Consider the following 72,089-nt stretch of genomic DNA (forward strand, 5'->3'; position numbering starts at 1 on the left):
TTTCTCACATCCCTCTCTTACAGCATCTGCACGAGACTGAGACCATGATGTACATAATTCAAGACTATCGGGAGCGAGCCCGAAGGCATCAGCGGGGGCACGAGGAGGCCGAGGCGAGGCGTCTGGTGTCCAAGGCCGAGCGACAGGAGCTCCAGACGAGAATGGGGGCGGCCGAGGACGAGATTCGGGCTCTGACCGCCGAGCTCGAAGAGGAGAAGGGCGCACATGCCCTGGCCAGATCCGAAGTGCGCGCCGTAGAGGTGTGTCTGGCCGAGGCCGAATCGACGCTCGCTATCCGCGAGCAGAAGGTGAGAGAGGCTCATCTCAAGGCCCAGGAGCTCGAGGCCCGTTTGCTCGACGCGCAGTCCTTGCTCGTCGCTCGGGAACGGGAAATGAAGAACCTAGAACGGAAGGCCGGATATCATGAAGCTCGAGAAAAGGAGGCTCGGGAGCAGGCCCAGAACGCCGTTAAGCTCTTCCGTGAATCGGAAGAGTTTCGTGACCTGCTGGAGGAGGAGGGCGTAAACGGGCTTATCCAGGGCTTTAAGGACTTCCGCAATCAATTACGGTGACTTCTCCCCGACTTCGACCTTAATCTGCTTCAACCAGGAGCGGGGGTCGAAGAATCAGAGGCGGAAGCACTGGCGGTCGACGAGGCCGCCGAGGAGGGCCCGGCTGGGGCGCCCGAGGCTGCTTCCGAGGTCACTGAAGACGTTCACGCGGAGACTTCAGCCGCGGAGGAACCAGCCGTCCCCGAAGTTGCCGAAGACAATATGTCACGACCCCCGCCCCGTTCCCGGCGGGCCGCCGCGACGGTCCTAGGGTGCGGGTAGGCATAAGGCCACCAGCCACCGCGTAGAACCCTACTACCTATCAATCATCAATAGATCTTGAAAAATTTGGCATGATACATGCACAAAATGATCACTTTTCCTATAGTGACCTGTCAGGATTATCTCAATACATACAACACACTACCTGTCAGAGCAGCAATCACATAATCCGTCACATAATGAACCTGGACAATATATATCAATACATTATCTCAGGCATATAACTCATCTGTATAAAAATCTGGTTCCCATTCCATCCATGGTCAAACCCATATCCACAACAGGATCTATGACTGTAACTATGCACTATATACAATAGAAGGTTTATAATACACCAAAAGGTATAAACCTCTATTTACATTATACTATACTATACTATGGAGCGGCACAGCTAGCAAGCAACCACTAATCCTGCTCTTCTCTATACAATACCTGCCCTGCAATCAAAAACACCAAACTGGGGAGTGAGTATATAAATACTCAGTGAGTGGAGTAGAGAGTACTATGCACATGAGACAGAATATAATCATGGCTCGAGATGAAATCTCAAGATCAATAACAACATGAACATGAACTCAACATAGAGAATATGGAATAAATCATCAATATTACCACAATCAATATCAACTCATCTGAAGCATATATGGAATAATCAAGCAAACATATATGCTACTCATGAATATGCTCAACAGATCATAATGCTGGAACATACAAATCAGGTGTCAATATGCTGAAATCATCACTAGACAGCTGTCGGGAGGTGGGTTTTACGCCCCAGGCGAACCAGCAACAACTCCTTACTGTCACATGCATATGCAGGATAAGACACCATACCGATAACATAAATGCTAGACAGCTGTCGGGAGGTGGGTTTTACGCCCCAGGCGAACCAGCAACAACTCCCTACTGTCACATGCATATGCAGGATAAGACACCATACCGATAACATAAATGCTAGACAGCTATCAGGAGGTGGGTTTTACGCCCCAGGCGAACCAGCAACAACTCCCTACTGTCACATGCATATGCAGGATAAGACACCACACTGATCATATAAATGCTGGCCAGTATCCAGAACAGAAATCCATCTCACATCTACATACTAAACGGCACCTCGCGGGAATTCTACATCCGCGGAAAGCCATACTGCACCTCGCGGGGTCTTACTATGCCCGGCGGCAAGCAGAATATAAGTCGTAGGACCGGCCGATCCTACGCCTAGGGCCGTGTCTCCCCCTAGGAAGGGACTGGGCTCCGCCCACCCAGAAGGCTACTATGTGCACAAAGGCCGATGTTCAACCCCATCGACTATAGGTGTCCTGCAGATACTGCCAAGCCATGCATAAATGCCATAATGCACCCTCCCAATACTCTACTAAAAAGGAGTATAATCAAGATTACCACTCACTCGATCATGACCCAATCATAAACTAACATCAGGGTTGGGAGTGAGGAATCACGGGAGTACAATGCAACTCAATATACCATGAGAAGGGCTCTACAAGTCTTTGAAATAGAGGAAATGAAATCAATTTACAAAAGAAGTCATTTCACAATTCAGATCCAATTTAATTACTCATAAAGGAGTATAATCAAGGCTACCACTCACAAGTCTTTGAAATAGAGGAAATGAAATCAATTTACAAAAGAAGTCATTTCACAATTCGGAATCAATTTGATTACTCATCAACCCCTCGTAATTCCTCTCAATGTTCCCTCACATGCATGTACAGAATAATCAAGCATGGAGAATCAAGATTATAGAGGAATCTACTACAATATCAATCAATATGCTCAAGTGGAATCAATTCACACTTGGCGACATTCATGAAAATGAATTAAGAATGCTCATAGTGCAAAGTACATGACTCCCACTCACCTGCCAATCCGGCACGGCCTCGATACGCCTCTAGAATTCTACAGCAGGCAGTGGGGAACTTCTTCCTCTCGTTCCCTAGCTTCTTGCCCAACTGTGACATGCATTTACCATACATTTAGTCTTGTATCAAGGTCATAATCTACGTGCCAATTATAATATAGGGAACTTTAATTGATTCAACTCCCCCGTTCTCTAAATCTTTTCTTTTCTTTCTCTTTTTCTTTTACTATTAATTAACTCATCATTTATGTGTATTAGGGACTCCCTTGCACGAGTACAAGGTCCCTTTTAGCTTGATCTAGACTTAATACCCTATTATAGCATGAAATCCCCTATTTTCCACCCGGATGAACAGTAACCCGGACCGACAGCCGGTTACTTCATCCCGGGTTTGATCCACTTTCAGGACTCCAAATTTGATGAAATTTTTACCTAACATTCTACGCTCATAGGGAATTCCAAAGAGGTAACATGCATCATCATCGGAGGCCGTTTGACCCCCTAAATAATTCGCCGAAGTTGGGACTTCGACACAGTTTTTCCGTAGTGCCGGAAAAATTTGTTAAAATCCGATTCTTCCTCTTTTAACCACCTCTACAACCCTTATCCGACCCCTCTAGACTATATCCACCCTTTGTATAGCCTAATGTCATCAAAAGACTAGATAGGGACGGATATTTACTTTTTTCTTTTTGGAAATCGAGGTCCTTGCGTAGAGGGGAAGGAGATCTACACTTTTTCCTTCAGCTGGCAGCGCAACCGGGATCTCCTTCTTCTTCCTTTCTTCCTTTCCTTTCCTCTTCCTTTCTTCCTTTCCTTTCCTCTCCTTCTTTTTCTTCCTCTCTGTCCGTCTGAGACTCCCTCTCGGTTTCCATCCAAAAGCCACAGCAAACCCCCTAATTAAATCACATCAAAACACTATTCACCCTTTGTTTAATATTATTAAATTCCCATTTTGCCCCTAACACTTCAACATATCTACCGTTATGCCATTAACTTTTGATTCCTTCCAATTTTACCCTTACCACTTCAATGCATCTACAACTATGCCATTATCTTTTGATTCTTTCCTATTTTACCCCTTATATTAATTGAAAAGGACTATTCTATCCCTTTTTATATAAAAAAAAATATTTTGGGGTTATTACATCCTCCCCCCCTTATATAAAATTCGTCCTCGAATTTAAAAGAGTAAATTACCTGTCATAGCTGCATTCGATGTCTGTGCCTCCTGTGGATTTACCGTGAACACCCTTCCTTGCCCTCTGCCTACTGGAGCTGACAGTTGAGATGGTCCAGCACTCTGCTGTGATGTTTGTGCTTGACCTCTACCTCTGCCTACAGGCTCCCTACTACTAGGCTTGTCCATCTGCACAGAAGGATAGGATGCCAAAGGCACAAACTGCTGGGTGGCACCCTGCGGGCATTCTCTGACAAAATGACCCGGCTGTCCACATCTGTAGCACACTCCCTGACCCATTCTACATCTGCCAGGGTGCTGCTTCCCACATATGCCACATACTGGCCATGATTGGAACCTAGATTCAGTTCTGGCCATAGTGACTGGAGGACGAGGTACTGATGGTAGAAAAGTATCTTGTGATTGACCTCTTTTCCTCCATTTCCTCTTACGTGGGACAGGTGGAGCTAAGCGTACAGACTGCTCCATCGGGCCCTCCGAGAGATCTACTCCCTCAGATCTATCTCTACTGCTTTGCCCTTTCCCCATACTCATTTTCCTCTGTTCTCTTTCAGCTCTTTCCTCTTTGTTTCTGGTCTCCCACTGTTTTGCTTTATCAATCAGCCTAGATAAGGTGGGGACCTCTACTGCCAGTACTGCATTATAAAGCGGGGAAATCAGACCCCGCCTGAATCTTTCTATCCTGGCAGCTTCAGTGGGGATGATGTAAGGAGCATACTTCCCCAATCTAGTGAACTCACGAGCGTACTCAGATACGCTCATTCCGGGCATCTGCTTCAGCCTCTCAAACTGAAGAGCCCGATTCTGCCTCTCAACCGGAGACAAAAACTCATCCATCACTGCTTGCCTGAACTCTTCCCAGGTTGGAGGATTCCTACTGTACAATTTGTCCTCCACTTGTCTCTGGTACCAGCCCCAGGCATCTTCTTTCATTGTGAGCCCTACAAGTTCTATTGCCCTTGCATCAGAACAGGGCAGTCTCCGTATCATCTTTTCAGTCTCCTCCAGGAATCTCTGAGGATCTTCACCTTCTTCCCCCTTAAACTCTGGGGTTCTGAGCCTCAGAAATTTCTGTACAGTAATTCCCTCATCATCTAGAGCTCGCCTGGCCAAACTTCTTGGCACAGGTACAGGAGGTGGAATGGATACTACTGACGGGGCAGGAGATTTTCCCCGAGCAATCTGCTCCCTCAGAGCCTGATTCTCCGCCAGTAACTGTTCCATCAATGTATCTCTACTTCCTACATCTCCTTGATCATCAACCCTCCGTCTATCAGCAGGAGGAGGTTTTTCTCTTTGGGGCTCGACATGTGCAGAACCCGCATCCAATGCTATATCTGGCTCCATCCTCCTTCCAGGACGAGCAGGTCCTCTCCTTGGAGGTATTCTTTATATCTCTCTAAAAAAGTCAAAAAGAGAGGATGGTCGTTACACACTGAGTCATGATATATTTTACTGAGTTGTAAATGACTCATAAAATAACATACAGAAAAATCCTATGCTCCATAGTATAATCCTATACTTAATCCTGACTCATCCTATTGCTCTGACAGGACTCTTGTTTAACCTTTGCTCTGATACCAAGCTTTGTCACGACCCCCGCCCCGTTCCCGGCGGGCCGCCGCGACGGTCCTAGGGTGCGGGTAGGCATAAGGCCACCAGCCACCGCGTAGAACCCTACTACCTATCAATCATCAATAGATCTTGAAAAATTTGGCATGATACATGCACAAAATGATCACTTTTCCTATAGTGACCTGTCAGGATTATCTCAATACATACAACACACTACCTGTCAGAGCAGCAATCACATAATCCGTCACATAATGAACCTGGACAATATATATCAATACATTATCTCAGGCATATAACTCATCTGTATAAAAATCTGGTTCCCATTCCATCCATGGTCAAACCCATATCCACAACAGGATCTATGACTGTAACTATGCACTATATACAATAGAAGGTTTATAATACACCAAAAGGTATAAACCTCTATTTACATTATACTATACTATACTATGGAGCGGCACAGCTAGCAGGCAACCACTAATCCTGCTCTTCTCTATACAATACCTGCCCTGCAATCAAAAACACCAAACTGGGGAGTGAGTATATAAATACTCAGTGAGTGGAGTAGAGAGTACTATGCACATGAGACAGAATATAACCATGGCTCGAGATGAAATCTCAAGATCAATAACAACATGAACATGAACTCAACATAGAGAATATGGAATAAATCATCAATATTACCACAATCAATATCAACTCATCTGAAGCATATATGGAATAATCAAGCAAACATATATGCTACTCATGAATATGCTCAACAGATCATAATGCTGGAACATACAAATCAGGTGTCAATATGCTGAAATCATCACTAGACAGCTGTCGGGAGGTGGGTTTTACGCCCCAGGCGAACCAGCAACAACTCCTTACTGTCACATGCATATGCAGGATAAGACACCATACCGATAACATAAATGCTAGACAGCTGTCGGGAGGTGGGTTTTACGCCCCAGGCGAACCAGCAACAACTCCCTACTGTCACATGCATATGCAGGATAAGACACCATACCGATAACATAAATGCTAGACAGCTATCAGGAGGTGGGTTTTACGCCCCAGGCGAACCAGCAACAACTCCCTACTGTCACATGCATATGCAGGATAAGACACCACACTGATCATATAAATGCTGGCCAGTATCCAGAACAGAAATCCATCTCACATCTACATACTAAACGGCACCTCGCGGGAATTCTACATCCGCGGAAAGCCATATTGCACCTCGCGGGGTCTTACTATGCCCGGCGGCAAGCAGAATATAAGTCGTAGGACCGGCCGATCCTACGCCTAGGGCCGTGTCTCCCCCTAGGAAGGGACTGGGCTCCGCCCACCCAGAAGGCTACTATGTGCACAAAGGCCGATGTTCAACCCCATCGACTATAGGTGTCCTGCAGATACTGCCAAGCCATGCATAAATGCCATAATGCACCCTCCCAATACTCTACTAAAAAGGAGTATAATCAAGATTACCACTCACTCGATCATGACCCAATCATAAACTAACATCAGGGTTGGGAGTGAGGAATCACGGGAGTACAATGCAACTCAATATACCATGAGAAGGGCTCTACAAGTCTTTGAAATAGAGGAAATGAAATCAATTTACAAAAGAAGTTGTTGCTGGTGGTCCAAATCGAGAACGATTGACACGACGGTGTGAACGGGGTTCCGCCTGAGTTGTCTTGGTTGGTGCTGGTTGCGCTCCACCTTCCGCCAAGGAACCTGCAAACAAGCCTTGCACCACCACCAGGGTGGTGATGGCCCTCCGACGGTCAAGTCAGAGGAGATTGGAGGAGGAGAGATGATAATCACAAGTGGGAGAGAGTGCTCTGGGAGGTATTGCTTACCCCCCCCCTTCTCCCCCCAGCCGCATATATACCTGGCTGGGAGGTCTCTCAGGGGGGTTTGTCGTCGTGGGGCACGATAGAATGGCCACTGACATGGCCGTTACGGGGCGTCGTGGAGCAGCGCTGGGTACGGTCATGGCAGGGCGTAGTGGAGCTCCGCTTTGTACGGTTGATACAGGAGATCGTGGGCAGCATCGGGTACAGCCGTTGCAGGGAGTAGTGGAGCAGGAGGCCGCGGCGTGCCTCTGGAGAATAGCCTGTCGTTATCAAAAGATCTCCGACTCGGGGTCGGAATGCTGGATCATAGGGCAGCCGACCCGGGGTCGGGCTGCGAAGCCGAGGAGGTCCGACTCGGGGTCGGAGTGCTGGATCATAGGGCAGCCGACCCGGGGTCGGGCTGCGGAGCCGAGGAGATCCGACTCGGGGTCGGAGTGCTGGATCATAGGGCAGCTGTAGCTTTCCTGGATACGCGTGCCGATCACGTGGGGCATGGCGGCTCAATTCCCCCATAACAGTAGCCCCCCACTTCCGAGCCTGGAACCAGAAGGGGAACAGGTGAAGGGAGTGATGTTTCGAGATTGCCGCCATCCTTCGGAGAGGCGCGCGCGCTTCAAGCTTCCCGCCTTCTTTATGGCGTATGGCGGTTGCTGCTGACCTGGCAACCTGAGGATTTCGGCGGACATCCTTCCTTAATGGTGTCGATTCGCCTTTGGGGTGCGAGCGACCCTTCGGCGGCCAGGCGTCTTCTGGCGTCATCGAGGTGTCACTTGCCCTTTCGCCTATTTAATCGGGGGCCCTCCCCCGTCCGTCTTCTTCTTTACGGACATTTTCGAGTTTCTCCTTTGCGCTACCATTGTTGCCGCCGAAACGTTCGCTTGCTTTTCCTTTGACGCTCTCGGAGCCGTTCTTCCTCCTCTTCAAGTGAGTTTTCCACTCTTCTACTTTGAGCTCTTCATACTTTTTCTTTTTGTACTAGTGCACCCCAGTCGTTCCGGCCTTTCCCTCCTTCTTGACCCCGTCCTGACCGTAGATTGGCCATTAGGGATGGGCGAAGTGGGAGCAGATAGCATCAAGTCAAAACTGGTCGCCGAGGACTTAGACGGATTTGTGGCTCGGTACCACCTTCCCGAGGCCTGCAATGTCACGCTCCCAGGGCCTGAGGAGAGGATGTCTCATCCTCCTCGAGGGAAGATCGCCATCAATGAGGGCATCCTCCAGGCCGGGTTCCGCTTTCCCCCTTCAGACCTAGTCTTACAGGTGCTCCGGGGTTTAGGAATGGCACCGACGCAACTGGTGCCGAACTCGTGGCGTGCTCTGACGGTCTTCCAGGTTCTCTGTCGCTTGCATGCGATTCCCGCCACCTTGAACGTTTTCTGGGAGCTCTACGGCCTGAGCGGCCACCCCCAGGACAAAGGGTGGTGGTGCTTCGCAGCGCGGCGAGGGTGCGGCCTTGTCAAGGAGGGTCCTACCTCCATTCACCACTGGAAGGAGCGCTTCTTTTTCGTTGATGCAGACCCCTCCTGGGAAATCAGGGCAATCTGGGGGACGCCGGTGAAGTCCCCAATTGGCCTGTCGAAGTTGTCGAGGGAGGAATCCGAGGGCGTCGCCGCCTTGAAGGGGTTGGTCGCCGAGGGCCAGCTTCCCCCGGTGGGCCGCCTTATTTCTGAGGATACCTTGGTGAACGTCGGTTTGAGCTCGGTCCCCACCGACCGTGAGTCCGCCATCGTTTCTTTAGCTCTTTTCTTCTCTTTCGTTCCTTCTTCCTTTCGGTTTCTCAGTCCCTGACCATCCCGTCCTTCTTGCAGAGGTCGACGACGTCATGCGGTCGGTGAAGTCGAAGGCTGTTGGTAGGGCGTCCCTGCTGGAAGCAGTCCGGAGGAGGAAACGAGCTCTTCCGAGCGGGGCCCCACCGGCGAAGAAGTCCCGTAAGGAGATACCTCCGATGCCGACCGACGAGTCCGGGCCCACCGGTCAGGGAGATGTCGTGGGCACCGACCGGCAGCTGACGCTGTATCAGCCCTCCGGTGGTAAGGTTGCCGCTACTCCGGAGGTGCCACCTGAGCCTGCTCAAGACGGACGGGTCGGACGTGATCGGTCCCCGACCCGGCCTTCGACTCGGTCGGCTCCTGATGACTCGAGGAGGGACGCGCCGAGGCCCCGGCCGAGCAGGACCCTATCAATTCCTGGGGCGACCCCCGCCCCGAGCGCGATCAGCCGGACTCTTCCCCAGGCGATGGATAAGGGTAAGGCTGCAGAACCACCATCCGGCTCCGGGGAGAAATCGGGGTCTGCCTTCACTACCGATGGCGCCCGAAATCTCATCGAAACAGTGTTGCTGGAGAAGGACCGTCGGCGGGTCCGGGAGTTGGATGTCTCTGACGTTGGGGCCGCCAGCTGCGTCTGTCTCATGTCGGTGAGTGTTCTTCTGGCCGTCTTTCACCATTTATTGGCTCTGTTGTTCTCCGCCTGACTCCCTTATTTTTCCTATTTCTTAGCTCGCCCAGTACATGATCCGTCTGGAGGAGTGCTACAAGGAACAGGCGGGGCTTTTGGCGAAGGCCGAGGACCGGCTGAAAGCAATGGAAGAGGGAGGCCGGGCTGCGGCAGGCAGGACGACCGGGGACCTCGAGGCGAGGCTCCGGGAGGCCGAAGAGCGGGCACTCGGCTTCGCCGCCCTGGAGGAGCAACTGTCAGAGGCTCGGGAGCAACTCAAAGCCGCCTCGGGCCTCGAAAGCAGGGTCAAGAAGGCGGAGGAACGGGCTGAAAAGCAGTCCCGGAAGATCGCGGACTATCGAGAGCGGTGGGAGAAGGCCCAGCGGTCTGCCGACAACGCCTGCGACCGAATCCGCTCTTTTGAAGCCAAACTAGGCGAACTGGAGTCGGCCCTGGAGAAGTCATGCACGGACGTCCAAGAGCTCCGTTCGCGCCTGAAGGAAGCCGAGGCCGCTCGGGTTGCTACCGAGGCGAAGCATAAAGAGGCTCAGGCTGATCTGCTGAGGGTCTCCTCTGAGGCCGAAGGCCGGATTGTGGCGAAGGTCTTGGAGGCCAAGGCTCAGATTATGGAGCGAGCTGAGGCGGAGCTGGCCGAGAAGAGGGCGGAAATCGGGCGTCAGGCGGTAGAGGCTTATCGCCAGTCCGCCGAGTTCGCCCATGATATGTCGGAGGCAGTGCGGACCTATCGCCAGTCTGACGAGTTTGTCCATGACGCGTCGGACGCGGGGGCCGAAGCCTTCACCTTGGGCTTCGAGGAGGGCCTGGCAAGGGTGTCGGCTAAGTATCCCGAAGTTGACCTGAGCGAGATCTCCCTCCTGGACTCCTCTCCGGCGCCATCGCCTGCTGGTTCTCCTGCTGCTTCCCTACCTCCCGCGGACGAGCCCGGCGTTCCCGACCCGGGAGTTCCTCCAAGCTGACCTCTTGTACCTTTCATTGTCTTTTTTATTTTTGTATGTCGGCGTTTTGCCCAATTGTATGGGCCTCGGCCCTGAAAATTAATGCACGTTGAATATTTCTTCATCTCGCCCTCGTCCTCTCTTTTTTTTTTTTTTTTTTTTTTTTAGCTCTTGGTTGCTTCTTGCTGACTTTTGATTCCCGAAGTTCTTCCGGCGCTAGGCCAGGCATCCGAGGGTTAAACCTCAGGAAACTCTTCCGGCGCTAAGCCAGGCATCCGAGGGTTAGGCCTCAGGAAATTCTTCCGGCGCTAAGCCAGGCATCCGAGGGTTAGGCCTCAGGAAATTCTTCCGGCGCTAAGCCAGGCATCCGAGGGTTAGGCCTCAGGAAACTCTTCCGGCGCTGAGCCAGGCATCCGAGGGTTAGGCCTCAGGAAACTCTTCCGGCGCTAGGCCAGGCATCCGAGGGTTAGGCCTCAGGAAACTCTTCCGGCGCTAAGCCAGGCATCCGAGGGTTAGGCCTCAGGAAATTCTTCCGGCGCTAAGCCAGGCATCCGAGGGTTAGGCCTCAGGAAACTCTTCCGGCGCTGAGCCAGGCATCCGAGGGTTAGGCCTCAGGAAACTCTTCCGGCGCTAGGCCAGGCATCCGAGGGTTAGGCCTCAGGAAATTCTTCCGGCGCTAGGCCAGGCATCCGAGGGTTAGGCCTCAGGAAATTCTTCCGGCGCTAAGCCAGGCATCCGAGGGTTAGTCCTCAGGAAATTCTTCCGGCGCTAAGCCAGGCGTCCGAGGGTTAGGCCTCAGGAAATTCTTCCGCTCGCTGGTCGGCCAAGGCTGGCGCAAGCCGAAGCGACCGGTCGGGGCTTCCGGCTAGTCTGCTCCCGGGATGATCATTGGGTTAGCCAGGCATCTGAGGGTTGTCAAGCCTCAGGGAAATTCCGCTCGTTGGTCGGCCAAGGCTGGCGCAAGCCGAAGCGACCGGTCGGGGCTTCCGGCTAGTCTGCTCCCGGGATGATCATTGGGTTAGCCAGGCATCTGAGGGTTGTCAAGCCTCTGGGAAATTCCGCTCGTTGGTCGGCCAAGGCTGGCGCAAGCCGAGGCGACCGGTCGGGGCTTCCGGCTAGTCTGCTCTCGGGATGATCATCGGGTTAGCCAGGCATCCGAGGGCCGAGCCTCGGGAGATTCCACTCGTTGGTCGGCCTAGGCTGGCGCAAGCCGAGGCGACCGGTCGGGGCTTCCGGCTAGTCTGCTCCCGGGATGATCATCGGGTTAGCCAGGCATCTGAGGGTTGTCAAGCCTCAGGGAAATTCCGCTCGTTGGTCGGCCAAGGCTGGCGCAAGCCGAGGCGACCGGTCGGGGCTTCCGGCTAGTCTGCTCCCGGGATGATCATCGGGTTAGCCAGGCATCCGAGGGTTGTCAGGCCTCAGGGAAATTCCGCTCGTTGGTCGGCCAAGGCTGGCGCAAGCCGAGGCGACCGGTCGGGGCTTCCGGCTAGTCTGCTCCCGGGATGATCATCGGGTTAGCCAGGCATCTGAGGGTTGTCAAGCCTCAGGGAAATTCCGCTCGTTGGTCGGCCAAGGCTGGCGCAAGCCGAGGCGACCGGTCGGGGCTTCCGGCTAGTCTGCTCCCGGGATGATCATCGGGTTAGCCAGGCATCCGAGGGCCGAGCCTCGGGAGATTCCACTCGTTGGTCGGCCACTTGTCGCTCGCCGCCCATCGGGGTTTCTCTGTGCCCAGCCGCGACCGTGTTTCTCCTCTCCTCCAAGCGTTGCCTGGGGGGAACACGAGAAGGGTATTAAACGCTAATTAATGCGTTACCTGGGAAATCGGATCGCCAGTTGCTGCTGGTGAGGAGTGTTAGTTGAGCGGCCGCGATACGCGGGTTCTTCGAGGAGGATGCGGCCTGGGCGCGAGCGGAGACACGTGGACCTAGGGGTATACGTCACCCGGATCGTCCTGCACAAAGAATGCGATTTAAGGAGAATGACGCTTAGGAAATCGCGGGGAGATACGCCTCGGGAGCCGGAACGGCTCCGGATTCAGTGCGCCTGCATTTATTGGAGCCACCCGTATCGGAACTACCAGGGGGCCGCAGCTTGGCTATAAATACAGGTGCAGGTACGATGGAATTTGCCAAGCCGGAGCTGCAGGTTGCCATGGATCGCGGACCTCCTCCTTGGCATATGACTGAGAGACTCCTGTCGAAGGAAAGGGGAGGCGCTCCCCTTACAACTTCAGCCAACTAGCCGTTTCATCTGGGATCAACAAGGAGGGTCTCCCCGGCGGAACTCCGCTCTAGGCGTTTCATCCGGGATCACATCTCCCCTCCTTGAAGTTCAGCCTCCCGGTTGAGCTCTGCGCCGGACGCTCAATCCGGGACCGCGCCTCCATATACTCTTCCCCCTTGAATCCCTTCTCTTCCCTACCACTGGGGAAGATGGGAATATCCTTTGGAGGCGGCGTTCCCCTGGGGGCAGCGGGAGCTTCTTCTGCGGCGGCTCCTCCTCTTTTTGGTGAGGTGCTGGATGGCGCCTCCGGTTAGAAGCACCCACTTCTGGTGGGACTGCAGCCGCCCTGGGTTGAGGGTTTGGGTCCCCACCTCTTCTTTACTTTCTTTACTCCCTAATTCCCCTCTGGGAATTCCTTGTAATCACACGAGCACGCCACTGTAACCAGAAATTATTGAAATGAAAAGTATTGCACCTTTTTAAATTGTCTTTCTGGCCTTGTTGTTCTACTGGTAATACATCCGCAGGTTAGCGGAATTCCAGCCCCTTGAAATTTCTCGGCCATCTAGGGCTTCCAACTGGTAGGAGCCAGGTCGGTTTACCCAACGAACTTTATACGGGCCTTCCCAATTTGGCGCTAGCTTCCCACCTTCCGTAGGTTGAGATGCCTTAGCTCGCCTCAGCACCAGATCTCCAATTCTGAAAAGCTTCGGTCGGACTTTGGAGTTGTAATATCGGGCCACCCTCTGCTGATACATTGCCATCCGTACCTGAGCCATTTCCCTTGCCTCTTCCAAGAGATCCAAGTTCCCTCGGAGTTGCTCTGAATTGGCCTCGGGTCGGTGCGCGGCCACCCGAGGCGAGGGGAGTCCGAGCTCCACGGGGGCAACGGCTTCCGTGCCATAGGTTAGGCTGAAAGGCGTCTCTCCAGTAGGAGTCCGTTGTGTGGTCCGATACGCCCAAAGGACATTCTCGAGTTCCTCGACCCAAGCTTGCCCCGTCCGGCCGATCCGCGCTTTGATACCTTGGAGGATTGTCCGATTTGTGACCTCGGCCTCGCCGTTGGTTTGGGGATGCGACACGGATGTGAACCGATGCTCGATCCCGAATTCCTCGCAGAAGTCCCGGAAGTGCTTGTTATCAAACTGTCGACCGTTATCCGAGATGAGGACCCGAGGTACTCCAAATCGGACAATGATGTTCTTCTTCACGAACTTCCGGACTTGTGCCTCCGTGATGGTGGCCAGTGGCTCTGCCTCCACCCACTTGGTGAAGTAGTCGATGGCGACAATCAAAAATTTTCGCTGGGCCGAAGCGACGGGGAATGGTCCGAGGATATCCATTCCCCACTGTGCGAAGGGCCAGGGCGCGGTGATTGGCGCCAAGGGGACAGAGGGGACTCTCTGGACGTTGGCGTGGCGCTGGCAGGCGTCGCATTTCCGCACGTGGTCCTTCGAGTCCTCCAACAAGGTCGGCCAATAGTAGCCTTGCCTCATGATCTTATGCGCCAAGGACCTAGCCCCCAAGTGCGATCCGCAGATGCCTTCGTGGACTTCGCCGAGGGCGTAGGCCGCTTCCGCGGGGCGGAGGCACCTTAAGAGGGGGGCGGTAAACGAGGTCCGATACAGCCTCCCTTCATAAAGTACGTAGTGGGCGGACTTCTTTACAAGCCGCCGGGCCTGATCTTCGTCTTCAGGGAGGATTCCTTCGGCGAGGTAGGCGACGAGCGGGTCCATCCAAGACGGCTCCGGATCAATTGCCATCACCGCTCCAGCCCCGTCAATGCTCGGGGCATCCAGGGTCTCCAGGTAGATTGCCCTCGACAAGCTGTGCGCGTCTGCGTCCACTAGGCGGGACAACCTGTCGGCCCTGGCATTTTTGCTCCTCGGGACCTGCTGAATGTCAACACTGCCGAGGTCGGGAATGAGTGTTTGCACCTTCCGGACGTAGCTCTGCATGGTCGGGCTCCGCGCCTCGAACTCCCCTCGAACCTGCCCGACCACCAGCTGGGAGTCGGTGAAGACTTTCAGACGCCGGATGCCGAGCTCCTTGGCGAGTTTGAGTCCCGCGACTAGGGCCTCGTACTCCGCCTCATTGTTGGTCACTGGAAATCCGAACCTCAAGGCATACTCGGCTATCACTCCATCGGGATTGGTGAGGACCAGCCCAGCCCCTCCACCTTCAGGGTTCGACGACCCGTCAATGTGGAGCGTCCAGATCGGGAGATCGAGGCTGGGTGTCTCCGGCGGCTTAGGTTCCGCCTCCTGCACAGTGCACTCAGCGAGAAAGTCCGCGAGCACCTGGGCCTTGATGGCTGGTCGGGGCTGGTAGCGGATGTCGAACTCACCAAGTTCTACTGCCCACTTCACCAGCCGTCCCGCATTCTCTGGATTGCTGAGAATCTGCCGCAGTGGTTGATCGGTCAAAAGGGTGACAGAATGAGCCTGGAAATAGGGGCGAAGCCTCCTGGTCGCAGTCAGCAGCACGAAGGCGATCTTCTCAGCCTTCGTGTACCGCGTCTCGGCATTCCGGAGGACTCGGCTGATGTAGTATACAGGCTTCTGAAGTCTTGCCTCTTCCCGAACCAGTACTGCGCTGACTGCGGTTGGGGAGACCGCCAGGTAAAGGTAGAGCATCTCCCCCTCTTGCGGCTTGGACAGCAGGGGAGGAGACGCCATGTACTCCTTGAGCTGGTCGAACGCCGCATGACATTCGGCCGTCCAGAGGAAGTCTTTTGGGCGCTTCAACACCTTGAAGAATGGTTGGCAGCGTTCGGCCGACTTTGCCACAAATCGTCCGAGCGCGGCGACCCTTCCAGCGAGCTCCTGAACCTCCTTCACTTTGGTCGGAGGGGACATATCTTGGATGGCTTTGATCTTGTCCGGGTTGGCCTCGATCCCGCGCTGGTTGACAATGAAACCGAGGAACCTCCCGGCCGAAGCACCAAAAGCGCACTTCGCTGGGTTTAGCTTCATGCGAAACTTTCGCAAGGTGGTGAAAGTCTCCTCCAGATCTGCAATGTGCTGGTCTGCATGGCGGCTTTTTACCAGCATATCGTCCACGTACACCTCCATATTCCGGCCGATCTGCTCCTTGAAGATTTTATTGACGAGGCGCTGGTAAGTGGCGCCAGCGTTCTTCAGACCGAAGGGCATTACCTTGTAACAGTACAGCCCCCGGTCTGTTATGAAGGCAGTTTTCTCCTCGTCCTGTGGAGCCATCATTATTTGGTTGTAGCCGAAGAAGGCGTCCATAAAAGACAGTAGCTGATATCCGGAAGTCGCGTCGACCAGTTGGTCTATCCGTGGAAGCGGAAAGCTATCCTTGGGGCACGCCTTGTTCAGGTCGGTGTAGTCGACGCACATCCTCCACTTCCCGCTCGCCTTCCGGACAAGTACGACGTTTGCCAGCCACTCGGGGTAGCTCACCTCTCTTATGAAACCTGCCTCCAAGAGTTTGTCTACCTCCTGGTCGACCACCCGGATCCGATCCGGGGCACAGTGTCTCTTCTTTTGCTTTACTGGTCGGTGGGTCGGGTCGACGTTGAGGGCGTGAGAAACGACCTCCGGGTCGATCCCAGGTACATCGGCCGCCGACCAGGCAAACACATCTGCATTGGCTCGGAGGAATTCCACTAACCGGAGCCGAGCTTCCAAGTCGAGGTTGGCACCGACCCGGACCGTGCGGTCCGGGCGGCCTTCTTCGAGGGGAACTTCGATTACGCCCTCGGCCGGCTCCCCGTGCCGCAAGGCCACTTCGTCTCTGGCGTCAAGTGACTCGACGCTTAGGGCCTCCATGGGCTTCTTCCCTTTGAGAGTTGCTAGGAAACACTGCCGTGCGGTCGGCTGGTCACCTCGGACCTCTCCAATCCCGGCCGCTGTGGGGAACCGCATGAGCAAATGGTAGGTAGAAACCACCGCGCGAAGGGCGTTCAGTCCGGGTCGTCCGAGGATAGCGTTGTAGGCCGAGGGGACACGGACGACCAAGAACCCGAGCCGCACCGTGGCTTCTGCGGGTGCAATGCCCGCAGTCACAGGCAGCTCGATGACACCTTCGGCCGAGATAGCGTCTCCAGTGAATCCTATGAGGGGGGTGGATGTTTTGTGCAACAATTGTCGGAAAAAGCCCATCTTTTGGAAGGCCTCGTAATACAAAATATCAGCTGAGCTTCCACTATCCACAAGAACACGCCTTACATCATAGTCCGCCATAGTGAGAGAGATCACCATGGCGTCATCGTGGGGAGTCTGAACCCCCTTTACATCTTCATCACAAAAAGTGATTACATTTCCGACCCGCTGCCTCTTCGCGACGGCCACTCCTGATACTTCCGCCGAGCCCCCTGCGTTCCTCACGGGCCGAGAGCAGCCCCCAGTGATGGTGTGGATCACTCCCGCAACGGGTCGATTCTGCTCCCGAGGCTCCTGAGGGGCCGGGTCGGCTGGACGCGGGTCTGCGGGGGGACGTCGGTCGTTTACATATCGACCGAGACGCCCTCGGCGAATGAGAGCCTCGATCTCGTCCCGAAGCTGGAAGCAGTCTTCGGTATCGTGGCCGTGGTCTCGGTGGTACTCACAGTACGCCCGAGAAGGCTTCCTCCCAGGGATCTTCTTCATCTGCCTCGGGACCGGGAGGTCCTCCCGCCCCTTGACCTCCATGAGGATCTGGGCCCGGGGGGCCAGGAGTGGGGTGTACCGGTTGAAGCGTCGGTGCGGAGAACGAGGGCGTGTGGCGCCGTGGTTCCTTGCTGGTGACGGGCTTCTGCGCCGGCGTTGAGGCGTCGGGCTCCTCCTCTGGGGTGCCTCTTTTCGCCTTTTCTTCCCGGGCTTTAGAGGGGCCTCGGCGGCCTCCTTGTTCCGGTGGGAGGCTGCCTCCTCGGCGTCTGCATACTGGTTTGCCCGAGACAACAGCTCCGGGAAGCTCCGCGGCAGGCGTTTGTCCAGGGAGAAGGTGAGTCTGCCCTTCCGGAAGCCTCGCTTCAGGGCTGAGAGAGCCACCTCCTGGCTCAAATTCCGGACCTCCAGTGTTGCCTTGTTGAAGCGGGTGAGATAATCCCGCAGGCTCTCTCCCTCGTTCTGCCGGACATCGAAGAGGGAGTCGGAGACCAGTCTTCGCCGGCTACTGACGGCGAAATGGCTGATGAAGAGACGGGTGAACTGGTGGAAGGACTGGATGGAATTAGCCTCCAGGCCGGCGAACCACGCCCTTGCCGGGCCGCGGAGGGTCGCCGGGAAGGCCTTGCAGAGGAGAGGATCCGATGCTCCATGGAGGAGCATAAGAGTCCTGAAACTCTCCACGTGGTCCCGTGGGTCCGCCGCCCCGTCGTAGGGTTCGATCGCCGGCATTTTGAACCCCGGCGGGTTTAGGGTTCGCAGGATCCTTGAGGCAAGCGCCGGCTGGGAGGAGATTTCCAAGTCGGCGAAGGGATCTTTGGAGTGGCCCTTCAGGACCTGGAGCTGTCTGTGGAGATCGTCCACCCGCCGGTCCAGGGAGCGCGACCGGTGGGTGGGAGACAAGGAGCGGCGCGAGGGGGACCGACTGGAGTGCGGGCCCCTCGAGGACTGGGGTGTCTGAGAACGCGCCCGGGTCCGCCTCTCGTACCCCGCGCAGCTCCGATGAGAAGGTCCTGGCAGAATGGACCGCACTCGAGAATCCTCCCCGCGCCGGCGCTCCTCTCCATGGGAGAGGAAGGAGCGCGGGTTGTGAGGAAGAGGCGAGTGCTCGGGGAGCAGCGGCTCCTGAGCCCGCTGCGGCACCCGAGAGATCACACCCTGCAGATTCTGCACTGCCTCCGCGAGGGTGCGAACCTGCTGGGCTAGCTGGTCGAACTGAGCAGGTTCGACCGTCTGAATGGGAGGAGAAGCGGTGGAATGCTGCTGAGAGTGTGTTGGGGACGCAGCAGCCTCCCGGCCAGAGGCGCGAGAGGCTCCGCGACCGGAAGCATTGGAAGCTCCGCGACCACCTCGCCGTGCCATTACGATCGTTCTGAGATTCGGTGCCCTCCTTCTAGCGCCAACTGTTGCTGGTGGTCCAAACCGAGAACGATTGACACGACGGTGTGAACGGGGTTCCGCCTGAGTTGTCTTGGTTGGTGCTGGTTGCGCTCCACCTTCCGCCAAGGAACCTGCAAACAAGCCTTGCACCACCACCAGGGTGGTGATGGCCCTCCGACGGTCAAGTCAGAGGAGATTGGAGGAGGAGAGATGATAATCACAAGTGGGAGAGAGTGCTCTGGGAGGTATTGCTTACCCCCCCTTCTCCCCCCAGCCGCATATATACCTGGCTGGGAGGTCTCTCAGGGGGGTTTGTCGTCGTGGGGCACGATAGAATGGCCACTGACATGGCCGTTACGGGGCGTCGTGGAGCAGCGCTGGGTACGGTCATGGCAGGGCGTAGTGGAGCTCCGCTTTGTACGGTTGATACAGGAGATCGTGGGCAGCATCGGGTACAGCCGTTGCAGGGAGTAGTGGAGCAGGAGGCCGCGGCGTGCCTCTGGAGAATAGCCTGTCGTTATCAAAAGATCTCCGACTCGGGGTCGGAATGCTGGATCATAGGGCAGCCGACCCGGGGTCGGGCTGCGAAGCCGAGGAGGTCCGACTCGGGGTCGGAGTGCTGGATCATAGGGCAGCCGACCCGGGGTCGGGCTGCGGAGCCGAGGAGGTCCGACTCGGGGTCGGAGTGCTGGATCATAGGGCAGCTGTAGCTTTCCTGGATACGCGTGCCGATCACGTGGGGCATGGCGGCTCAATTCCCCCATAACAGAAGTCATTTCACAATTCAGATCCAATTTAATTACTCATAAAGGAGTATAATCAAGGCTACCACTCACAAGTCTTTGAAATAGAGGAAATGAAATCAATTTACAAAAGAAGTCATTTCACAATTCGGAATCAATTTGATTACTCATCAACCCCTCGTAATTCCTCTCAATGTTCCCTCACATGCATGTACAGAATAATCAAGCATGGAGAATCAAGATTATAGAGGAATCTACTACAATATCAATCAATATGCTCAAGTGGAATCAATTCACACTTGGCGACATTCATGAAAATGAATTAAGAATGCTCATAGTGCAAAGTACATGACTCCCACTCACCTGCCAATCCGGCACGGCCTCGATACGCCTCTAGAATTCTACAGCAGGCAGTGGGGAACTTCTTCCTCTCGTTCCCTAGCTTCTTGCCCAACTGTGACATGCATTTACCATACATTTAGTCTTGTATCAAGGTCATAATCTACGTGCCAATTATAATATAGGAAACTTTAATTGATTCAACTCCCCCGTTCTCTAAATCTTTTCTTTTCTTTCTCTTTTTCTTTTACTATTAATTAACTCATCATTTATGTGTATTAGGGACTCCCTTGCACGAGTACAAGGTCCCTTTTAGCTTGATCTAGACTTAATACCCTATTATAGCATGAAATCCCCTATTTTCCACCCGGATGAACAGTAACCCGGACCGATAGCCGGTTACTTCATCCCGGGTTTGATCCACTTTCAGGACTCCAAATTTGATGAAATTTTTACCTAACATTCTACGCTCATAGGGAATTCCAAAGAGGTAACATGCATCATCATCGGAGGCCGTTTGACCCCCTAAATAATTTGCCGAAGTTGGGACTTCGACACAGTTTTTCCGTAGTGCCGGAAAAATTTGTTAAAATCCGATTCTTCCTCTTTTAACCACCTCTACAACCCTTATCCGACCCCTCTAGACTATATCCACCCTTTGTATAGCCTAATGTCATCAAAAGACTAGATAGGGACGGATATTTACTTTTTTCTTTTTGGAAATCGAGGTCCTTGCGTAGAGGGGAAGGAGATCTACACTTTTTCCTTCAGCTGGCAGCGCAACCGGGATCTCCTTCTTTTTCCTTTCTTCCTTTCCTTTCCTCTTCCTTTCTTCCTTTCCTTTCCTCTCCTTCTTTTTCTTCCTCTCTGTCCGTCTGAGACTCCCTCTCGGTTTCCATCCAAAAGCCACAGCAAACCCCCTAATTAAATCACATCAAAACACTATTCACCCTTTGTTTAATATTATTAAATTCCCATTTTGCCCCTAACACTTCAACATATCTACCGTTATGCCATTAACTTTTGATTCCTTCCAATTTTACCCTTACCACTTCAATGCATCTACAACTATGCCATTATCTTTTGATTCTTTCCTATTTTACCCCTTATATTAATTGAAAAGGACTATTCTATCCCTTTTTATATTAAAAAAAATATTTTGGGGTTATTACACAATAGGTCCGAGCCTTAGGATTTTTCATATTCTTTATCATTTTTGTAAATAGGGATGGCCTTCATATTGTTACAAGGCCGAGCCTAAACTTTGTACTTGGCCTTTGGGCCCCCTTAAATGAATATCGTTTTCTAACTTGTAGGATTGGTTTAAGTTTCGATTTTCAGTAACCCTAGATTTCTTCAAGCGAATCCGCTTTAGGTTCTAAGGACTTGGGCTCTGCAGCCCCAACTTCGTTCGCTACGTAGACCCATGTTTAGGTTCGGCATGCTTGCCGAGTTTGAGCTCAGGTCCTAGGTTTCCATTGCTCGGATTTTCGACCAGCGATGTTGCGGTGTTTAGGTCCAAAGAGATGCTTAGGCTCGGCAAGCCTTCTCGAGCTTGGTTCAGAATTCGGCCGAGCTTTAGGACCAAAGGTCACTAACCCAACTCGAATTTTATTCGGACTCCGCGAGCTCGGACCTTGGGTTGCCGAGGCGGATTGTCGGACCTTCCGACTTAAAACAGGTCCAATATCCCGAAGCTTAGGATGGGAATTCGTCGAGCTGCCGGTGTAAACCAGGCTAGAGTTCGCCGTCGAGCAGTGCATGCGGGACGGGCGAGGCCAGGCAACGATTGGCCCGGCCAAGTACCTCGATGCTGGTCGGGGTTTCATTCAGGCGCTTAATCAGGAACGAAGTAAATGAAATAATGTAAACATCGATTAAAAAAGGGTACCTTGTACCATTGGGGTCGAGCGTCTTACGCCGAGGTCGTCAGCTTTGCTTCTCGGCGAACTTTTGAGGACACTGTTTTGCTCGGGGTCCGTTCTCTGGGGACGCCGGCATAATAGAAGAAACCAGTTGCCATCAGGGATGTTCATTGCCAATCACGAACGTTTTGCTGATCACGAACATTTATTTCGGAGAAGACCACGAGGGTGCTCCATCATCCCGAAGTATCGGCGCATCCCGACTGTAGTCGAGGTATTGGATGGAGATCGAGCCGAGCTCGATGGCCGATGGAGATCGAGCCGAGCTCGATGGCCGATGGAGATCGAGCCGAGCTCGATAGAGGACCGCATCTCGAACTGTTGGATGACCACGAACATTTTTGGGGAGACCACGAGGGTGCTCCATCATCCCGAAGTATCGGAGCATCCCGACCGTAGTCGAGGTATTTGATGGAGATCGAGCCGAGCTCGATGGCCGGTGGAGATCGAGCCGAGCTCGATGGCCGATGGAGATCGAGCCGAGCTCGATAGAGGACCGCATCTCGAACTGTTGGATGACCACGAACATTTTCGGGGAGACCACGAGGGTGCTCCATCATCCCGAAGTATCGGGGCATCCCGACTGTAGTCGAGGTATTTGATGGAGATCGAGCCGAGCTCGATGGCCGGTGGAGATCGAGCCGAGCTCGACATCGGCGCTCCGAAGTTTCGTTAAGGCGCCTAGCTTCGCTCAATGCTGATTGACGAGCTGGGCCAAGTCTGGGAGTTATGAGACAATCATTAGGAGAATTTTGGCACATTTGAATAATTGCACATAAGCTGTTGTAGAAAAGTGAGATTTATGATTAAAATGGGGAACCCCTCGGGGTTCTACTGGTAGTACACTCGGAGATTTTCGGAACTCCAACTTCGTGGAATGGGGGTCCCATCGAGAGACTCCAGCTTGTACGCTCCGGGCCGTTGGACATGTGCGACTCGGTAAGATCCCTCCCAGTTCGGAGCCAGCTTCCCTTGCTCGGTCGGCCGGGAGGCCTCAGCTCTTCTAAGGACGAGGTCCCCTGCTTTGAAGGATCTGACTTTGACTCTAGCATTGTAGTACTGCGCTGTTTTTTGCTGGTACCTCGCCATACGAACTCGGACGGCCTCCCTTGTCTCCTCGATTAGGTCCAGGTTATTTCTGAGCTGTGAGGAGTTGGAGTTGGCGTCATAATGCTCTACCCTCGGAGAAGGGAGTCCGATCTCCAACGGAAAGATGGCTTCCGTTCCATGTGTTAGATTGAAAGGAGTTTCGCCGGTGGGAACACGGAACGTGGTCTGATAGGCCCACAGGACATTATATAGGTCTTCGACCCACTGTCTTTTGGACTTGTCGAGCCTGGCTTTGAGCTCCTGCAAGATAGTACGATTTGTTACCTCGGTTTCTCCGTTCGTCTGAGGGTGCGCGACCGAGGTGAAATAGTGGTCGATGCCAAACTCGGAGCAGAATTCTCTAAAGTGAAGGTTGTCGAACTGGCGGCCGTTGTCTGATATGAGGATGCGGGGGAGTCCGAATCTGCAGATTATTGACTTCCAGACAAAATTCCGCATCTTCTGCTCGGTGATCCGGGCGACTGGCTCGGCTTCCACCCACTTAGTAAAATAGTCGATGGAGACGACTAGGAATTTTCTTTGCCCGGTCGCCAGAGGAAATGGTCCTAAGATGTCGATCCCCCACTGGGCAAAAGGCCAAGGAGAGCTGATGGAGGTTAACGAAGCCGAGGGTCGACGTTGGACATTGGCGTTTCTCTAGCATCGGTCGCACCTTCGGACAAAGTCCAAGGCATCCTTCTAGAGTGTCGGCCAGTAGTATCCTTGACGCAAAATCTTATGCGCCAGTGCTCGTCCCCCCAGATGATTTCCACAAATCCTTTCATGGACTTCACGCATTGCATAATCCGCTTCTGTCGGGCGGAGACATATGAGGAGGGGAGAGGTAAAAGATCTTCGATAAAGCTTTTCCTCGTACAATATGTACCAGGCGGCGGAACGCTTCACTCGGCGAGCCTCACGTTCATCACCGGGGAGGACTTCGTCCCGCAGATAGCTGATGAGCTCGTCCATCCAGCTTGGCTCGAACTCAATGCAAAGGGCCTGCTCGAGCTCCTCCGTGCTGGATTTTTGGAGATACTCTAGCGCCGTCGCTTTGGAAAGCTCGCTCATGCGAGAGGACGCCAACTTTGACAGCTGGTCTGCTCTAAGGTTCTCTGACCTGGCAACATGTTGGATGTGGAAAGAATTCAAGGTCGAGGTGAGGTCCCGTACCTTTCGGAGATATTCCTGCATTGTGGGGTCTCTGGCTTCGAAGTCACCCAGGATTTGGTTTACGACGAGCTGGAAATCGCTGAAGGCCCTCAGGTCCCTCACTTCAAGCTCCTTGGCTAGCTTGAGCCCGGCGATGAGTGCTTCGTATTCTGCCACATTGTTGGAAGCGGAAAACTCGAGGTGTAGAGCTTGTTCGGCAACCACGCCTTCCGGGCTGGTAAGGATGAGACCCGCTCTGCTACCCCCCGAGTTTGAAGAACCATCGACGTGCAGAGCCCATGCCGAGCTCGGGGCCTGCTCTATTGGCGCGGGCTCAAGTTCGGGCTCGGCCTCGTCTGGTACAGTGCACTCGACTATAAAGTCAGCGAGTGCCTGCGCCTTGATCGCCGGTCTGGGTCGGTACTCGAGGTCGAACTCTCCGAGCTCGACGGCCCACTTAGTAATCCGGCCCGCACGGTCTGATCTTTGCAGGATCTGCTTTACTGGCTGGTCGGTCAGCACGGCCATCGTGTGGGCTTGAAAATAGGGTCGGAGCCTCCGAGCTGAGATGACCAAGGCATAAACAGTCTTCTCCAGCTTGGAGTATCGGGTCTCAGCATCCCTCAAGATCCGGCTGGTGTAATATACCGGTTTTTGGAGCTTGCTCTCCTCCCGAACCAGGACCGAGCTCACCGCTACGGGGGAAACAGCTAAGTAAAGGTAGAGGAGTTCACCCTGCTGAGGCTTTATGAGCAGAGGAGGAGAAGCAAGAAGGTGCTTGAGCTCTTCGAAAGATTGCTGGCACTCGGCCGACCATAGAAAGTCCTTTGGCTTCTTAAGAGCCGCAAAAAATGGAAGGCAGCGCTCGGCCGATCGGAAGACGAATCTCCCGAGGGCTGCGACTCGGCCCGTAAGCCGTTGTACCTCCTTGACTGTCCTCGGAGGCATCATCTCTTGGAGCGCTCGGATCTTTTCAGGATTGGCCTCAATTCCCCGCTGCGTAATTACAAAGCCAAGGAATTTGCCTGAGGTGACTCCGAATGCACATTTGGCCGGATTGAGCTTCATTTGGTACCTTCGGAGTGTGGAGAATGCTTCACTGAGGTCGGTCACATGATCTTGCGCCACTTTGCTTTTCACCAATATGTCATCAACATAGACCTCCATGTTTCGGCCTATTTGTTCTTTGAAGATCCGGCTGACCAGCCTCTGATAAGTTGCTCCAGCATTCTTTAAGCCGAATGGCATTACTTTGTAACAATAGGTACCCCCGTCGGTGATGAAGGCCGTCTTTTCTTCATCTTCTGGCGCCATCCGAATCTGGTTGTATCCGGAGAAGGCGTCCATAAATGCCAACAGCTCATGTCCCGAGGTGGAGTCCTCGAGCTGGTCGATGCTGGGGAGTGAAAAGCTGTCCTTTGGGCAGGCCTTATTCAAGTCGGTGTAGTCCACGCACATGCGCCATTTTTCGCTAGCCTTTTTGACGAGGACCACATTGGCGAGCCACTCTAGATAGGATATCTTCCGAATGAAGCCGGCCTTGAGAAGTTTATCAACTTCCTCGGCTGCTGCTCGTTGTCGTTTGGGAGCGGCACCTCGCTTCTTTTGTCGCACAGGCTTGCAGATTGGTTTTACTTGAAGTCGGTGGACCATGACCTCCGGATCTATCCCCGGCATATCCGCGGGCGACCAGGCGAAGACGTCCATATTATTCCGTAAGAAGTTGACGAGGCGATCCCTTTCGCGATCATTGAGGCCGGAACCGACCTGCACGGTTAGCTCGGAAAAGTTTTCGTGCAAAGGAACTTGAATTAGTAGCTCACCGGGCTCTATCCGATCCTTCTGAGGGCCGACCCATGCCTCCAGGGTTTCAGCCGAAAGCTGGTCTGTTGTTGGGACCGGCACCTCGGCCGGTCGCTTTGCCTCATGGGTCGTCATGTAGCATCGTCTCGCTACCGCTTGGTCCCCGCGGACTTCGCCGACTCCTTGGCTGGTGGGGAATCGCATAAGCAGGTGGCGAGTTGAGACCACGGCTCGAAGAGCGTTGAGTCCCGGTCTTCCAAGAATGGCATTATAAGCCGAGGGCATGCGTATCACAAGGAAGCCCATCCTCACGGTACTTTCCCGGGGGGCGAGCCCGACCGTGACTAGGAGATCGACCTCGCCCTCTACTGGGACTGAGTCTCCAGTAAATCCGACCAACAGGGCATTCATCCTCCGTAGTTCCTGTCATCCCCATTCTAGAATAGGCGTCAAAATACAAAACATTCGCCGAGCTTCCATTATCAATTAAGATGCGTTTTATATCAAATCTGTTCATAACCATCGAGATGACCACAGCATCATCGTGGGGAGTTTCGACTCCCTCTAAGTCTTCATCTGAGAATGAGATGGTTTCCGAGGCGCGTAGGCGCTTCGAGGAGGTTCCTTCCTCTGGAGCTTCTCCGACCGAGGCCCCGCCTCGGATGGTGTTGATGGTGCCGACGATGGGCCTGTTGGCATTTGGATCTTCAGGCTGTGTGGCTCTCTCTGCTGGCCTTTTCTCTTCACGCCGGCCTCGTACAAACCGATCGAGCACCCCTCGGCGAATGAGTGCTTCGATCTCGTCTCGGAGCTGGAAGCAGTCCTCCGTATCATGGCCATGATCCTGGTGGAAACGGTAGTACTTCCGGGGATCGCACCGGGCTCCGGGATCTCGCCTCGGGGGCGGGGGCCGAAAATAGTCCCGGCCCTCAATCTCCATGAGAATTTCGGCCCGAGGAGCAGTAAGGAGAGTGTAGTTTTCGTACCTCCCGTCGGGTATGTGAGCCCGTAGTGGAAACCTCGGGCGGAGCGGTGACCTCTGCCGAGGTGGTCCCCATAATCGAGGTGGACTCTTCAGACGGGGCGGATTCTTGGCTCAGCGCGGGGACGGGCTTCTAGGATGGCCGCGCTCCTCGCGGCGTCTTTTCTGCTTCTTGGAAGTCTGCTCGGCCCCGCTCCGTCTAATGGCAACAGCTTCCTCGGCTTTCGCGTACTTCCGTGCCCGAACCAACATTTCAGTGAGGTCAGTAGGGAAGTTCTTCTCAATGGAGAAGAGAAATCTGTAAGACCGGACTCCAGTCTTTAGTGCTGACATGGCGATTGACTTGTCAAGCTCCCGGACTTCCCATGTCGCGGCGGTAAATCGGTCCAAATATTCCCTAAGGGACTCTCCCTCCTTTTGTTTTATATCAAGGAGGGAGTCCGAGGTCCGCCGCTGGGGTTGGCTGGCAGCAAAGTTGCTGGCGAACTGTCTGCCGAGCTGCTCGAAGGAGGAAACGGTGCTTGGCTTCAGCCCGGTAAACCAAAGCCGGGCTGGTCCTCGGAGTGTTGCCGGGAAGGCTTTGCACAGCATAGCCTCCGAGGCTCCCTGCAGGGCCATTAGGGCCCGATAGCTTTCCAGGTGGTCAAGGGGGTCGGTCCTGCCGTTGTAAGGCTCCACCTGGGGCATCTTGAATCTTGGCGGGACCGACTCATCTTCAATCTGTTGGGAGAAGGGGGACCTCGTGGTGAACTCGAAGTCACCATCGCGTCCCGGCCTCCTTCCACGGAGTGCCTCAATCTGGCGCTCCAGCTTCTCGACCTTCTTGTCGAGCTCATCATTCTGGGGGATCGCCGCGGCGGTCCGCTCCGGCGTAGGTTGCCCTGGGACTGACTCGGCTTCTGATGGTTGTGGCCAGCCACCAGGACCTCTCGCCGGGTGTTCTCTCCAGAGGGAGGCCTGAACTTGGGAGTCTTGGCCTCGGAGGGGGAATCCGCTTGCAGGAGGCACCGACTGAACTGGGGCTGGAGGGAGCGGTGCCGTTGGGATGCCTCTGGGTTGCAAGCTTTGGACAGCAGTGGCCAAGGCCTGTACCTGTTGTACCAGAGCATCAAACTGCTCCGGCCGGACTTGGGGAGTTGACTCGGCCGGAGGTGGCGAGTTCTGGATAGAATGTCCAGGACTGGGTGGAAGACGTCGAGAGGCATTAGAAGCTCCCTTGCTTCTCAGTTTCATGGCCGCGACTCGGTCCCTTCCTCTAGCGCCAACTGTTGCTGGAAATTGGACTCGGAGGCGACCGTCGGCTGAGAGGGGAGGAGCTCCGCTGCTAGAACGATAGGTGGCGGTGCGTCAGTTGATGGCGTCCTCCTGGAGAACTTGCAAGAAGCCGGTGGCCGGGATCTCCGGCGCCGGCCCTCCGATGCTTAAGTCAGAGGGGGCTAGTATATGAGTGGAGTAAAAAAGGAGAATGTTTGATCTTGTCCCCTTCCTCTTTTTTTCCAGGTTTCCTTTTATAGAAGGATATTATATTACCTGGGAGGTGACAGGGAAAATTGTCTTCTTCGTGATAATTGGGCACGATCATGCTCATTAATGGCGTTGTGGAGGATGAGACCGAATCAGACCGGAGTCAGCGAATTGTCATGGTTGACCGGACCTGGTGGAGTGGTTCAACCGCCGGCCGTGGTGGGCCTGGGGTTCGTAGATAGTAAGTGCATTAATTGCTGAGTGAACCGGTGAACAGGGAGAGCCATACGTTTTGATGGTCCAGTGATTTGGAGATCATCTTGAGCCGTGTTCATTAATGGCTGAGTGCACTGGAGGCCTGCAGAGACCACACGCATTAATGATCGGGTGTGCCGGATGCCTGCGAAGGTCACGTGCCTTAATGGCTTGACGACGGTAGCAGAGTACGATGGAGTTGGATATCTAGTTGTCAGATTCTCTCTAAGGAATCAGGCTGGGGTCGAATATTTGGACAAGGCATTTTAGGGCTCGGCACCTGGTCGGGTGCCGAGCCGAGCTAGTTGCTCAGTGGGGTGCCTCTAATTTGAGCGTCGCGAGGTCGGCGCGTTCTAGTCGGCGTTTCCTGGTCGGGCGCTTTCTGGTCGGGCGCCTTTCTGGTCGGCGCCTTCTGGTCGAGCGCCTCCGGGCTGGCGCGACTTGGGTTTTCCCCCAACAAAAACTATTCACCAAGAGTTAAACTATCAGTGTTATTGCACAATTCTAGGAAAGCCATTAAACAATGGAAGAGAAATATTGGTAACTTCTTGACCAAATTTATGAACTGCAATTGAAAGCAGCACAACCCAGGGGCCTAAGGGAACAACAACATAACCAGCTCTTGGCCTTCCTTCGAGAGTATCGAAAAAAACCTTTTCATATATGCAAAAGGTTTGCTAGAGGCAGAAGTCTCGAGTTGGTTGGCTGAAAGAAGGTGATGCAAATGCAAGATTTTTTCATCGATCCACCATGCTTAGAAGAAGGTGGAACAAAATTCACATACTTCATAATGTTTAGGGGATAAGGGTTGATGACATTATAGGTATTCATACCTTATTGGTGTCTAATTCCAACAGAGATGAGAAGCTCAGGAGTCCATGGAGGACATGGAGTTACTTTAGCTTTTATCTTCTATTACAATAGATCAAAATGAGTAATTGATTAAGGGAAGATGAAATTGAAGAAGTACTAAAAAGCATGTTTCCGGATGAAGCTCTTGGCCCAGATGGTTTTCCAAATTTCTTCTTTCAGTATTTCTAGCATATCATCAAAACGGGGGTAACTGTTGCAATCAAATACTTCGTTAGACATAATTTCTTGCCTAGCTCATGGAAAAGAACATATATTACTCTAACCTAGAAAATCTAATCCTGAATTAATGAATGATTATAGACCTATTAGTCTATGGTCTACAAATAGTGGCGAAACTTCTCGTCAACAAGATAAAACCTATTCTCCCTAAGCTGGCATCGGCTGAACAAGGGTTATTTGTTCAAGGAAGGAACACGGTAGACAATATTTTGCTACCTTAAGAAATTAATGCATACTCTTAGCAAGGTACCTCCTTTCAGAAGCTTGATGAAGCTTAAAATAGATGAGAAAGCGTATGATCGTGTCCATTGGCCCTTCTTGATTCATAATTTGAAGCAATTCGGGTTTCATGCCAAGTTCATAAGGTGGGTGGGGGCATGTGTTTGTACCTCAGTTTGCTTTGCTTGTTAATAGTACGTACGCCAACTCCTTGGTTTTTACCATTTAGAGGTCTAAGGCAAGAATACCCTCCCTCACCATATTTATTCATCCTATGCTCTTAGGTTCTTTCCAGATTTCTGAGCTTATCAACCTAGAGGAGGGCCTGCTGTATCACCTTTTTTTTTTTTTTTTGCTGATGACTGGTTATTAGTGACTAGAGCTACATCATCTATTCTTCACACTTATAGCTCTCTTTCTGGTCAAGCAATAAATTATTTTAAATCCTACATCACTTTTAGCCCATATATGGCACCTGCTGTCAAACAACAGGTTTGCAATCTTCTAAATATTTCATCAAAGAGGGGAGTTTGTAATTTGACCTTCTCATAAATAAGGTGACCATAAAGGTTGAGAGCTGGAAATGGAAGGCTCTATCATTAGCATCTAGCAACCTTGCTCGAATAAGTGTTGTCATCGGTCCCACTTTATCATGGGGCCACCCTAGTGATCAAAAAGCACTTCATATGATCTCTTATGCGTATGTCCAAACAGCAAGTGGGTCTCGGGATCTCTACGTTATTGGTGCGTCGTCAAGCTTGCCGATGTAAGTTAGCTGCCCAAGTTATCTGCATCCTTCGTCCCTTTGGGCTCAGATGATCTGTTCAAAATACCATTTTACTGGTTCGTGAGAAATTGAGCATTGGTAAGAAACGACTGCGGACCAAACCCTAGGATTGCTCTCTTTCTCTTTCAATTTCAAAGCGAGGAAGGACGAGGTGGAAGGGTCGTTGCATCCCTTCGCTCTCTTTATTGAACCTTGGATGGGCTATGTTGGTATGGTGGCTCACCTATCCTAGCCACGTGTCGCCCGAGCGTTCATCCTCAGATGATCCACTGGATAGCCATCGGACTCCAAGTGTCTAATTAGCGTGCTGATATTTCCGTTATAATCAGGACAATTTGGAAATAGCAAGGATAACCATGCCTCTCATAAATGCGATATCTGGGAAATCTCATAAATGTGATATCTGGGGAATCCCAGCATCGAACTGGAAGGACGGCGTGGGAAAGCAATTGCATCATTTTGGCTCGACTTTGTGGGCTACCTCGGTGGTCAGCACTACTGGTGAAACTACTTCCGCCACCCACGCTGATAGGCCTATCTCAGTTATAGAAATGAGGGGCAAGTGATGAGCCTTGGAGCCCATTACAACTCACTTAAAAGATTGGCTAACCAACACACTCCACAAAGCCTCTGAACTGTAACCAGGGTCTGCCACGTGGCAAGCCTGAGAAGTGTGTAGGTGACCTTTTGAATTTCAAAATCTTCTGCAGCTGGTAACCCCTCAGCGATGATCCCTGGTGGTCTCCAAAATTGCACCTATGAGATGTGCACGGCGTGGTGCACGTGCAAAATGTTCATGCATAATCCTCAGAACGTGCAGTGGCATGCCAATCATAGTCAACCCATGTGCCCAAATCCTTCAGTGATGGGTGTTAGAGGGTCTTCCACTGGATACTCTTAGGCAAGAGGACTTTTTTATCTTTGCTATTTTAGGTCAAAGCTTAACCTTAGACCAAAATCTTGGATGCAATCTAGTTCCTCAAGGTTTCTTCGAATGGGTTGTAGCTCTGCACGACTAAGCAGTTCACCGTCTATCCCTCCAGCCCCTTTTGCTCAGTGCCTAGGTAAAATTGGTCAACGGCAACACAAATAAAAGAAAACTCCATGCAATTCGAAACAAAAGTTAACAATGAAATAAGAAAAAGCAAACAAAAACCAACAACATATTGATGGCCAACCCGAAAGAATAAATAAATAAATAAAGAGATAAAGAAATATAGCTCTTCAAACAACAGGGAACAAGCCAAGAACTGAGGATGGGAGGGAATATATGAACACAACTCCAATTTTATTCATGGAGTCAAACTTGGAGGCTTCCATGGATTGAGAGCAGTGAATGATGAGAAATTTTGAGGAGGAGAGGGGTCAACAAAGAAGTTTATGAGGAAGACAGGAGACAAGCAGAGCCAAGAAGAGATATAGATCGGTCCTCAACCTCGATTGGACTTGGTTTATCTCCAAATTTTAATTCCTACCCGAAGAAAAATTTTCCAAGGTGCATGCAAGCTTAGACTGAAGTAAATGCCAGACCAAGCCAGAGTCTGGTATCGGCAGCATTTTAGCAGCCCATGCCCAGTCTGGCACAAAAATTAAAGACCTAGGCCTGACCCGTCCAATCTAGGCAAGTGAATAAGGCGGATGGGTGGCGGGAGGCATAGAGAAGAGAGAGGAGGGATTTCTTATTTTAATGTTCGAATGTTCATAAGTTTTTTTGTGGTGGTTTGTATGAGAACCCAAGCAATCGATGACTAGTTAAAATCATAGGATTTATTTTTTTCTTTTCTGGTTGCATGTATGGGAAAACTATTGCCAAATCATAAAGGCCATTGTATAAACTCGATCGAAGGCTTTTAGATGCTTATGTCTAGCAGAGTGATAGAAAATTGTATAATGATCCATGGCTTCAAAAATTACTCAATGATCCAAATGGTGGTTAATTTTTCTAGAAATGTTCCATCTAATAGGCTATGCACTCAATTGATAGACTGTAGCTTGTGTTATATCAATAATTGATCAAGGAGATGGGGATTAATCAAGTTTGCCTATCTCATCATCCTCGTGGTGATCTGGTTGCCCTCAAAAACTCTCCAAAGTATTTTGCTCGGAACCTCCAAGCCCATTTGACTGCTGGGACGAGTAGACAAGAAGTAGCTGACCTCCGAACCCGAGGTCCCTCAACTCAGCTCAACAACCTTAGTTGAGCAAAACCTCTACCCCAAGCACATGCAAGGTTTCAGAAATTCCATCATATGCTGGGCAGTTACGACATATCCCCAAGTTATTGCACCACATCAGCAGGTTATTACAATATGACCTAGAGTTTGTTGGAATATGCTTTGCCAAAGATGCAGGATCCCAGCTATAAAAAGGCCCATAAGACTATCCACGAAAGTAGGAGAGAAGAACACACCACCACTCTTTAGTATTAGCATTATTATCCATTTTTTTCTTCTTCCTTACATCCTACCAACAACAACCCTCTCTGACTTAAGCATCAGAAGGCCAACTGGAACCAATTCGGTGAGCTCTCTGACCCTTGCTTGTTATCTTGTAGATCCACAAAGGTGGTCTGCATCGATGTCCCGAGATCAGCAGCAACATATTGGTGCTGTCTATTGGAAGGGAGGAAGAAAAGCCATAAGCTCAAGAGGAGCAACCATCGAGCTTCTGTCCAGCCTACTTATAGCGGTTTCCCATGCAGCCCTTTGAGATCTTAGTCTTCCTAGCTAGCCGCAGGAGCTATCGATGCTGATTGACTTGACTTGCTTGCTCAGCAAGTGCAAGCCCTAATAATAGTGGTGTCGGCAGTAGCGGGCCAATAACCCCCTTGCTAGCCGATCGGACAACCGAGATGCCTTGGCACAAGGTTGTAGCCGCCACCATCCCTGTAATAACCCCAAACTTTTTTTTTATATATATAAAGAAGGATAGAATAGTCCTTAAAATTGATATAAGGGGTAAAATTGGAAGGAATCAAAGATAATGGCATAATTGTAGATACGTTGAAGTGGCAAGGACAAAATGGGAATTTTGGTGTTTGATGTGACTTAATTAGGGGGTTTGGTTAGCTGAGGCAGTGGATTTGAAACAGAGAAGGGAGGGGTCTCAAGCGGAGGAAAGGAAAAGAAAGAAAAGAAGAAGAAGAGAAGGAAAAGAGAGAAGAAGAAGAAGAGAAGGAAAAGAGAGAAGAAAAGGGAAGTGTCGGTCTCCTTTTTTTCGGCGCAAGGATCCAATCCTCCGAAGAGAAAGAGGTAAATACCCATCCCTACCTAATCTTCTAATGGATGTGGTTTAAAGAGGTTAGATAGGAGTGTTAGAAGTGGTTAAAAGAGAAAAAATCGGAATTCGACAAGGTTCTTCCGAGACTGCGGAAAACCTGTGTCGAAGTCCTGACTTCAGCGAATTGTTTCGGAGGTCAAACGGCCTCCGATAGCAATGCATGTTACTCTTTGGAATCCGCCATGAGTGTAGAATGTTAGGTAAAAATTTCATAAAATTTGGAGTTCGGTATGAGGTTCAAATCCGGGATGAAGTAACCAGAGGTCAGTCTGGGTTACTGTTCATCCGGATGAAGAAAGATGAAAAAAATGGTGTTGGGTCAACTCAAAGTAAGCCGGAGTCGACTCAGGGCTGAGTGGGGTCGACCCAAGTCTGGTAGGATCGACTCTCTCAAAAAATTCCAGAGAATGGAGATTTTCGGCTCTGTGCTTGGGGTCGACTCAGGGTAAGCTGGGGTCGACCCAAGCGGGGGTCGACTCTCAAAGTTGGGGTCGACCCAAGGTTTAGTAAAATTTTGGATTAGAAGGGAAGAGGACAACATTTTTCATTCGTGGTCTAATCAAACAACATGTTGCTTCTAACATAGGGATTGCTAAAAGTCAAATTCGGAAAAAAGAACCGATTCCCAGGCTTGTCATGACTTTCTGAAGCAGCTCGTTCAGTCTCCGTCTCAGTCAAAGGAGAAGTCTAAGTCACCTTTCTTTGACGTTCTTTCTAGAACCCCAAAAAAAGACCTAGATTAATATTAGCCGCCTATCCCAGAATAGACTGGGATGGAATAGAAAGAACGCGAAGCGCTATAGGGTCGGTTTGTTTTTGGGGGGTGGGGAAGAGGACCTCCTCCAGTAAGGAGAACTTTTTCCACTAAGACTCAAGACCTGTTCCTTTCGCACACCTTGACCCTATAGCATTAGTCCAAGGTGTGTGTGGGATACTCTTGCATCATGATTCATGTAAATTGAGGATTAATTAATAAGAATAAGGAAAAAAGAAAAAAATGTTAATTAAGGGGGGGAGTTGAGTCAACTGAAACTTTTATGCTTACAATTGATACGTAGGTTATTAGGCCTTGATACAAGAATAAATATGTTATTAATGCATGTTTCAGTTGGGCAAAGAACTAAGGATCAAGAGGAAGAAGTCCCCTACTGCGTTCTATAGAGTTTTCGAGGCGTATCAGGGCTGTGCCAGATTGACAAGTGAGTGGAAGTCATGTACTTTGCACCATGAGCATTCTTAATTCATTTTCATGAATGTCGCCCAGTGTAAATTGATTCCACTTGTGCATATTGATTGATATTGTAGTAGATTCCTCTATAATCTTGTTTCTCCATGCTTGATTAATTTGTACATGCATGCATTTGAGAAAACATTGAGAGGAATTACAAGTAGGGCTGGAAGTGGCTCGGGCCGCCTGCGGGCTGGGCTATGGGCCCGGCTCACTGCCTTTCGGGCCGGGCTCGGGCTTAATCATTCAGCCCATTTCTATTTTGGGCTGGGCTCAGGTATTTCATTGGCCCGGCCCGGGCTCGTCCAAGCCCGAGCCCATTTCCAGCCCGACGCGGGCCAGTCTACCGAATCATGAATGCCTTAGCCCGAATCAGGAATGCCTTAACCCGATTGCCGAATCACGAATGCCTTAGCCCGAATCGCGGCCGAGTTGCCATTAAGGATTTTAGATTTGCAGCCCGAGGGATTTGCAGAGAAGGCCAGCAGAGGCGGCGCGGACGAGCGGTGGATCTCCTCCTTCATGAAGCGCAGCAGCGAGCCCTTGGCCCTGGACACCCCCCGCATGTTCCACGCGGTCTCCCCGATGTTGCCGGCCTCCTCCTCCTCCTCCAACCCCCGCCAGCGGCGGGCAGCCCCAAGGGGGGCAAAGCCGGAGCCGGGCATGTCGTTGGCGTACTCGACGGAAAAGGGCTTGTCGGCGCAGGCCTTCCAGAAGAGGGTCTCGATCTCGAGCGGGGAGAGGAAGCTAGCAGTAGTCTTCTTGGCCTTCTTGAGGTAGGCGCGCTCGAATTGCTTGGCCTTGGTCTCGAATTGCTGGAGCGTGTAGTGCTGGTCGTCGGGGGCAGAACCCGATCTGCTGCTGGCGGGTGGCGAAGGTGGGGGGCTTCTTGGGGTTGAGCTCGTGGGCAGCGAAGGAGCGGTTCAGGTTGGCCAGCCCCAACCAAAGAAGCCTGTTTGGATGGTAGGTGAACATGGAGCAGATTGTTGAGAGTCGGTGTCATCTGGCGTCACACTTCTGAAAAGCTTGGAATATTTTCTCATAAGATGCAATAAGTAAGCCACAATGGATTCCTTCCTCTTGTCTTCCTCAGCACAGGCTCTTTCAATCAGCTTCTTGAGAGCTCTTCTCTCAGTAAGAGCTGCTCTAGAGGATGTAATGCCCAGCTTTAAAGCAGCTTGGTGGAAAATTTCAAGTTCAATGCCATCGTTGGAATCACCATTAAATTGTTTTTCCTTCTGAAGTAATGTGATTACTTCCTCACCTACTTGCTTCTCTGATGGATCCAAAGTAAAAACAGTACCCTCCAGCTGAGCAACAATCTCCATGATCTGACAAGAATATGCGAAAATATAATCTTCAGTAAACAAGAAACGTAAACTTTGTCAAAGATAGATACAATTAGATGGATATTCAAAGCCAAACGGGCTGGCCCAAACAGGCCCGGGCCGAGCTCGGGCCACTTTCCTGTAAAATTGTTCGGGCCTCGGCCCGGCCCGAAGCCCGGAAGATAATTTCGGGCCGGGCTTGGGTAGGGGTGTGGCCCGGCCCGGCCCGGCCCACTTCCAGCCCTAATTACAAGAGGTAGAAGAGTAGTCAAATTGGTTCCAAATTGTGAAATGACTTCTTTTGTAAATTGATTTCATTTCCTCTATTTCAAAGATTTGTAGAGCCTTTTCAGTGGTATATTGAGTTGCATTGCACTCCCTTGACCCCTCTCTCCCAATCCTGATGTTAGTTTATGATTGGGTCGTGGTCGAGTGAGTGGTAGTCTTGATTATACTCCTTTTTATTAGAGTATTGGGAGGGTGCATTATGGCATTTATGCATGGCTTGGCAGTATCTACAGGACACCTATAGTCGATGGGGTTAGACATCGGCCTGTGTGCACATAGTAGCCTTTTGGGTGGGCGGAGCCCAGTCCCTTCCTAGGAGGGGACACGGCCCTAGGCGTAGGATCGGCCAGTCCCGCGACTTATATATGGCTTGTCGTCGGGCAAAGTAAGACCCCGCAAGGTGCCGTTTAGCATATAGATGTGAGATGTTTCTATGGATTTCTGTTCTGGATACTGGCCAGCATTTACATTATCAGTATGGTGTCTTATCCTGCATATGCATGTGATAGTAGGGAGTTGTTGTGGTTCGCCTGGGGCGTAAGACCCACCTTCCGACAGCTGTCTAGTGATGACTTCGCATATTGACACCCCGATTTGCATATCTCAGTGTTATAATCTATTGAGCATATTCATGATGTATCATTCATGTTTATTTGATTATTCTATATATGCTCCCGATGAGTTAATTATGATTGTGGTGATACTGTGATGATTTACTCCATATTTCTTATGTTGAGTTGTGTGCATCCTGTTATTGATGATTGCTCATATGCTCTTCAGATTTCACCTTGAGCGATGATTATATCTTGTCTCATGTGCATAGTACTCTCTACTCCACTCACTAAGTATTCATATACTCACTTCCCAGTTTCGTGTTTTTGATTGCAGAGCAGACGTTGTATAGAGAGAAGCAGGGTTAGAGATTGCCTGCTAGCTGTGCCGCTCCATAGTATAATGTAGATAGAGGTTTATACCTTTTGGTGTATTATAAAACTTCTGTTGTATATAGTGTATAGTTACAGTCATAGATTCTGTTGTGGATATGGGTTGACCATGGATGGATTGGAAAGTAGGTATATATATATGTGCTGATCAGTTGTGTGCCTATGATGATATATTGCGACATCTTGTCCAGGTTTATATTGTAGTAGGTTATATGCGCTGTTCTGACAGGTAGAGTTGTTGTATGTATTGATATATCCTGACAGGTAAATATAGAAAAAATGTGATTATTTTGTGCATATATCATGCCAAAATTTCCAGGATTTATTGATGATTGATAGGTAGTAGGGTTCTACGTGGTGGCTGGTGGCCTTATGCCTACCCGCACCCTAGGACCGTCGCGACCGCCCGCTGGAAGCGGGGTGGGGGTCGTGACAATCCCGAACACTCTAAGTAGGGTTGGGGGCATGATTACTTTTTCTCTGGCATAAGTTCCAACCCTGATGAATCTTTCCTGCACCATCCGAGAGAAATCTACAAGTAGGAGGCAGACCTTCTCCATGATATTGAGGAGATATATTAACAAATGAAAGTCCTACAAGAGTAGAGGACCAAAGGTGAAGATGATCCATAGGTGATCAGCGATCTTCCCTTCACTAGGGAGATCCTAGAAGAGACTACTATAGAAATTTAAGATGATGATATTCGACCACTATGATGGCACTATAGATCTAGTGGACCATCTAGGAAAGTTCAAATATTTGATGTTGCTTCAAGGATCCAACAATGCTATAATGTTCTAGGCATTCCCATCACTCTTAAAAAGACTGCTTGGCTCCGAATTTCAACCCTTTGGTTAGGATCGATTAGTTCTTTTGATCAACTCAACCGTTGTTTCATCGGCTACTTTCTTAGTAGCAAAAATAGTAGAGGGTCTCCACTGTCCTGTTCACCATCAAGCTAAGGGAGGATGAGACCCTCTGAAGCTATATTACCCGATTCAATGCTGGAAGCCTCGCAGTGCATGAGCTAGACCGGTTCATCATGGTGGCCTTAGTGATGAATGGTCCGAAGATCTTGTGCTTTTGCTTTTCGCTGGATAAGAGACCTTCAAAGAAATTTTCCAAACTCCTCTCTCGAGTGGATAACACATCCAAGACAAGGAGACTATGACAGCTCAAAGAGCGGTAGAATGAGGAAGGAATGGCATAAAATGACCAAGCCACGAATAAATGGATGAGTCGAGAAAAAACAATGGGCGAGAAGAAGGGGTCACTATGCGACCTCGGAACCTCTGATGTTCAAGAGGTAGACTGCCCTCAATGCTCCAAGGGCTCAGATCATGGTAGGGGTACCTCGGTCAGTCTTGGAAGATAAAGGCCCTTGCTAACAAGAGGGACCCAAATAAATTTTGCTAGTTCCACAAAGACCACAGGTTCGATACTGAAGAATACTTTCAGCTGAGGGATGAGATGGAAGCCCTTGTTTGATGCATCTTTATGTCGACAACCAACGAGAGAGTGTAGAGCGGAATGAACAAATTGTAGAGAGGCAACACAGTAGTTGGCCACTTTTCAGGTTGATCACCTTCATCCATGAAGGGGTTCCAATAAGAAAAAGCTTGTGACTCCAAGACCTGAGTGACGAGACAAAATTTCAGAAAAGTCAAGATCACTAGGCAAGAAGAGCGTCGAACATCATAGCTTTGATATCCTCAAGGCTGACCACAATAAAAATTGTGAAATTAAATTTTGTACCCTTTGTTACTAATACATAATAGAGTTGTGTTTCAGCTTATCTCTAATATTGCTTTCTACCTCGCCATGACTGACCCATGGAGATACCCCAAGATTGGCTGGGATCTCCATTCCATGAGTCTAGGCAGATAGGGAGCTAAATCTAGAGAATTGGGACCTCTATTCTATGAGCCTACATAGATAGAAAGCTAAACTTGGAGAGCCAAGCTTCACGTACTCCTGTGGAGATACCCCAAGATTGACTGAGACCTCCAAGAAGTCCTAGTACAAACTAAGCCCGAATGGGAGGAGGCATGCTTGATTCAATCACTCAAGCATTGCCAACTAGAAGAACCCAACCAATCAGAAATCTTAGTACAAACTATGTTTGGATGGGAGGAGGCATGCTCAGTTCGATCATCCCGAGCATTGTCGACCAAAAGAACCCAATCGATCATAAATCCAAGTACAAATTAGGCTCGGATGGGAGGAGGCATGCTTGGTTCGATCATCCGAGTGTTGTCGATTAGAAGAACCCAACTGGCTATAAGTCCTAGTACAAACTAGGCTTGGATGGAAGGATGCACACCCAAATTGATTGTTTGAGTATCACCAATCAAAAGAATCCAATCGATCAAAAGTCCTAGTATAAACTAGGCTCCGACAGAAGGAGGCACGCTCAGTTCGATATTCTGAGCATTGCTGACTAGAAGAACTCAACTAATCAAAAGTCCTACTATGAATTGGGCTCGGATGCGAAAAACCATGCTCGACCTGAGCACTGACGGTCTAAAAGAATCTAATTGATCAAAGGCTTAAAGGCCCATGAAGGATTACGCTTTACTTCAACAAGATGATCTTCAAATACTTCTTATGCAGGTGATATTTTTGCCGACCTCGAGCACCTCATGAAATTTTGGTCTTATTAATATAGTTAGAGGACATTTTGGATTATCTTCATGGGCGCTATAGCCATTATGGAATTATGCTCGAAGCATTATCGTGATATCTCTAAAGCGCTTGGGGCTATCTCGGCTGGTCTCTACTCGAGCTCAACTCGTCTTACTATGATTTCATCTCATTATGATCTTGTAATCTCATCCTCATCTTGGCAAGGCCTCATCTTGAAGCATTCACTGATCTCAAATCCTTGGATTTGCTTGGTTGCGACCTTACCTTGGTCTTCTGGCTTTATTCAACCAATCGTGAAAAATTATGTCTCTGGCCTATCTAGGTCCACCACGGCACCCTTGAGATAACCTCAAGCGAACATCCAAAAACCATGAGAAAGAAAAGGTATGCTTGGAAATCGTTCTATTTCAATAATAATGTTTGATTACATAGTAGGTCAAAGACCAGACCAAACCACTACATTACAAGGAAAGGAGGTTCGGACTAGCCGAACTCCAGCCTCATGAGGTTGACAAATCCGACAGGGTCATTATGACCAGAAGGCTACCCTCCATCTCATCTCATGCCTTCACCTTGGAGGCTCAAGGAGAAGACCAATGTGGATTTCTACTCTCCCTACTCCGATGAAGGGTGCTTGCTCACCGAATCTCACCTCCTCTTAGCACAGCTCCTATTCGGTACAAGGTGGATTAGGTCAGGTTGAAGCTTCATTGTTCCTTTTTGGTGCTCCTAGAAGCCTTGCAAGAAGGACTCAGTGATCTCCTGCTAGAAGTCGATTGAGCATTTGTACTTCTAAACTATTTGGAAAGCCCTCCTTTCGACCTTTAAAATTGGCCGCCTGGTTGCCTGCAGTTCCCTTTAGATTCTAAAAGCTTGGAGTTCAGCCGCCTTCACCCTATCCTCAATAACCCTCGGCATGGCCTCCACATCAACCACCTTCCTACTAGCATCAGCCTCCATGGTAGCCATCTCGACCCTTACCCTGCTCCAAAGGGATCCCAACTCAGCCTCAACCTTGGCCACGTTCTCCATGGCCCTTTATAGAGCCGACTAGAGCATATTAATGTGGCGTTGAAGACCTTCCTCCTATGTAAAGTCCATGAAAGCTCTATCCTGCAATGAGGAGAAAAGAAGGAATCTCTCAAAATGATAGAAAAGACATTCAGGATCCTTCAAGAAGTAGCAGATTGGCAAGAGGCCATTCTCCTCTTTTTATAGAATTTTGGATGGCCTGGATCAATCCACCTAGTTGAATCAGCGAACATGTGTCGCATCCATACCACTTTGGATGGTCAACAATGCCTCAAGAGGCAGAGCGTCAGGACTCATCCTTCAGGGGGACACACAAGAGTTATTACCCTCTTTAAAGCGACATAGAGTCTGACAAAGTGGTTACTTCCTTTGCCTGAACCAACGAGACGTTTCGATCTCAAAAGTAGGGAGAGCCAATATTATGGTAATAAATGATCAAGAAGATGTGGCATGATTAGGCTCATCCAGCTTATCATCCTTGTGTCGACTCAGGTGCTCTTAGAAACTCCTCATGGCATTTTGGTTAGATCCTTCAAGCCGACCTAAAGCCGGGATAAGTAGACCAGAAGTAGTTGACCTCCGAAGACGAAATCCCTTAGCTCAGCTCGGCAACCTCGATCGAGCAAAATCTCCACCCCAAGTAGATGCAAAGTTCCAGCAATCACATGCTAAGCGGTTACGGCATGTCTCCAGATTGTTGTGCTACGTCAGCTAGTTGTCACGGCATGATATGGAGTTTGTTGGGATATGATTCACTGAAGATGAGGGATCCCATCTATGAAAAGGCTAGAAAGGCCATGCATGAAGGTAAGAGAAGGAGAACATACCGCCACTCTTTAATATCGGAATTGTTATCCATTTTCTCCTTTTTCCTTACTTTCCACCAACAACAACTTTTTCCGATTGAAGCATTGAAGGCCCGGCCAAAGCCAATCTGGTGAACTCTCTGAGTCTTGCCGGTTATCCTACAGATCCACATAGGCGGTCTATGTTGGTATCCCATGATCGACAGCAACAACTTGTTTTCAGCATATTTCATTACTTTTACCAAAATATTTTGGAGATCTCTGATATATATGTTCAAAGTACAAGGAACTCCGAGCTCCATCAGTTCATGGGCCATTTGGTGGGAAAGGAATTCTCTACTGCTCCATGAATTTAAATCCATGAATGTGCTAGCATGTGCATATTTTTTGTGCCAATTATTGGGTAGGGGTGGCTCCAGCAAGGAAGAAAGCCAAGCTGCCCAAGTTCCATATGAGTTGATATATATGATGAGTGGATCAGATGCTGCGAATACAACTTAGGCCTAGAGATTTCCAGTTGCAGTAGATAGGAAACAAAAGCAGGATGAATCTGCCGTAGTTTTGTTTCTCTTAGGTTGGATGATTTTTGACCTCGGTACAAGGACGATGGAACCTTGTGATGTTACCTTGAGAGGCAATGCAAGGGGCACCAGCCAGCAGGTTTTGGATTTATTGTTGGCTGTATTGTTTTTGGGTGGTTTGTTTAATCTTCACATGGCACTAAGGTGTTGGAAACTATTCAAAAAGATTATGCTAAAAATTGCTAAAAACTGCATAAGGTAAAAGTTTAAATACATCAAATGACTATAAAAAAATTTTATGTAATATAAGAAAATTCGAGAGGCATGATTAGAATGAGGTATATAAGACCACTATTCTAAGAATAGAAGCTTCCCAAATATCATTCATTCAAGTAGATATTACACCATCTCATGGAGATGGAGTATATCAATGTGCGAAAGCTCAGTTAGTCAACAATATGTATGTGTGCATTAGAGAAGCTGTGCTTTGTAGCTGGCATTGTTGTCGTTATTATTATCATTTTCATTGTCCTCATCGTCGTTAGTATTAGTCTTATTATTACTATTATTATTATACATTATATAAAATTTGACCTGATACATATTGTACAACATGACTTTAGTAGCAAGGTGAGGTTCTAGATGCACCCAAAGAATTACACACAACCTACTGCCTTGCAATGGCTTCCATCACAAACATATATATATGTATATCCTTTGAGATTCGGGAAGGATGAACTTTGTCAGTATCTCTCGTAAATTATTAAGGGGCACTATTTGATGATCATGCATGGTAAAGCAACAGCTAGATAACATTTAGAAATGGTAGCAAAATAATGTCTTGCTATGCTCATTTGGTTATGAATTTAGGTAAGATATCTAATACTAATAAATAATAATTAGCTGAAAAAAAAAAGCTATGCTGCACCTCTATTCATTGCAAGAAGATTGATGCTACTCATTGGAGCATCGGATCAGTGATGGACAGTGCAAATTGCTCAAAAAATTCCTACAATCAGGATATAAGCTACATGACAATTTCATATAATTTGGACGATATATGGAGGATCCCCTGTTGGGTAGTGAACGTAGTGCTGCCATTTCTATTTTTATATTTGATTGTTATTTTACACTAAAACTCTGACCAACTTTTGTTTAATGTTTAGCCCATGACGGTCGGTTGCCATTTTTCATACACAGCTATATATATTTAACATAATCATATTTTCTTTCTATACAATTATACATGTGTTAGAAATTAAAAATAAAAATAATTATCAAAATCAATGACCAACAGTAATATACTAAGTCAATAAGATCAAGATACTAATTTGAAAAATCTATAGACTACCACTGACCTTTAATTTGCATGATATTATCCTTTGCTATTTACAACCCGTTTAGTTCGCCGGAAAAGTTTTCTTTCACCAGAATATTTTTTCTAGGAAGCAGATGCCTATAAATATGACACTTAAAAAAGTGATTTTCGAATATTTGGTTGTTCATGGAAAAGTGGCATATTCCAGAGTGGTTTATGTTTAGTTGAGCATCTATTTTTTAGAAAAATTATGTAAAATACCTATGACGCCCTTAAAAAATGACAAATATCTTATCTCATTCTATCTAAAAGCTTAAGGACACTTTTGAAAAAAAAAAAAAATTAATTCCTAGCCCACGAGAATGTAATTTTTTCATGTCCTATATAGGTTTTTCTTTCCCATGAAGGACTCTTGTGGTCCGTAGGAAAACTTTTTCATCGCTAGAATGTTTTTCTAACAAAGTTGATGTCTGGGTATTAATACATGGGAAAGTGGTTTTTTGCATGTTTAGTTGACCATGGAAAAGTCACATTTCAGAGCAGCTGATGTTTGGTTGAACATCTACTTTCTTGAGAAATTATGTAAAGTGCCTATTATGCCTTTAATAAAGGGAAAGATCTTATCCCATTTTATCTAAAAGCTTAAGGGTAGTTTTAGACAAAAATTATCCCAATTCCTAATTAGTGGGAAAGTGACTTTACACGAATTTTTCTTTGTATGAAATATAGAAATCTTATTCTAATGAAAAAGCTCCTTTCCATCTCTCTTCTTTGAAAAATTCAACCAAACATGAAGCATTCTATATTTTCTTGTAGACCACACTTTCTTCCTTTCTCTTCCTGCGAACCAAACGAGTCCAAAATGCGAGAATCTTATTTCCACGACAAAGTTACTTTTTTATTATCTTTCTCTTTTGAAAACTCTAACTAAATATGAAGCATTTCTCTATTTTTTTTGTTGACTACACTTTTCCCCCTTTCTTTTCTTGCAAACCAAATGCGTTCTTAACACAAGGAACAAGGGTTGGCTTTTTCTTAAAAAAAATTAGTTTTCTTCCTAATTAAAACTCTATCAAAAGGCTGGAATTTTATGCTAATATTTACATATATTCTGGCAGCGAATGTCATAGAACTAAGGAGCTCCACTTTCCTTGAGTGGCAGCCATGCTTCCTTTGACTGCAGCTTTGGCCGCTACAATGAGTCCAAGAACACCAAGTCACCAACATACTGTTTTGGCCACTGGTCCCGTAGATCACGGTAGCAATCGTCGTGCATCGTTCTTCCTCAGCCTGCCACCATTTTCAACCCAATATGAGCACCAAGATTTGCCCTTCCTACTACGTTGTCCCCACCTGTATTGGCTTGGCTTTGTAGAGGTGCCCTATAACTGAGTTGTTGGAGGTTAGAAGTGACCGACTGCCAGTGGGAAAGAGGTAGACTATCTTTTCTCTCTCCGTGTCTTCGGTCAATAAAAGCTCAGTGGCGGTCTCATTCCCCCCCACAAACCCACCATTTTTCTACTGAAGCCTTCCCATTGATTCCTCTCAACTTCAAATTTCAAACATCTTTGAAGGTTTTCTCACACCTTTTCACCAGGTCAAGACTCAAGATGCACCACATTTCAACAATAGCAAGTCACCTCTCATTTTTCATCTCTTCTCTCTCTCTTCCTCTCTCTCTCTCATTCACGAATATTTTACATTTTATTCTTAAGACGCTCTAATTTAGGGAACGAATTATTAGATGTGTATGAGAGTAGGCATGATGCGATCCACGCCCCTAGCCTCTTGAGCGTAGGACCGGGTTGTATCTTCCCCGTAGAAGAAGGATACCCACTCTATATATCTCATGGCGCTTGAGAGCCCATCGTTCGTCCATCGGCACAGATCTCAAAATAGGCCCCTAATGATCCAATGATTGTATATCGCATGAAGGGGGGTTAATCATTCTTTCGCACGAAAGATGGACCCCTATCCCCTAATAGGCCCCATGAATCATGATAGGGGTTGTATCTTTCACACGAAAGAAAGATTCATCTTTCTTCGTATGAGTTTACTATTAGATCAGCACAGCTCTCAAAGTGATACAAATTTCGTCATTCATTCGTCTGCATGGATATCAAAGTGACTAATAGGTGATCTAATGATAAATTCGTGTGGAATAAAAAAGGTGAGAGATACAATCCCTATGCCATGAATCATCCCATACATAAGTCAAAATTTTATGATTCATAAGGGCCACTGGATTTGCTCTACAAGCAACGTGGCATGGATTCCAAGCACATATAATTACAGGTACCTACAAGTCCACAGGTAAGCCACATCAATTTCTTTGCCCACCCACTTAGCTCCTTTCTAGAGTATCTTCCTCACGCGTGAGGTTTAGATGTGATGTATTTGGCACATATTAATCTTCATGTATTATATTTACGAAGACTCTAGCTATCAACTTTCCTTCTTTTTCAAACACATCATCTCCGCTTTAAAATTTTTATTGAGATCTATGATATTATTTTATTTTATTAGAATGTGATCCTTTTATCCATCTCTATTAACTAGGCAAAGTATTGCAACATGGGACCATCACATGATAACTTTAAATGAATTTTAAGACTAAAATATCATTGTCTTTTAGGGTTAAGGGTGGCTTAGGACTTTTACCCCATCCCATTCCCATCTTTCTCCCTCTCCCCCCACTACTCTAAATAATAAAACTGATCCAATTACCTATCAACATACTCCTTCCTCTGAGAAACAAAAGAATATAACTTCCCATCCGATTCAAGATCCGTAGTCTCCTCTTCTTCCATCGTAATCCATGCCTCCACTTCCTCCTCCATTCTTCTTTTTGTTAGAATAATAGAAATCCCAACAAAAGGCCTACCAATAACAAATCGCCAGATGCAAGTGCCTCAAGATTGCTGCAACTTCAATAAGCTTTTTGTGATCTCAGCAATGCCAAACTCAAGCGGCAGTGTCTCTGCTTTCTCTCCTTTGCTCATGATAGCTTCTCAGGTGACCTCCCGATATGGATCTTCTCGTTCCTGTCCCTTTGGTCACTCGTTCTCTTTGTTAAAGATAATGTCGATATCGCGTTGCCAAGTCATTGCCATGTTCATGGTGGAGTCGAAGTCTAATTTGGACTTAATAATTGAATCCAAGTGCAATGCTAGTCTCTAGATAGTATAGAAAACGAATTTAATGTAGTTGCCTATCGTAGAAGATCGTATTGTTCTATTTGCTGAAATTTTTTTTCCTCTATTAATGTGTCTTTAATAGTAGTATGAGAGTCGAAGTACAATTTTTGTATGTTCTTTTCCAAGCTAGTTTTTTCTTGGTTCTATATAAATCCATGTACCATGACATATCAAGGTAAAGTGAATAATAAAAACTAGTTTCTTCTGCATTGTGTATCCACCATCAACATGAGGCATCTCCTTCTCTCTTTTCTCTCTATTTAATATTATTTTCTCTCATCTTATGGGTGAGTCTTGTACACACTAACTGGTATATGGTGCCATGATAGTATTGATCTTGAGATATAACCATAACACTCTCTAGCAATTGTTTCGCCAGCTTCATCCCGAATGCACCCACGTCTTACCTCTCTTAAATGAATCCTGAAGACCATAGCGAAAAACCAAATAAGAAACTTATCAATAAAATGCTCGATAAAAGTTCTATTTTTATGAATTAAAATACTTCAAAATAAAGTGACTTGAATCACAAGAGATGTAATGGATTTGAGATTCAATGGTCATGATCATACCATGCTAGTGATAATATACATAATGATGGAAGTAGCAACACCTTGATAGTGTATGGGAGCCATGCTATGGTACCTCTCCTACCCCATTGTGTCTCAGATCTCAAAATTCACCATGGTGTCGGTCAGTGTTAGCATCTGTGAGAAGAACGCCAGTTCCTCCATGGAGTACCTTCTTCAGATTGACCCTCCGCAACATTGATCTCCCTTCGGCCATTCCTTACCAAGAATGCAAGCACAACTTAGGCCCAAAGGGCAACCTCGAATTTGTCTCAACATGGGGAGAGGTGAAGGCTAGGGTCAATAACCTAGCGAAGGATAGGATGGAGGTGATGTCACCTAAGACATCAGGTTGCCAATGATGCTAAGGGTAGGTAGGCACATAAGAGGCTAGGTGTTGCCAGCCATGTGGAGCCGATAGTGGCCAAATAACCAAGGGGTTGTTGGAAGTAGTGGTGGAAGAAAGAGTTGTTGGCGAAGTTGACATAAGTGGCAACATAGAGGTTGTTGCTCCAAGTAGGAAGGAGGCTGAGGAGGAGAGAGGTGTTTACACCTCATCTCAACAACCTAGGTGATAGTTAAGAGCAAGCATTATGTTGATCGGGTTTGATGAAGCTAGAGCATGTGAAAATCACATGACCCTTGCTAGATTGGGAGGGTTCAACTATGATAAATTTTACCAAGTATCGAGATATACATCGAAGGAGGAGAGTTTTATCAAAAGTAGGCCGAAAGCCTAGAACCTAGCTATGATCAATCACAGTATATGACAATAGATCGAGGTAACTAAAGCGGTCTCGGGTATAGTCTCAAATGAAGTTATACCGTAGACTAAAAAGATATGATTATCAACCTAATAGTTTCAGAGCAACTATGTGATGAATATGTATAATGGAGAATAAATGACATCATCTACCAGAACCGCCATGAGTGGAGACCAGATGTGAGAGCAACCGCCCAAGTGTACAGTTATTATATGTTAGTATAAATAAGTAGAAATTGTACTTTGTAAAAGGATCCTTTGACAATCAATCAATGCATCTTGATCTTATCTTAACTTTATCTTTTATCATAGGAGTAGGTATAACTTACCTTTCTACAGTAGCCCAATACTACATCCTTATACTGTAGCCTAGCGTTACACCCTTTTATAGTAGTCTAATGCTATACGTCTTATACATTGAACGGTGGTCTGATGGTGGCGAAAGTCTTTGAAAATTAAGGCACCTAAATCGATACTACTCTCTATTCTCTATTTGATCGCTTTTCGGCTGATTTGACACCACTGACAAGCCCACACGCACCAACCCTCAGTATCTAGCTTGTCTTCAGTCTTCTCTTCTACATCCAGATCACTGACATGCCATATGATATATCCGGACGAGATGGAAAAAGCACCAACAAGCCTTGTAGCATGCCTTGTGGGACATCGTATAGTCATTATCACACTATCAAAGCAAGCCCAAAGACTAGCTATAGAGAAAGCGTCCGCTATACTAAGATGAGCGGTATACAACATCTTTGGTATTGGTAGCTGAACAGTTTGAAAAACTTGTTTACTTGGTGTAAAGTCGATATGCAAAGTTACAGTACATTCCGATGAGTTCTACAACAAAGATGGTCGAACCCATCCATGCGATAGACAAATTAGCTTATCAACCAATGTATGGAAGTACTATAGTGTATGAAGAATCAGAATTGGAGACTTCGACTCATGAGGAGATAATAATCGAAGATGATGCCATAGAAACATTGGAATCTACTGATGGAGGTATTGTAGAAGTCATGCCAGCAAGGTTACAACCGACAAAACTATCGAGAGATGTTTCAGTCAATACCGATCGAATTTTGAGATTGTCGGTTATGGTGCGCTATAGAGGATCATTGGTGAAGTCAGTAAATTCTTATCAACATTAGTTCTTGATCGCTTACACAAGAGCAACGGGCAAAAATATAATGACTTTATAATATCATCCATAAATGTCGCAAGGGTTGGGCGGCAACCTTATCGAAGGATTATTCCAAAAGTTTTTTATCTGATGCGTATTCTATGTACGAGGGAGCAACATAATAGCACAAGGGTCGATTCGTACTGGTACCCATAATTACTAATGATCAAGAATCCTCGAATGCATTATAGAGAGTGTGATCTCAATGCTCCACCGAAAAGCTGTTGGAAGATCGAAGAAATAATGAATTCAGCACCGAATGGGACTCTACCAGTAGACATTGCGAAACATCTAGACAGGATGGAAAGAGCGCCAACAGGAGGTCTTGCCAATATCATGGGACTCGTGGAGCAAGATAGAGAGCAATGGGTTGTGACATGTGGTAGTGTTGCATGTGGTTCTTGAGCATTCTCTTTAGGATCGGTTGTGGGATGATCCACCATGCCCTCACCATTGCCCATGCTGCCAGATGTCCTGTGGCACCCCTTGGCTTCCTTGTACGAGGTCAAGCTACCCAATCCCTTGATGAAGCAAGAGGAGACCTAGCATTTGAGGAACTAGTCCTTGATGAAGCAAAGAATGAGAATAGACTTCCAGGTTAATGTATCACCTAATAAGACCTGGAACTACTAAGATCGAGATCAAGCGTTAGAGAATTGGTACTAAAGCTAGAGAAAATTAAAGGCAGGGGACTGAGAGGAAGCTATGGTTGACTCACGAGCTTGCATTGGATTGTTGTGGGTGATGGTTGATATGCGAGACTCACATAGAGCTTTGATTAATATGAAGGACCAAGAGGAAGATGGGGTTTTGAAGGGAGGAGAATCAATTGAACTCATACTGGGTGTTCTCCACTCTCTACCCTATACCCACACACCTCATACTGGGCGTTCAGGACAACCCTTCGGGTATTTTCATCCTTTGTGGATGGTTGTCAACAACATTCTAGAAACGATGGCTAGAAGGATCAAAACTACAACAAAATATAATATCGGGGATCTAATTAAAAAAATTTGAAGTGAAGGAGTGCATATGAAAAGTGGATGAAGTTGAGGGAGTCAAAAATAATTTTCCTATATTTATTTTGAAATGAAATGCCTATGATGGGCAATGGCTAATAAATATATCTTGTAATTAGTTTTCTAAATTTTGATGAACATATAAATCACCAATCAAACCTAATGTGTACTTGGTAGAATTTACCAAGGGTAGCGACACCTATACTCATTCAACTTAGTACACATGGAATTCATTTTTGTTTTTATTTGGATGACAATTTACCAGGAGTAGTAGATGGAATACGATGCCCACCACCTGGACACCAGACATATACCTGGTGGAATCTGTGAATCACATTGCAAATTAGTCAACATACCATAATTCACAATGAACATTGTTTTGATTCCTAGTTCATGGGGCAAGGATCATGAACACCTGCAGTCAAAGGTACCTTCAAGGCAATTAAACCACATCAATTGATGTACCCCGAGCATGTGTACACAAAATGGGGTAGTATTGGATAAGTCAGGTGCCTTTGGGCCTCAAAGTTGGACTGGAAAAAGTTTATTACCTAGACTATAAAAACAAGGCATAAAATATGGGTTTTAAATGATTGCATCCATAATTTATGCTTTGTGCACTTGACCTAGTTCTAATGACATGTTCATGTTCTCAATGTATGATCATACCTCCATCGATCTTACTTATGGTTGAATTGCAGCTCAAGAAAATATATATTTGCGCGGGAGTAATAGAAATATGCAATGAATAAAAGTTCATCATTGTAATGACTCAAATAGTCTGTGAATTTGGGAAATTTTCTCCAATACAAAGATTACACATGAGTTATTTGGCCACAGAGTTTTATGGCACTTATAACCTTGGGACAGAAGAAAATTCAGCTACTTCACAATCTTTTCATAGGTATTCTCTCTTTTATTTGCTGCATAAACTAACCAAGACACCACATTTTAAATAGTGTACTCATCATTATTCTAGTGCTCCACAACAAACTACTCCCTTCTATAGTCTTCTAAAGCAAAGACATCCCTAGAGTTTTTTTTGTTGCTGAGCACAAGATTACATAAGCCTAATATCTTCGAACTTTCATGCAGTAGAACGATATTTTCCTTTGACCATTTCATCATCAAAACTTATGATGCATTCCTTCTCTACCTCAGAAATCTTTGGAGGAAGGTAATGAGAGTGACCCTTTCCTAATGATCTTATATGATCACTGAGCGACCTTTTGTGTTTGAAATCAAACCCACATGTACAAAACCACAGCTTGCCACAGTTCTTCTCATGGGTTCTCCAATCTCCTCTCACAGCAAATGGCTTGCTGCACTTCTTACACTTGAAGGGCTTTAATCCATGTTTCCTCTTGTAGTGAGTCTGAAGGGTTTTGAAGTCCTTCAGTGGCTTCGCTCGAGGGTTATTGATGTTGTTCTTGCACTCATGAGCACAACAGTAGCAAGGAAGTTTGAGTATTGCCATCGGCTGTGTATCTTTAAGAGATTCTGGTCCCTTTCTATACTCTGATCCATGGCCCCACATATGCATCTATAACAATAAATATCACAAACCAATTATACTTAGCTATATAAATGGAGAAGAATCAGATGGTCTCACATGATTAATCAAACATAGTTATTTAATTACTTGATCTATCTTTTTCTTTGGCTATGTGTTTGCCAAGGACACTGCCAATCAGTCACTAAAACTAATCTGATCAAACAAGATGAAATAAACAGATAAAATAACAAAAAGGCTACATAAATTGTAATTTCGATCAGATATTTCTTTCGTATTAAAATTATTATGTTTGTGGAACACTTGTGAAAATCAAAAAAATAAAATCATAGAAAGAAAATTTGGACCAGCCTGAAAATATTATCTGCATATGTGATTAGAAGCATAGAGAAAGTGAAACAATTACAAGTATTCGATTTGTCAGACTGCAATTAAATCTACATTTTCTTCACTTCAGAATTTTGGAATATATGCTTAGCATCACAAGAGGTTGATGCTGCTTGAAGGATAAAATAAATTTATAAACAGTTCTTTCCTAATTCTCAAAAGATCTGATAAAACTCATCAAACAACTTATAAATCCTGTCAATAAGAAAAGAAAAAAAATTATAAAAAATTAAATTTCTAAAAATTGAAAAATAAAATAATTGGCCTTCGTATTTTTAAGAAGAATATTTAGTCTTCTATGGATTCAAGTTTGGAAGAATAAAGTTTTACACATTCAGACACCATAATTAGAAAGTAATAGGAAAAAGGAAGCAAATCAAAGGTTCAAATATATTTCAAGGAACTGTTGAGAGGCCAACCTGCATATTATTGTACCGATTGAAGCTCTTATTGCACACGGTGCAGGAAAACTGCAACGGCCCTGTGAGGATTTGAGCTGGCGTCGGAATCCAAAATCCTTTTTCTTTGCCCGAATCGCAAGCCGGCGATCCCTCCATCTCCTTCTCTTCTTCTTTCTTAGAGTACAAAGGATCGGTCCCTCCATCAAGCTCTCCTGAAGCACCTGGCAGTCCAATGTTCAAGGCCACAGCGACCTTTTCTCGGGGGACATCCTTTCCCAAGGAGTCATCTTCTTCCTTGATGGTCTTCTTGGGCTCTTCAAGCCTACTCAAAAGAGGCAAGCATTCTGATGCTAGGGGTGAGGATGAGGAGGAGGAAGGTGGCATGAGCCATTCAAAGAAAGGAGGAGATTGGAAGCAGAGACTCATGTCTTCATCCATGGAGTACTTCCTTAGGCCCATGTTGCCAAAAGCTTCTTCTTCCAAGTCTCCTCGGAAAGGGTGGAGGATGGAAGCCCAGGGCTCTTTTTTGTCAAGGCATGCAGGCTGGAAGAAGTGGGGAGAAAGCTAAGGGGAGGTGGCTTGGTCAAGTCTTTGAGGGGAGGTTTTGCTGCGCATTTCCGGGTTCTTTTGTGCAAGAGGTTTCACATGAGAACCTTACTTCGCAGCACACCACTAGTGTTGTATCTGTAGAAACACAGAGGGGTTAGGTGGGACCTAGAAGGGAGACACTTGATGAAGGTGACATATAATGGGAGAGTGTGTTTAGTCTGTTACTTTTTGTGGGCTCAATTCCTTTGGAAAAGTGGTACCACATTAGTTATCTTATCAATTTGTCCCACCTAGCTCAAGTTGATTGTAGCGTGTACCGGCTGTTGCTGTCGAACATCTGACGAGTGATATAATTTGTTGGTTGTTTTCTTTCTAATCTTCTCATGTTTGGACATAAAACTAGTGCTTGATTCATTAAAAAGCATAAATAATTTGAGATGGAAAGATTAGACTCATGTTACATCTCATTTTAATGTAGTATGTATGATTCTATGCTAGGTCTGCCTTGGATTCTCAAGTGGGGGGATTTCAATATAACATTTGAACTAGAACAAAGTAGTCGTAGCTAACAAACTTTTTTCGTGATGTCTGGCGCTTATGTGAAGGCCTTTTTATAGAGCCCAGAGAGCTTTGGACTTGAGCTACTTTGAAGTCCGTTTTGAGTGGGCTGAGCATTATGGGGATCTTCCCTCTTGATGTTTCATGGAAGTCCATCTTATTATATATATATATATATATATATATATATATATATATATATATATATATATATATATAGAGAGAGAGAGAGAGAGAGAGAGAGAGAGAGAGAGCTGAACATAGCGGATCTCTATTCAAATCAGTCATAACTATATTTGATAATGAGGGTCTCACATCAATTATCCGAGTTGTTGGATGTGATCTACTACCTCTAAATTGCTTATATAATTTGGAGACTTCTAACCTATGCCTGCATCAGAGGATCAGAAAATTATGTGATAAAAAATCACATACTTTTTGTGTACAAACAGTTTAAAGGTGGTAGATCATGTCCAATGATTCGATTAATGTGCGGTCATTATCATCCAATATATATACATAAAGAGAGAAAACTAAACTAGGCTACACTCGAGTTGATCCCCACTTAGATTTGGTCAAGTCTAAATCTAACAATGAAGTTCCACTTGATGATCTGAGTTATTAGATATGATCAACTATATCTAAATTATAAATTCACTAAAAAATATATGATTTAGGGACCCTAGCCTATGTATCAAGTAATCATATATATATATATATATATATATATATATATATATATATATATATATATATATATATATATATTCATATTATTTAGATTGTTCAAATTTTTTGGACACTTGATGCAGAGGCTAGGAGTCTCTAAGTTACATAATTTTTGGTGTAAAAGTAGTTTAAAAATATTAGATCACATCCAACGATTCTGATCATTGATATGAGAACTCTATCGTCTATCTAAATCTGACTGGATCTGAGCAGAGATCTACTTGAGTGGAGCCAAGTTTAGCTTTCTCTCTCTCTATATATATGCGTGCACGCCCACACACACACATATAATATATATATATATATATATATATATATATGTGTGTGTGTGTGTGTATATATATATATGTGTGTGTGTGTGTGTGTGTATATATATATATGTGTGTGTGTGTGTGTGTGTGTGTGTATATATATATGTATATATGTATGCATGTAGATACATATATACACACACATGACACATCTCATACCTAACTAGTATTTGTATGGATGGCTAGAATTAGACTCAGGATACATCTCAACTTTATGCCATGTTTATAAATAATGGGGTCGTAAATGATACTCATAAAATCCAAGAACCAAGCCCAAATAAATATTTCATTAATCTAATAATTAGATAAATGAACTGATAGATTATTGAATTGCATCTAGATGTGACTCATAAGTGAACTGATAAATTAATGGATAGTTTACTCAACAATAATTTCTGTGCAAAAATAATCAGAGCTGTACTAAGAGATTCTGTATATATATCTGCATTTCACGTATCAATCTATTAACCTATCAATCTTAATAATCAGAGCTGTTGTTATTAAGATATTTAGGATCAATAATACATACATACATACATACATACATACATACATACATACATACATACATACATACATATATATATATATACACACACATACATATATATATATATATATATATATATAGAGAGAGAGAGAGAGAGAGAGAGAGAGAGAGAGAGAGAGAGAGAGAGATCTGGACTTGGCTACATTAGAGTGGATCTCCACTCAGATCCACTCTAATATATTTATATATTTTTAAATTTTGAAATACAAAAAAATGATTTTGGAAATCAAGTAATCCAAACTTTAGGTTTGAGTATCATCACAGGCATGAAATGGGCCGCCTCCTTTCTCCGTTAAAGTCTGAAACAAAGATGTTTCTTGCTGTGTTTCTTTCTTTTTCCTCATCATTAGTCACACATCTGCAATACATATCTTGCACTGAATGGCTACAAGATCTTAAGGATGCTTGGTCCAATATCTATGTTTAAGAATGTGTTCATCCTCTATGTACAGTAGCTACTCACTATGTCACCAGTATTTGATGCATACGATTCAAAAAAGAAGCTATAGATAGCAAGATACATCTTGGCTTTAAATTCCTTGTACCATAAGAGAGGCATATATTGCATTTGCTTCTACATGCTAAACATTTTGCACGATTATGTTACAAATTGATTACAATATTTTGCACAATTTTTTCTCTTCTACACATTGGGAGTGGTCAAAATTAAGGGTTTTTTGCATGAATACCCTCCTAAATATCGAATTGTGCATGAATACCCATCCAAAATTGATTTTTGCATGTATACCTTCGTCAACCACTTGTTTTGTCATTCTACTCTTTTTTTATTTTTGTTTTTTTGCATATCTACCCATGCTATCTAACGATATTAAAAAATTAATGGTTTCAAATTAAAATGACTAAAATATCCTTAATGGGTAGACATGCAAATAGATCGTGATCCTAATAGCAGAAGAAGAAGATAGGGGCAATTGCGTAATTTTAAAATTTTATTTTATTTTTAATTAATATAAATATGATTTTTTTAATACCGTTATATTACAGGCATTTGTACAATAATAGAGTTTTACAAGGGTATACATGCAAATATTAATTTTGGAAGAATATCCATGCAAAATTTGATATTTAGAAGGGTATCCATGCAAAAAACTCCAAAATTAAAGAGGTCTAAAACATGGAAATGTGACATGGACAAATTGAAAAGGTGCGTGGGAGACACTTTGCGGTGATGATTGAGAACTATTGCAATTTCGTAGTGCCATGCCTAATCTGATGCATGCTGTTGGTACTTGCTCTAGTTCTTCTTTGCCTCATACGGAAGGTATGCTTCTGGTAGTGCCCTTACTTTTTCTTTAGAGTGAAGTAGCTGATCAGGCACTCCAATAGTTCGATCTATAAGTTAGATTTTAACAAGCTTGATTCTTCATCCAAGAAGAGGTCTCAATAGAAGTCAAAGTTTTAACAAGCTTAGATTTTTCATCCAAGAAGAAGTCCCAATAGAAGTCAATTGACTGTTTTATTTTTGAGCCAACCAATTGTCTAGTCAAGGGATGACCTTCTCATCTTTTTAATGTTAGATTTTTTGACCCATATAACCAGTCGTAGTTGGTTACTAGATGATTATAGTAACTGACTCTCAAAGAAGTTGTTATAACGCCCTTATCTCTTATGAAAAGATAAATAATGAAAAACAAAACGGTCTCTCTCTCTGCTTATTTAAAAAACACAAAAACAGTCTCCATCACAAGTGTTAAACAAGGTCAAGAGGGAGAAATAACGAATTTCATTGTTCAGATTATTTTAATGGATCCAGATACACAATTATTTATAACATGAAAAGAAATTTAAACAATTATAATTATTCAGATCCTGTGAATTTTTGTTAACATGTGATATCAGAGCGGGTTTATGAATTTTTTAATTATGATATTATTGCGGATCCAGAACGAGATAAACTCCTCTATCATTTTCATTTCTCGTTGTTTTCATTCTGCAATGGGGTGATTCGTTTCTTGTTGTGTGTGAGAAATTTTGGTGTTTTCGAACTATCTCTCTCTCTTTTTTTTTTTTTCAATTTTTCGGATTTTGGATTCTTCCTCATCTATGCACTCTTCTCTACGGCTGGTGGATCCAGCTGTTGCCTGCAGAGCATCCACCGTTCCCTAGAAAGAGTAATGCTACGGGGCCCAACCATCGTGGGAACGAAAGAACGAGCACTACACCATTTCACCCAAAGATCTAGTTTTCTCATCACCGACTGTAGCTTTTGACTTCCGCTTTCCGTCCGCAAATACTAGAGGAAGGGGACGAGTGCGCCCATTGTGGCTCTGCTTGTTCTAGATCTGGAAAAATAGATCCGCGTCGTCTGGTTCTGTTTCTTCGATCCGCGTGATTCCCATTCCCTGCTCATAGTCTTGCTACTGAGGATGGATGATGGTAATAATTATGGTTATCCTTAGTTCTGCTAGGACTAGCATTGGCGGGCTGTGACGAGGGTTTTGTTTTCTTATATTTATAATAACTTGCTGACTTCATGGATCTTTGTTCTATCATATTGTTGTGGGAAGGGCCTGAATTTAGTCCCATACCGACTAGGCAGCGGAAAGGTCTGTGCCTTATAAGGAGGGAAAACCTCTTTCCTCACGAGGCGCCTTTTGAAGGATAAAACCGTGCGGGTATCCCCCGTCAGCGCTAGATGCGCGGGGCGGAGTCCCAGAGCGGACAATACCTCGTAGGAAACGCGGGCCGTTCTGAAGGCCTACAACAGATGGCGCTAGAAGGAGGGCCGCCCGCACATAGAAACTCTTCCTAGGCCTGGGGGGCTGTCACGGGTAAAATCGGCACAGGATCTTCCCGCTGGGGGGGCTATGTTGTAGGGGACGCAGGCCGTTCTCTGTCGTCAGTTGGTTGGGACAGTGCTGTTGTCGGGTCGGAAGGCCCGCAACACAGATTATCTGTTGTTAATCATGACCAGTGATCAGACCTGTTATTATGGGTTGATGTTCTTCTGAAATTATAAGTAAAATTATGTACTGTTGGGATTATATACAACTATCTCGGGTTTTCCAATGCTGACATGATGACCTTGATTTTATCTTTGCCTCTAGTGCATGGACGGTGGTTTGATCAGCTGGGTTGGGCTTTCTCTAGATCTCAATCTATTTCTGTTAAGGTTTTAGTTACCTTTCTTCATAACAAGGAGTTCTCTTTTGAAGCCAATGATTTCTCCTGGATCTGAAAACTATTTGTACCCATGCGAATTAAATGTCTTTGCTGGAAACTTCAGTAGCTTAGCCTTGCATATAAAGACTTGTGATTTGGCAGACCTGTGGTATAGATTAGTATACTTGATAGTTTGATATAACATACATTGTGATCATATATATTGGTAAAGAATTATTTTCATGAAGTCATTACCAATTACTATTGCTTGAGTATGTCAACTACATATTACGTTATATACATATGAAATATAAATTCCATTTTAATTGTCATATTATAAATTGTCAATTATGTGCAATGTCATTATTTTAATTTGATGCCTATGTTATGACATGGTAGTTGCCAAAGTGACCCAACTAGAATATTTAATGGATATCATGTCGTAAAAAAAAAAAAACCTTAATACCCTTATCCCAGGTATAAGATAATGAATATTAAGATAATGACTTTGCGAATTATGATTTACAGTTTTCAATCATGAGATATTATGGATTAGCCCAAAGGTACCACTTTCGAATGATTGATTTATTAAGTTAGGATGATTAGGGAGTATCCTTGATTTAATAGGTATTGGATGCTCGAAGGTGACAGGCCTATTTGAATTTGGACCTATATCATTAATTATTTCTGGGTGAATCACTATAATAGTAATTTAGTGTTTCATAATTACTACCCAAAGATATATTATGGTAACACTGTCTATGTTATTCATTATTATTATTGCTAACTCAAAGTATTAATGTTATAAGCAATTTTCTTATTACAAGTATTAATGTTGTAAGCATTTTTTTATTGCAAGTATTAATGTTGCAAGTATTTTTTTTATTGTTGATTTTCTTATTGCAGTATCTATTCCTGTTTCGTTTTATTCGTAGGCTTCTTTTGTTTCGATCTTTAATGGAACCAATTTCTCAGAGTGGAATGAACAAGTCCAGTTTCACCTTGGTATTCTGAATCTTGATTTAGCTGTCCTAATTGAGAAACCGACTGATATTACTGATACAAGCAGTGCGGAAGAAAAGGCTTTCTATAAGTTTTGGAAAAGATCGAATAGACTAAGCATTATGTTTATGCGGATGAGTATAGCGAACAACATTAAGTCAACACTTCCTAAATGTGACAGTGCTTAAGCACTAGTGAAAACTGTGAAAGAACATTTTCAATCTGCTGATAAGTCTCTAGCAGGGACATTAATGGCTAAGCTTATCACCACGAAATTTGATGGTACTTGTAGGATGCATGAGCACATCTTTGAAATGACTAATATAACCGCTAAGATGAAGGCTCTTGGGATGAATGTGGATCTTTTCTGGTTCAATTTATTTTGAACTCCTTGCCTCCTTAATATGGATCATTTCAAATTGACTATAACACCAATAAGGATAAGTGGAATGTGAATGAATTAACCAGTATGCTTGTCCAAGAAAAGACAAGACTTAAACAGCAAAGACATCATTCTGTCAACCTTTTAAGTCATAGAGCCAAAAAGAAATAGAAGCCAAAAAAGGGCATAAAAGGTGGACCATCCGAGAGTAAAGAGCCTCATCATGATAACAAGGGTCACAAGAAGAAAAAAAATAATGATAAATGTTATTTTTGCAAAATATCGGGACACTATCAAAAAGATTGCCATAAACGCAGGGTATGGTTTGAAAAGAATGGTGAGCCTTTGAATTACATATGTTTTGAATCAAACTTTACTGAAGTTCCTTCTAATACTTGGTGGTTCGATTTAGGTTCTAATGTTCATGTTTCAAATACGATGTAGGGATTCCTTACAACCCGAATGCGAAATCCAAATGACAGTTTTATTGTTATGAGGAATGGGGTCAGAGTTTCAGTTATAACTATTGGGACCTATTGTTTGTTCTTCAATACTGGTTATCATTTAGATTTGCTTCGGACTCTTTATATTCTTTCTATTTCTAGAAATTTGACTTCTGTTTCTAAACTTGATGTTGAAGGATATTTCTTCAAAATTGGGAATAGAAGTCAAACCTAGACTTTACCTATCTCAGTATCTGTGTGGATTGCATTAAATGAAAGCAAACTAAATACACAAAGAAAAATGCCACAATAAGTGAAGAACTTCTTGAAATTATCCATACAGACATTTGTGGATATTTTGACTCCCCATCATTTGGTGGAGAGAAGTATTTTATTACTTTTATTGATGATTTTTCACATTATGGTTATGTCTATTTGTTGCACAAAAAATCTCAAGCGCTGGATGCCTTAGAGGTGTACATTATTGAAGTTGAAGGCAATTAGATAAAGAGGTAAAAATTGTCAGGTCTGATAGAGGTGGTGAATATTATGGTTGGTATGATGAAACAGGACAACATTCTGACTCATTTACTAAACTCTTAGAAAAGCATGGCATACGTGCTCAATGCACTATGCCGAAAATGCCACAGCAAAATGGTGTAGCTGAAAGACGTAATCATACACTTATAGATATGGTTAGAAGTATCTTGAATAATTTTCTATTACCCATATCGTTGTCGATGGAAGCCATTAAGACCGTTGTATACATATTAAATCGGTTCCTAGTAAGGCAGTTATAAAGACTCCTTTTGAGTTGTAGACAGGAAGAAAATCGAGTTTAAGACACCTGCATGTTTAGGGTTGTCCAATGGAGGCTAGAATTTATAATCCGCATGAAAAAAAATTAAATTTCAGAATGATCAGTGGATACTTTATCGGTTATCCCAAAAAGTCCAAAGGGTATAGCATTTACTGTCCTAACCATAATATGAGAATTATAGAGATCGGTACTATCAGATTCATTAAGAATGGTGAAACTAATAGGAGTGATAAACCACGAAATGTAGAAATTCAACAAGTTAGGGTACAAGTCTCTTTACCTATGATTTCTAAGAAATCATTGTTTCTACAGTTGTCACACAATTTGACAACATTGAACAACAAATTAATGACCAGACACTCCATGATGAAGTTATCACCGCTGAACAGGTTGTAGAAGAATCGCAAGGGATGACATTAAGGATCTTAGAGAGAAAGAAGATCTGCCATTCCAGATGATTATATGATTTATCTACAAGAATTTGATTTTGATATAGGTACAAGAAAAGATCCAGTTTCTTTCAAACAAGCCATAAAAGGTGTTGATTCTGCAAAATGGATTGATTCCATGAATGATGAGTTGAAATCAATGGAATAGAATGAGGTCTAGGATATTGTTGATTTGCCCGAAAGTTGTAAGACAGTTGGATGTAAGTGGGTCTTTAAGACCAAGCTCGACTTAAAGGATAATACTGAACGATATAAAGCCAAACTAGTAGTCAAAGGTCTCACTCAGAAAGGAGGTATTGATTATAAAGAGACATTTTCTTTGGTGTCTAAAAAGGACTCACTCAAAATCAATATAGCTTTGGTTGCACATTATAACTTAGAGTTGCACCAAATAGATATAAAAACTGCTTTTCTAAATAAAAATTTAGATGAAGAAGTCTATATAGATCAGCCCGAAGGTTTTCTATTAAAAGAAAAAGAGCACATGGTTTGCAAATTAAAGAAGTCAATATGTGGACTTAAACAAGCTTCCCGACAATGATATCATTAGTTCAATGATACCAATACTTCCTTCGGTTTTTAAAAAAATGCTGTCGATTGGTGTATATACCTGAAGGTCAGTAGGAGCAAGTTTATTTTTGTAGTTCTATACATTGATGATATTTTGCTTGCCAACAGCGATCTTGGCCTATTGCATGAAACTAAGAATTTTCTCTCAAATAACTTTGAAATGAAAGATATGAATGAGGCACTAAAATATTTTGTGATCGATCACATGAATTGTTAAGATTGTCTCAAAAAGCATATATAGACAGAGTTCTAGAGTTTTGGTATGGAGAACTGTTCAGCTAATGTTGCTCCAATTCAGCAGGGGATAAATTTAGTCTCATGCAATGCCCACGGAATGAATGAAAACGTAAGCAGATGGAAAAGATTTCTTATGCTTTAGCAGTTCAAAGTTTGATGTATGCTCAGACCTGCACTAGATCGGACATCAGTTTTGCAGTTGGAATGCTAGGCAGATACCAAACTAATCCAGGCATGGATTACTAGAAAGCTGCAAAGGAGGTGATGAGATACTTGCAAGGAACAAGAATTACATGCTTATATATCGAAGGTATGATAGTCTTGAGATGATTACCTATTCAGATTCAGACTTTGCTGGATGTGTAAATAGTAAAAAATTAACATTTGGCTATTTGTTCCTATTAGCTGAAAGAGCAATCTCATGGCAAAGTGCCAAACAGACTAGCACTGTTTCATCCACCATGAAAGCAGAATTTGTGGCATGCTATGTGGCCACGGTTCATGGTTTGTGGCTGCGTAACTTTATCTTGGGACTTGAGATTGTCAATTCTATTGCCAGGCCGCTGAAAATTTTTTGTAATAATACTGCAGCTGTTCATTTCTCCAAAAACGACAAATATTCTAATGGTTCTAAGCACATTGAGCTTAAATATTTTGTCAAGGAGGAAGTTTAGAAACAATATGTGTCTATAGAAAATAAAAGGACAGAGCTCATCATTACAAATTCTTTGATAAAAGGTTTACAACCAAAGACAATTAAAGAGCATGTTGAAAGAATGGGTCTTTGTTGCCATAATGTTAATTGAGGATCGTATTATGTTTATTTCTTTGACACTTGAAGCTAATTAATTATGTTTCTGATTTTTTTATTCTTCAAATGTTGTACATGCATGAGTTTGAATGTATGACCACAGGAATTGTCTCTAACAAAGACATAATGTTTGACCATTATGGATACTTCTCATTTATGGACTGTGGTTAAATAATTTGCTGATGTTGTGGTACTTGGAAGGAACTTTGTCACTTTGGAGATATGGAACCGCCATGACTCGCACTAGTAAGTTGTTTAATTATGGTATTATCATGATCAAACTAATTGTGGATTGGAATGTTGTGCGCCTAATGTTATCTCATTCTGTTCAAATAAATATTATGATCATATAGGCCAAGTGGGAGAATGTTAGATTTTTTGACCCACATGACTAGTCGTGGTTGATTACTGTATGGTTACAGTAATTGACTCCTAGAGAAGTTGCTGTAACTCCCTTATCTCTGATGGAAAGATAAATAATGAAAAACAAAATGGTCTCTCTCTGCATATTTAAGAAACACAAAAATAGTCTCCATCAGAGATGTTAAAACAGTGTCAAGAGGGAGAAACAAATTTAGACAATTATGATTATTCAGATCCTGTGAATTTTTGTTAATATCTAAGTCCATGAAGCTGAAACAAGATCTGATTTATTTGTCCTTTTACTTGTTCTACTCTCATCAAATTAGCAACAAACTTTAAAGTGTCGCAGAAGAGACATGTTTCTTTACTATTATGAATCAAATTGGGTAAAAGATAAAATGCCCATATCCGAGCTGCTATAAGTTTTGCTAATTTCCAAGAATTGATCCAAATTGAAGAGATTTTGTCCCAAAAATCTAAATATTATCCAACTTCAAAAGAAAAAAACCACTGAAATCAGATGCTATGTGTGAGGATTTGTGCCGGAATATGTTTGGTTTTATATCGGCTATGCATTGGGTAGATCTTGAGTACTTATATGGGGCCAAGCAATCCAAATAATATCTACCGACTAGCATTTTTGGAGGGAGGTCCTGGGATGTTACAAACTGCTATCAGAGTGGATCCGATCCATAACCTATGTGGACTAGCGGTCACTGCAAAACGAGTTTACAAGGGCTGACCATAAGCTGATTGTGGTGCTTGTGATTAGATTTAAATAGATTTGGACCTTTAGCCTAGTGGAGACGCTGAAACTAAAATGCGCGGAGTATGTGAAGATGTATGTGCTAGGTAAATCTTGGATACTTATACAGGGCCAAAAAATCCAAATAATATCTTCTGGCTAGCCTTTTTGGAGTGAAATCCTAGGATGTGGCATCATGTGGAAAAGTTATGATTTTTGAAAGTTGGGCATCACTATCAAGTCGTGGCTCTTGCTTCCGAACCTCATCCAGACCTGTCCAAGATGACCAAATCAATCCGTGGTGGATCCGATAATCCTTTAAAATCAATATAGAATAAATACAAATTACATATCAAGGAAATAATAACAATAAAATGATATAGGGGCAGGGTGCAGTTCTTACCAGGCCTTGGACAGGTCCAGTCCGAGTTCATGTATTCCTCTACTCAACGATCATTCTAATGTGATGCTTCTGAACACAAAGTGCTGTCCCTTGAAGTGTTATGGATGCACATATCAATCTTAAATCCAAAATTTGCAGCAGAGCAAAGGCGAGGTCGGGCCCAAAAAGCTTCAAATCCAGGCCAAGGTAGTGGCCCATTTGCTTTCTTAATGTTTCATGCTCCAACATAGTAACATCGTCCATGGACCGTGTCCAGCTTAATTTTTCCGCTGGAGGACTCCACATCTCTTCTCGTGGTTGATTTGTATGGGATGAACGGGTCAAGAACGGGGCTTGATGAAGAAAATGAGAGCACACATGCCCAAGGATGTAACCGTGTATACTTATTAACATACGTGAGATTACGGCTCTACATACCCAAGGTGATGCATGAAGATTTTTGGGACAAAATCTCTCCAATTTGGATCAATTCTTGGAAAATTAACAAAATATGTAGCAGCTCGGATAAGGGCATTTACCTAATTTGATTCATAATAGTAAAGAAGCATGTCTCTTCTGGGCCACTTTAAAATTTGTTGTTAATTAGAACGGGAGTAGAACAAATAAACATATGAATAAATCAGATTTTGGTTGATTTTGTTTCAGCTTAATGGGCTTAAAAAGATATAAGGCCAGGAGGCAGGAGGTTATCCATTGACTAAACAATTGGTTCGTTCAAAAGGAGAAAGAGTAAATTGACTTCTATTAAGACCTCTTCTTGGATGAGGAATCAAGCTTGTTAAAACCATACTTATAGATCGAACTACTGGAGTACCCTATCAACGGCTTCACTCTGAAGCAAAAACAGGGGCACTACTAGAAGTATATCTTCCATATCAAGATCGTGATTCAGATCCAAATACGAAGCTAAAAAACACTAGAGCAAGCACCAAAAACATGCATCAGATTAGGCATGGCACTACGAGATTGCAACAGTTCTCAATCATCATGGTGAAGTGTCTCCCATGCACGGGCTTAAAAAGATGCCAGGGTAGGAGGCAGGAGGTCATCCATTGACTAGACGATTGGTTTATTCAAAAAGAAAAATAGTAAATTGACTTCTATTGAGACCTCTTCTTGGATGAAGAATCAAGCTTGTTAAAACCATACTTACAGATCGAACTACTGGAGTACCCTATCAATGACTTCACTCTAAAGCAAAGGCAGAGGCACCACTAGAAGCAAACCTTCCATACCAAGATCGTGATTCAGATCCGAATACGAAGCTAAAAAGCACTAGAGCAAGCACCAAAAGCATGCATCAGATTAGGCATGGCACTACAAAATTGCAATAATTCTCAATCATCAGGGCGAAGTGTCTCCCAGGCACCTTTTCAATTTGTCCATGTCACATTCACACGTTTTAGACCTCTTAAATTTGGGCCACTAACCTCCAATGAAGAGGAGATGACACAAGATATTAGGCAAAGTCCCAATCGGTAGAAGAGAAAAAATTGTGCAAAATATTGTAACTAATTTGTATCATAATCATTCAAACAAATTTATCTCTTGTCAAATTAGTAATCAACTGCTAAGAGGGCCAAAAGAGCACATGAGGAAAGAATAGAAGCAAACCAAGTGTGGCATGTAGAAGCAAATGCAATATAGGCCTTTGTTATGGTAGAAGGAATTTAAGGCCAAGATGTATCTTGCTATCTAGACTCTAGCTTTCTTTTTCGAATCGTATAAATCCAATACAGGTGACATAGTGAGTAGCTACTGTACATTGAGGATGAACACATTCTTAAACATAGATATTGGACCAAGCATCCTTAAGAACTTGTGGCCATTCATTGCAAGATATGTATTGCAGATGTGTATGTCCAAGACTAATGTTGAGGAAAAAGAAAGAAACACAGCAAGAAACTTCTTTGCCTTTAGACTTCAACAAAGAAAGGAGGCAGCCCGTTTCATGCCTGCGATCATATTGGACCTAAAGTTTGGATTTTACTTGATTTCCAAATATCAATTTTTTGTATTTATAAAATTTAAAAATATAAATTTAAAGGATAAAACTTTTAGATGCATGAAAAATTTACTTAATTATGATTTTATAAGAATATATCATATTTTTATTTTTATTTTTAGGAAGAATTCATATTTAGGTGTTGTGCAATGATTTTAGTCCTGTGTCTAAATATGAGAGGTGCAGTATCAAATATTAAAAGTATGTGTATCTACAGTTCAATAAATATATGTCAATTATTTTAAATTTATATATTGCCCATCTCGTACTTATACCTAGGGCTAAAATCATCCCAGAACCTTTAAACATGTATTCTTAAAAAAAAAAATCTGATCTTTTCTCGTGAAGTTGATATTTTTTAAAAAAAGTTTCTGCAGAATTTATAAAAGCTTATTCACTCGATTACTTATTGAAATAAGCATTGAGCCGGGATATGTAATAGCCTAAGAAAGAGAAAGAAACAAAAAAAAATCAGACTCAAAGTTTGAATTTTCAATTCTATGATTTCAAGGAACTTTTACGTGCTCTACTGTTACTCCAAAATTGATACAAAACAATTATTAGAAGGAATTGAAATGAAAGCAAACAAGGAATTGAAATGGAAGCAAACAAGGAATTGAAATGTTGACATCTGATGTACAAATATCTTGACATGCAACCAGCCAGGAGCAGGATGTGAACAAAATGGCTATGCACAAATTTAGAGAAGTAGTTCACTTATTAGAGAAGAGCGCACCTACTGATCTCACTTTTTGGAAAAAGATAAGAACTGTGATACTTATCCTGTTGCATCTCCACAGGGTTATTAGAATCAAGGCAAAATACCATTATTAGAATATTGGAGGCAAAATACCAAAGGCACCTGAAGAAAGTAGATTTGAGCTACTGAAAATTTAATGATCCAGGATATTTTATCAAGTTGATATTTGACAACTGAAGAGTCCATTCAATGATCCAAGGAGAACCTTAATGGCTATCCAGATAGGGTTGTCAAGCAAATAGATCGCTCGAGAAAAGTTCAAATCAAGCTTGGTTTGAAGCTAAACATACCTAGCTAGAACAAGCAAAATAGGCTCGAAGTTAATTTCACGCTAGGTCTATAATTGTCTCAGCTCAATCAAGTTCCGCTTAATAACACCCAGACTTATCGAAATTATACAATATGGGTTTTATATATAAATAGATCACTGGAATAAAATTTTAGTTGATATAGATTTTTCTTCTTTGCATTAATTAACTATTAACTTAGACTAGAATCAAATGTTTTTGAAGCAAGCTTGAAACCATTAATCAAGATTTTATTGAAGCGTGAGCCAAGCTTGATTTAATCTCAAGATGAGTTCAAGTTTATTTAGAATCATCAAGCTGATCATGTAAACTTGTGTTCAGCTCCATTTGAACTTAAGCTCAAATTGAGCTTGAAATAACATTAAATAGGTCAAGCTTGAACTCGAAATCAATTTCAAACCAAGCTTAGACAAGCTTGATCAAGCTCAGCTTGGTTACACTCGTGTCCACGACCATCAATGGAGAGAGCCAAGAGTACAATAAAAAAAATTGTGTTCATCACTGGCATTTGTTCATTCAGATGACAGCATGGATATGGATCACAAACATGTTCACAAATGCCAGATTGTTCGCGAATGCAGATACCAAGCTATTAAGAGATGATAAGTGCTCAAAGATATGGTGTAGTAGAAATAAGGAAAATATTCTTAAACCTGAGTTCTTGTTGGTTCCATCTGTTCTGGAAGCTGCAGCAATGCATCTGATAGCCACAAATGACAGATGCTTTCTGACCTGAAAGTGGATGGTGAAACTTTGGTTTGAATGTTTGATAGACTCAAGGGAGCCAAGGCATATGAAACAGTCTGTTTAAACCTAGATATTAAGCAGATCCTTTAAAGAGTTGTTATCAACAACTTGGGAACAAGGTGATTTTGATGGAATTTAAAATCCACATAGATCTTTGGAAGATCATAAGACAAACAAATGACAAGGATCATATATTAAAAAAACTCACAGAAAATGTTACATGGTACCAACTGATGTTTTTTTTGTATTAAAAATATGAAGAGAGGCTGAGAAAACAATATAGCCCAAAAGCCTTTTGATTTGACTAGGGCAGAGAATAACAATGCACAGATGGCTATGATACAAAAATTAATATGTTTCAATATATATATATATATATTAGAGGATGACTGCACTCTCACTTTTGATTGCTCCACTTCTTTCATCTGAACAAAGAGGGAAAAAAGGAGTTAAGCCAATAGGTGACTTGGTAGAGATGCATGTCACAAACTAAGCCCTGGAAAATAGTTGAATGTCTTATTGGTCGATTAGACATCCATCGAGTGTTTCCTTTATATGTGATAATCATAGAGATTCTTGCATGCAGCATAACAACATCCACCCAGATGATGATGTCTCCATCCCTTTGCTTTTTGCTTTATCTACCAACAGACGTTACAGACCAATAAAATTTCACTATGTTCTCTGCTATTGCTATTCATAGAGTCAGTGGCTGCCAACATCCAGCTAAATAGAGATCTGAACACAACAGAAGCTCTCCAAAAATGCAGAGAATCTGATCTACATTGGTTGGAGTTAATTCCTGCGGAGCGCCTCCCATGCATAAATGAATATAATGCTTTAACTAAAACAGCACAGTTATAAAATCACATAGAGCTCCATTATATACACATCTAAAAGGAGTTAAGTATTTACATTGGAGGATGAAAATTCAAATTAACAGGTTCATGCTGACAGAAATTTGCAAAAGGAAAATAACTCCATGTGGCATGGGTCGATCTTTTTATATGTAAAGCTTTTCTTTTTCCTCCTTTTTCTCATCCGAATCCACAAAAGAAATGGTGCATGACTTCAGTAAGCTTGTCAAGTGATTCCATAGGAGGGTGTAGGCTGATAACCCTGGGTTGATGATGAAGTAGATGTCGTGTTTGGCATAGTGAATAACCACCAAATTCAAACTTTCAAAAGGAACATAAGGTAGAATACGTGTGCATATTACCCTATTCAATAGATGATTCAGCTCTTCGCCTGCGCATTCGAGCTCCCCAAGATAGGTTATCCTCTGCATCCTTGTTCATGCTCCTCCGCCCTAACTCTGCAATCTGATCCTGCCAACGGTTCCTCCAACCAGATCTCTCATCCAACTCCTACTCAGAAAATGACAACAACAGCAGCAAAACTTCAGCATATAGAAAACTAAAGTAAAATGCCTTTGGTAAAGACACTGAGAAAAGAATGATGGAGATCACAAATACTAACAAGAAAACCAAGTACATCGGAATAAACAAATGGTGATGCAGATTCTGATCACCATAGAGGTAAAGGATCACAAACTGGTTAACTTTCTTAAACATAAAATAAATAGGAGTTGGTAAGGTAGACAAATAGCAACATAAATATAACAATAAGACAAATATGAAAGGCAGGATTCAAGCATCTGAAGCTCTAAATGCCCAGGTGAATAAAGTTGAAGGAGAGGTAGCATTAGCACATTAGCTGGAGACTACAGAGTTCTAATAGTAGAGTGAATGGTGCAGACACATAATATCAACTACAGTAAGGGGCACACAATCACATGAAAGAACAGGAAGGGGAGGAAAAGAATTAAACAAAGTTACGGATGTCTAAATATCTGAGGAGGTATCCAATAATTAAGCTATGACCCAGTAAAATACAATGCAAAAATGGAAAATCAGATTATAAGAATAAAAAACTTCAAACTTAACTAATGCTTAAATAATTAGTTAAGAGAGAACAGTTCTTGCAACACAGATTACCATAATAAGATATTCAGCCACAGAGAGCAAATGAAGAAAATCAACATATCTTCTATCACTCAACAGATCAATAAAGGATCACAAGCAACAAGAAGACAAACCCCAAAGACCCTCTAGAAATTCAGTCTTTTAAAATTCAACAAACTTCGCATCATTTTAGAACTTTGGTTGGCAGGTCAAGGTAACCAAAGACTATTATTAAACAAATCAAATCCACGTCACCCTAACTCTGTTTAAAAATATAAGTATTCCTGGAGCTCCAAAGTAGCTTCATTTAACTATTAGTCGACAACCATAGCCCACATATGGATGACAGATGATAAAAAAGTACAAACTCTTCTAGAATGACAGACGTTCTAATACCACTGACTTCTAGAAGTCCTCTGGAGAGAGAGAAAGAGAGAGAGAAATCTAAGAGAATATTCTTGTAAATTAAAAAAGGACACAACACTCCTTTGAGGGCCGGATCAACTTTCATCAATGATTTAAAGAAAAAAGTCGGAATTTTTAACACGAAACCTGAATTAACAGATAATTCCTGAAATCAATGATTTTCTTGAATGACATAATAAATATCAATTCATACATGAATCTCTAAAGAAATCTGTACTCTTTCACACACAGCCAAAAAAAAAAGGATCCCAAAAGTCTAAACCTTGCTTATTGGAATAAAACTATAGAAAAAAAAAAGAAAATCTACATAACCAGATCAAATAACAAAGACTTTAGAATACAATGAAATCTTCCATCAATTTAGATGAAACCCAGAAAATTCTGTTTCATGTTGGCAAAAAATGTAGCCTATTAATGATGAAGAGCACCACCACAGAATTAGATAATTCTCAAAATGTAAAATATTATAAGAATACCAATCATGTAAACTTCTGATAGACACAAAATATTAGTTGACAAAAAGAAACCATGTACAGGATCCACATATATTTGCATAGTCAGCAGTTATTAAAACTCTTCAAGACTGTCAGATCTTTTGCCACCACAAATTTCTCAG

At 44.9% G+C, this 72,089-nt stretch overlaps 3 protein-coding genes across 3 annotated transcripts in view; all 3 read right to left on the reverse strand.

Moving 5' to 3' along the window:
- Positions 1 to 626: 626 nt before the first annotated feature.
- LOC149751455 (uncharacterized) lies at positions 627 to 41,538 on the reverse strand. Its single transcript, XM_089926898.1, has 7 exons — positions 41,401 to 41,538; positions 36,314 to 36,631; positions 35,711 to 36,115; positions 27,337 to 28,068; positions 26,395 to 26,928; positions 15,906 to 17,611; positions 627 to 705 (listed from the first exon to the last, which is right to left on the reverse strand). The coding sequence occupies exons 1-7, from the start codon at positions 41,536 to 41,538 to the stop codon at positions 627 to 629; spliced, it is 3,912 nt and encodes a 1,303-aa protein (XP_089783024.1).
- Positions 41,539 to 51,696: 10,158 nt separating this feature from the next.
- Positions 51,697 to 53,804, reverse strand: LOC103723185 (zinc finger protein WIP3-like). Its single transcript, XM_008814022.6, has 2 exons — positions 53,237 to 53,804; positions 51,697 to 52,460 (listed from the first exon to the last, which is right to left on the reverse strand). The coding sequence occupies exons 1-2, from the start codon at positions 53,675 to 53,677 to the stop codon at positions 52,005 to 52,007; spliced, it is 897 nt and encodes a 298-aa protein (XP_008812244.4). The 5' UTR covers positions 53,678 to 53,804; the 3' UTR covers positions 51,697 to 52,004.
- Positions 53,805 to 69,941: 16,137 nt separating this feature from the next.
- LOC103723182 (chaperone protein dnaJ 20, chloroplastic-like) overlaps positions 69,942 to 72,089 on the reverse strand; it is a 3,876-nt gene continuing 1,728 nt past the window's right edge. Inside the window, exon 2 of the mRNA XM_088709947.2 lies at positions 69,942 to 70,450. Coding sequence (XP_088566073.2) covers positions 70,304 to 70,450 — 147 coding nt within the window. The 3' untranslated portion in view covers positions 69,942 to 70,303. The remainder of the gene's footprint in view (positions 70,451 to 72,089) is intronic.

The sequence above is a fragment of the Phoenix dactylifera genome, chromosome 13 (assembly GCF_051530095.1).
Source record: "Phoenix dactylifera cultivar Ajwa chromosome 13, Ajwa_hap1_PhDact_Kaust_v1.1, whole genome shotgun sequence".
NCBI classification, from domain to species: Eukaryota; Viridiplantae; Streptophyta; class Magnoliopsida; order Arecales; family Arecaceae; genus Phoenix; species Phoenix dactylifera.

Coding starts and splice junctions, on each gene's coding strand:
- LOC149751455 (XM_089926898.1), bottom strand. CDS start 41,538: ATGGAGAACGTGGCCAAGGTTGAGGCTGAGTTGGGATCCCTTTGGAGC. Junction 36,632..41,400: donor CGAGGGTTATTGAGGATAGG/GTGAAGGCGGCT, acceptor TATTCTTGTCAG/ATCATGGAGATTGTTGCTCA. Junction 36,116..36,313: donor ATTCCAAGCTTTTCAGAAGT/GTGACGCCAGAT, acceptor TACACGCTCCAG/CAATTCGAGACCAAGGCCAA.
- LOC103723185 (XM_008814022.6), bottom strand. CDS start 53,677: ATGGGCCTAAGGAAGTACTCCATGGATGAAGACATGAGTCTCTGCTTC. Junction 52,461..53,236: donor ATCGGTACAATAATATGCAG/GTTGGCCTCTCA, acceptor TTATTGTTATAG/ATGCATATGTGGGGCCATGG.